Below are 72,089 nucleotides of genomic sequence, written 5' to 3'. Positions count from 1 at the left end.
ATAAAATGTAAATTACACAAAAAACACTAATGAAATTCACCTTACTTTCTCGATAAAAATAACACGAACCACACGTAGGTAAATTCCTTCGTTTTATGGTATAACAACACCATAACAAGACAAAAAACATTTAATTATGTAACGGCTGGCGTGCAGACTGCATCGATCGACTTCATAATTCAAGGCAGGGTTTCCCACTGACTCACGACCATGGTGACCATGAAATGCGAAGACGTCTCGTAACATTGACGTTGAAGGTTTTAGTAAAGTTGTTTTGTGTTATAAAGTAGCCTTGATTTGATATTTCGGTGCATGAACCGTGATAGTTAGAGTGTTGACATTTTCACAGATGATGTATTTCTGTTGCCGCTATAACAATACTGAAAACTAGAATACAATAAATATTTTGGGGAGCTCCCATACAACAAACGTGATTTTTCCTTCTCATTTTCTAAATAATCTTACGAAACCCTTTGTGCGTGATTCCGACTTGCACTTGGCCGGTTTTTTTTATAAATCTGAACAGCAATCTGAGTTCTTTTGTTTGAAGGTTAGAAACTTAACTTTAGTTTAGTATACCTACTGACAAATGGTTTTCAATAGCTGCATGAATTAAATGCAAAACTTCAAAAGACAGGTAAATTATTGTGCTCATTCGTTGGTCCTTAAAATAAAAACTATATTTTATATTATGTACTCAATCCAAGCATGTATATAATGGAATTATACAATATCTATTTCACCTTTAGACAGACAAAAATACCTATCTAACAGTGTTATTTCTTTTTGTATTGTAAATATAAGTGCGTAATGGCTGAATGTACGAATGTCATGTATTCTGTGTTCGTTATTTCATATGAGCATTTGTAGGGTTGACTAACGATGTTTGTTTTTTCTTTCGTCTAGACAGTTGTTTTTTTTTTCCGAAAAAATAATGAACTAACGTTTTTAGTACCTAACAGTTAGGTTTACTAAGCAAAAAATTTAATAATATCGTGGTCGGACCATCATCCTCCGAGCCTTTTTCCCAACTATGTTGGGGTCGGCTTCGACTATATCGTGGTCGGACCATGATTAAAAATATTATTTTTAGTTAACTATCGATTTATGTACCTACTTAATTTAAATAATAAGTAAATACTTAATATAATTATTTTAAAATATATTTTTAATTTTTTAAACATCAAGTGTTTGTAATCCATTGTTGCATAAAATATATTTAAAAAAATACTATAACAATAGTAAAGATAAGAATAACAAATGAGAAACAAGCCAGACAGAAAACGTAATATTTCATGGTCACCCCAAAATACACAGTGTATTGATAACGCCCTCCCAGTAACGAATGGTACAATCACGACAAAACATGTTCTGCTATCTTATTCACAGTACAGGTGAATACAAAAGGGTTTCTCGTTGTTCACTCTTGGATACTTATTTCTACCCCTTCAATTTCCGACCTTATTTCAATGTAGTAAAGTTTAAATTTGAATAGCGTTACAGCTTATCGTAATATTGTGCTGTTGAGAATTACTCGATACTAATTTAATTTAAATAGAACTTAAACAAAGCAAATAAGAGTTAAATTAACGCAGACATTATTAAAGTATCCTTTTGTTTAATAGGTACCTTATATTGAAGGTAGTAATAATAATATTGAGAGCTTGTTATGGATTATGTTCTTAGTAAGATTGGACTGGTATTTGTTTAAATTAACACTTTATTGGTTTATTAATACTTTTAGATACCTACTCTAATTTATTTAATCTTATATAATTTTAAAAATAAATATAATTTCAGGTCAATTTCAGGGGAGCATGGGGAAATGTGAATTCTAACAGATAGGCGATTTTATGCAAAAAGTCACGACGGTCACGTCAAAAACTCGGCATTTAATCTAAACAAATGATGAAAAACATCGCCAAATAAAAAAAAGTAAAACTTCAGTTTCATCAAAAACTGGCGTTTTCCGAGGAAATAAAGAAAAAACTCCCATTTATTTAGTAGCTTCGGCAAAATGAAGGTTGTAATTTGGCACGTCAGATGGTGGTGATGAATGAGTGACGTCATAGCGGGGGATGAAATAAGGGAGGGAAGGGGAATAAATAATTGATAATCCGTAGATCAAACACTTTTGCTTAAGAAGGTGATTTTTGAAATTAAATTGAAAAATGTGTTCAATATTGAACATTTTATTTTCTTATATATAATTACTTTAATATAATTTTATTATACATTACATATGTATTAATTTTATTATACATGTAGTTTTTTTTTGGACAGTAAGTTTAGATTCAGCAATACCTACTTAGCAAAATTATGATTTAAGCAGAATAAAAAATAATGTGTGATTATCTTAATGACGTTTTCAATATTCAAGCGTTAACATAAATAGCACATCAGAATTCCATTATTCTAAACTAATAGAGCAATCTTTTTACGTCATAAATTGGCAATTTTCTCTAAAGCATTTGTAATCTTAAGCCCCTAAGAGTATTTTCAATATTGTTTCACAACTTAAGTATACATTTTGGATCCAATTCCCAAAGTAGGTACCTAAAATCAAAATTGAAAATTGATTTCTTTTTACTTATGATTGAGGGGAAATTACTTTGGGGTCTATTAAAATCCTTTTTATTTAAACACTTGAGGGTTGAAAGGTTTTCCCCCTAGCTTTACTTTGGGGTGTGTTCTACATTACTTAAACTAGCTTTGCCCCTTAGTTTTACTCCTTGGTTGATCCCAAAGGTATCATCTGTTTTCTTGGTGTAAAAATACTGTCTCTCCAGCTTATAAAATGTACGCAAAAATATATACTAGATGTAACCCGCAGTGCTACGTTTCAAAAGAACACTTCCGATATCGGGATACAACGTATTTCGTCTTCAGGTTACTAGAAAACTTTAGGTCAACTTCAGTTTAAATCAGTTCAGCGTTTTTGCGGGACAGCATAACAAACATACATTCCTACTTATATTATTACTAAGAACTATGTTATTTTATAATAAATCAAATTCTAACAATGTGTTATTTATTTCTTTGTACATTTGCAAAAAAAGCAAACGCATCTACCAAACTACATCCAATTAAGCTGCAAACTGTACAAAAAGTCTCAAAATAACGTGCAAACTTCGTTAAGATTAACATAGAAACTTTCAGCAATTTACAAGAAAACCCCATGAAAAGGCGATAGCCACCACGTACCAAATAACGAACATTAGCGACAGTAATTCCAAACCAAGTCCAAGGAAATTGCAGGGGAATTGGTAATGCACCAAAGTACCCCATTTGTACCCTGAACCAACTCCCCTGAACTACCCCTCTGTCTTGTGCCAATTTTCCCCTAGTCTCCCCTCTTAGGGTGTGGACACAGCCACTATTTTATTGTGTAGCGTCATAATTTTGTTTGCGGTGTTTCGGTTATTGTATAAGTTGATTTTATAAAGTTTGGCTTTATAATTTTTGTAATTGGGCTTGGTCAAAACGCTGAGAAGTTGAAAACTTCCTCCTTTTTAGAAAGTTGGCTAAAACTATACTTTCAATTTTTTCAGAGAATCTTGTTGATAACATTATTTACGAAAGTCACAACTATATAAAATCGGCATAACTAAAGATATAAAATCTCAAAAAACCTCTTAAATAAAAACATTTGATAACCAACAATGTTTTTTGAACAAATAAATACTCCAACTGTGTACCCCAGCCCTTGCCTCCTGTTTGTCCGATGACAAAAATATCAATAAAATAAATGAAATCGTCTCCAGGCTGACACTGCAGTTTAGTTCCGAGACACGTCTGGTGTCTACTGTGCAGTTAACCATTGTGACACGTGTCAAAAGGAGCAGACAGTGTCTGTTATTTGTTTGAGAACTACGTGATTTTCGGGGTTTTCTGTAGTGTTGGGAAATCTGTGTAAGATAGTATCGATAAACTAAGCAGTACTTATCTACGCAAAACAAATAAAGAGCGTTAAACATAAGCCACGTGTGTGCTTCAGCTACAAAAGCAAATTATTATCGAGTTTTAAAATGATCTAAAAATACCTAGACTAACTTTCAAAATTACGAACTTTATAAACATTAGACTAAATTACTAGGTAGTCAAAGCAAACCTCCATTTTTTGCCATTTAAAAAGCTTTTTAAACACAAAATTCTACTCCAACTTATTTCTGCAAAATTGAGACAAAAAACCTTTCAACTCACAACTGTACATAAATTACTTTACCTTTGCTTGAAATAGAGCCATAACTCTTGCAAAACATCGACAAAAGAGATGGTAATTTTATAGCAAAACTATCGATATTTTTATCATTACTAGTCTATTATTTCAGAAGGAAAAGCATCAGGTGTTCTTAGTATTTTCTTGTCGCTCTATAGACGCGAGGGATTGCCAAGTTAATGGCTGTTGCATTTTGCCATCAATTTCACCATAGTAGTTTATCCTTCGGCCGTGGTGCAAGTTATGAACGATTGTAATGTTTTTGAATATTTGAATTAATGCAGTTTTTGTGAGCGGTTAACATTAATTACTGGTTAAGTTGTAGAGAGTTCAGTTTTTTGTCTGCTTGCTTGAACATGCTTATCTAAGGAATTAAGGGCCGATTTGAAAACATATTTCTTTTTTTCTTTCTGGGTTCACGGCGTACGTTTTAGTTGACGCGGGTGGAAATGCTGGCGGAAGTTTCCTTTTTTTGAAATCGGTAGAGCAGTTCCTGAGATGAGCACGTTCAAGCCGACACAAAGATTTTTCAGCTTTCCAAAATTAAGTTGAGAGATAATGATCACAGATGTACCTGGAGACTTAGAGACAAGACTGAATGAGTCACAAAATTGACTATCTTTTGACATAGACCAGCCCTGCAGGGAGGCTAGACTCCAGGGCGGGGGGTTGTTTATAAAAGCGTCAATTAATTATAGCACAGGTGAAGCGGCGCGAACAACCGAGCGGGATTTATATGAACGCTGCGGTTTTCATGTGACGAGAGCAGACGTCTTTGTAGTTTGTTTGTGACGGTAATTTGAAAGGTTTTTTTGTTGAAAAAAGAATGACTTATATAAAATTAGACTTAAATAGAAACATTTGAATTTCTGACCTTCTTTTTTGGGAAGTTGAAGACAACTTTGTTTATTTTTTTTTTTTTTTATGTCGCAATGTGGAGTTATGTAACGATACTATTAAATATAAGTGATATTAATTAAAAACAAATTAGGAAAGGCTTCTTATCATAATAACTTCTTGGATTTTGTTTAATACTCTTTAATTACTCAAACAACAAACTAATTATGAACATGTAGCTAAGTGTGATTCAATAATGATCTCTCAATAATACATAAGTTTTTAATTTTCCGAATACAAAATAATATTTGAACTTTATAAAATTATATTATTTTCTTACATTAATAACATTAATATTTTCAATTAAAAGAAACAAAAGGAGCACATTATTTAAAATTTATAGTTTATAGCAAATACACTTAGATATTAATTATTCTACTAACCTCCACTCTATGAAATTAAATACCTAGCTAATTATAATTTTAAAATGAAAAAATCTTTAAAAAAATATCGAGCTCAAGACTGAATTCTAAAATTCAAATTAAACGTTAGAGTACACTTCAGTCCCCAGCACTGTGTGTCTAATTATGATTGTCCCTCCCTAACCTCACTTCAGCTAAATTTAATTTGCTCCTCAAACCATACTTAATCAGTACTTCTAAAAATTAAAAGCTTTTCAAGAAATGGATTTCTTATATATTAGCTTTGAGGTTCAGTTTTGATGATTGGATGAAATTTTCAGGATTTCAAAAGGCTTTGCTGATTTTTAACATCTTCGTTTGGTAAGTAAAAGTGTTTCTTTCATGTTGGGTTGTTCACCCAATTTGTAAAGAATATAGGTCAACAATGCTACGCAGTACACTCTTCATAAAAGTTGGTACTTTTCCTTATTCATGACAAATCATTAAATGTAACGCTGTCCTTATTAATATTATCAATTTAAAAGTGGGTTTGTTCGTTACGATTTCACGCTTAAACGGCTGAACCGGTGGACATGGGTAATGGATGGACAATATGGACATAGAGGTGGTAGCTTGAAACTGAGATTTATTCGGGTAACGGTCTTAGTACTTTTAGAAGCAGATGAAATCTAATTTGTCTGTTTTAGTCGGTTTTCGATTACATTTTCTGGTTTTCATTCCCATGAAGTTTTGTAACCATATCAAGTAGGTAGGCCATTCTTACTAATTTACGCATATTACTTTACATTTTAATGTTAACAGGGCACTTCATAATTTACCATTAACAGTAAGACCGAGGTTTACATATAATTACACCCAGATTTTGCTTATATTTAAGCCTAGTAATTAAGAACGAGCCTATTGCCATAATCCATAAAGTGAGGCTAAGAAAATCCTGAAGGAAATAGGACCTCATCCATTTTGCTAATCCATTTTGGTAAAGCAGATGGTGTAGGCACTCTAAGCTTTAGGTACTATAATAATACATCCTACTAATATTATAAATGTGAAAATTTGTATTTGTATACCCTTATGTTCTTCCTTATATACTTTATAATGAATACCCGTTTATGTGCTTCTTTATATACTTTATAATGTATTCCCGTTATGTGCTCCTTTATGTACTCCCTTATATACTCCCATTATATATACACCCTGTATACTCCCATTATGTACTCCCTTGTGTACTTCCTTATGTATTCCCATAAGTATTGCACTCCTTTATCTTCTCTAATTTATAAACTTCTTTATGTACTCTCCTTATGTACTTCATTATGTAAGTACTCCCTTTATGAACTTCCTTATACGGGGTGTATGGTACCTAATCACATTAAACTAAATACATGACTATATTTGGATTAGCACAAAGAATAAAAAGATACGTAAAAAAGATAATAAAGTAAATAGAATAATTTGAGTTTGACCTACCATAATGTGCTGAAAAAGTTACGAAATGACATCCTACATAAGCAAGTTTAGCTAAACCTCAACCAATTGGTTTATCCCACTACTAATTTCAAACCTGCTTTAAAATTACTTTTAATAACAAAACAACACACTCTCCCAATCTTTCACAATATTTACAGAATCTCAGGTTTTCATTATAACGGGCTTCAGTGCAAGCCCTGGTCTACAGGATTCCACTTTATTTATATACCGCATGAAGTATTACCTACTTTGTTCAGTCGGTGAAGGCTTATTTGCTAGAGATTACACCAGGATTATGCGTTGAAAAATATTCTTTAAAGGTTCACAAAATGTTGCTGGAAAATTATTATTTTGTTCTAAAAGATTGCTCTTAAGAAGTTATTTTGTGTCTTGGTAGCTTGGGTCATTTATTTTGTGATATTATGCATTTTTGCTCGGATTACCTTTAAGAAAGTTGGTGTTTTCTTTATATATTTTTCTTTAAACAATTTTTCTATATAGTGAGATAGAAAAAACGACATTACAAAAACTCATCTTAGAATTCTCTGGTTATGAAATCCAATAAAAATTACTGTAGGTATAAGCAATATGATAATACTTAAGACGTTAAATAACTGGTATTAATTGGAAGAATAATTAATAAAATTGCTTGATGCATTCTTAATGGTTTTTGATAGAAAATTGTGTTATAAAAGGATTGGCTTTGTGGTTGTACGTTATTCTTGTTGTATTGCCAGTTGAAATAACTATTGCACTACATCAAGGTAAGTTTCACATGAAATTCAATAATATATTTTCTTTGTTATTTACTCTTCAACTTTGCCATTTTTTTATTTATTCACTAAACAGTCACATTTGTATTAAATAAATTAATAATATTGTTAAAAAACGTTCACTAAATGACCTTTAACATTTTAATTTTCAGATGAAGATAATAATTCTGACCCTATTCGTCATAGCAGTGGCAAACGCCGAATTAAAGTGGGACCCCAGCGGCAAATATCGGCTTATCGATACCGAAACTCTTGAAGAATATCCACCAGAACTGTTCGAATTTGAACCTAAACTATTTAAAGATTTAAAATTGGAATCTTTTGTTGACAAGGATGCCGTAAAAACTAATCCGATTAAGAAGTATAGGATTATTAGTTACGATGATTTTAAATATGGAAGTTACCCCTATCGATATGTGTATCCCTACCCTATTGATGCTAGGTTCAGTCCGTTCGTTTACCGTGGTTATGTACCTTTCCATTATGATTATAAACAAACAAGCAAGTGAATGTCTTGATTAATAAATGTGTTGTTGATTTTATTTTATTGTTTTTTTTTATTCCTGTTGTACGACTGATGGTTCCGAAGACTAGTTACTCCAAATATATAAACAACTAGCCGTTTTCCCGCGGTTTCACCCGCGTCCCGTGGTAACTACTGCCCGTACCGGGATAAAATATAGCCTATGTTACTCGTGGATAATGTAACTTTCGAATGGTGAAAGAATTTTTAAAAACGGTCCAGTCAGTAGTTTTTGAGCCTATTCATTACAACCAAACAAACAAACAAAAAAAGTTTTCCTCTTTATAATATTAGTATAGATTACAAATAGTTGTTATTGAAGTAATGCCATCGCTTTTATACAGAAGGAGTGGCATAGAAAGAGATGCTTTTATACATACTTTAGTAGCTAGCTAGAGCTACATTAAAATTACCTTCAACAACATACGACAAAAAAGGGTCAGCGGAGCCCTTTAAACTGAAAAAGAAGCTAACTGCTTAAAAGAACCGAAATAGCGAAAAAGATGTGTGAATAGCATGAAATACTGTTATACCAGAGCTATATATTTCTATGGTTAATCGGGCACTGTTGGACAAAGGTCTGTCTCAAGGCATGGAATGGCTTGAATGAATGATCTGCGAACATTATGGCCTCGCTAACTCACAAGGGGATTACGGGCATACGTTACATTCATCAAACTGTTTAATAGAATAACCGTCTCTACAAAAAGTATGGATTTTTGTCTACAATCTTCTGCTCAGTACTGCTTGTAACAAAGCTATACAGTTGGTACTAGCTGTTTCCCGCAGGTTCTCTTGCCTACCATGAAAACTAACTGCTCAAAACCGGAGAAAATATCGCCTATGTCACCCTGGTTTTATGTAGCTTCCCATTGTGAAATATTTTTAGGGTTCAAATTGTAAAACGGGACCCTATTGTTTTAGCCCGTCTGTCAGTCCGTCCGTCTGTCACCAGGCTGTATCTCATCTGTGATAGTTAGAGAGCAGAAATGTTCACAGATGATGTATTTTTGTTGCCGCTATAACATTAAATACTGAAAACTAGAATTAAATAAATATTTTGGGAGGCTCCCATACAACAAACGTGATTTTAGTCCGTTTTATAAATAATGGTACGGAACCCTTCGTGCGCGAGTCCGACTCGCACTTGGCCAGTTTTTTTTTTATTCATAATCATGCTCATTACTTTAGGGTGCATACAAGTAAACAATTGTTTTACACGTTTTTCCTATTTATAATATAAGTATTCATATAAATATAGGCAGATTGCAATCTATACAGTACAATAACACACATTTTATTCAGCATACCTATAAACTAACTCCAGTACAGCAGAAAATCAAAGAAATGGCCTCCATTTACTTGGCATTCCGCTCAGTTAGAAGTGAGTGATAAACTAGCCGCTGAGAAAAATGTATTTCTAAATGGATAGCTATATTTACCTACTGTATTATTTTCCATGGCTATATATAATAGCTATTTGTAATGTAGATAAGTAAGAGACGGTACTATAATAAAGGTTTTAGTATAAAACTAAATCTAGCTGCAGATTGCTTCTGCATAGCTTTTCCAACTAAGTTGGAGTCGGCTTCCAATCTAAATGGATTCAACTGATCACGATGGAGTCTACTAGTAAACTACCTATAAAGACTGCCAAAGATTACTTAGTTCGCAATAAAGATTTTGAATTTGAAAGATGTTGAAATGACAGTGCTCAAAGACGAAGGAACTAATCATGATAGAATGATCACCCACCCACGGACTGATCACGCCAAGCATTGCTTTACTTTATGGTTGATAAATTCCTGTGACTATTATCTGCTTAGAAATAAGCTCCTCCCATGCAGGAATAAATCCGCGAAACGCATTGCACCAACCGATGCTTCTCACTGTACCATATGGCCTATACAACATGTAACTTAATTAACGCACATCCTGAAATTAGTTTGTTCAGAATCGATTTATATCATTTTTAATATAGGTAATTTTTTATCCCAATAATAATTAAAACTACGAAAATTATTGTCATATTAACCTGTACAGTCAAAACAAATGCAAATAGACCGTAACTCAAAGTAATAAGACTTCGTGTATTGTCGGCTTTTTCCGTAGTTTCGTTATGTTGTGTCGAGTCGAGCGGCGCGCGGCGCGATATTTGCGTGCGTAGTAGTATGGCCAAAAAGTTCTCCAAGAATTGGTATAACTAATTTAGTAAATAACAATGCATTTACATGTTATATTAAAAAATCAGTATGTGTATTATGATTATAACATAATATTCTAATTAGGGTGTTTGAGGGTGTGCGTTAATTACGTTACATGTTGTATATAGCGGAGGTTCAACAAGAGAAATTGCTCCATGTTAAGCATTGGTACAGGTCTATGAAAATAGAATGGCGTTCCCCAACTAAATTCCAAGTATTAAACAACTTCTTACAGCTCCGCCACCCTGATATGTTAAAATGGTTTCTGTCTTTCGTGATGGCAAAAAGTTTGGCGACAACTGACCTCGTAGAGTTATTAGAGAAATTGTAGGTATAATGCAAGCACACTATAAAAATCTGAACACATGATGATCTGGAAAAATCTAACCATCTCACAGTATTAAATAAATTATTCAATAGGAATTTGAATCAACTAATTGCACTTGATGTATTCGATTAAATTAGATAAATAATTAAGATAATTAATTGATCCATTTTTAATAGTTTTTTGATAGGCTGATCTTCAATAAAAGGAAGTTTTTTAATAACTCTTTGCATTCGTATTTTATCACGAATAGAAGGAATTGTTTATCTTTCTCAGTTAAGGTAAGATTCTGTTTTTATTTTAAATGAACTGCATTTCATATTTTATTTATCATCGGCCTAACCTTTTCTCAACTTGTTGAGCGGCTTCTAGTCAGCCTAAGTGCAGCTGAATACCAGTGTTTTACATGAAGCGACTACCTATCTATCCTCCTCAACTCAGTTACCATAGCAACGGTCGAAATATTTTTATGTGTTTTCATATGTTTTTAGATGAAGATCCCAATTCTTCTAACACTGACAATTATCGTCGCGTTTACTGAGGCTAAGTCAATAGAATGGAAGGCAGACTATGGTAAATACCCGGTCGTCAGCGAGCGTATGGCGATCGAGTATCCCTGGTACCGGTACAACTATCCTTTGTACCGGTTCAGCTATCCCTTGTACCGGTATGATTACCCGGTACCGGTGTACAAGACTTTAGTGAAGTCTTATGATCCGGAGTATTATTATAAACACTATGGATACTATCCTACACATTGATTGTAAGATGAATGGATTATGGTAATAAAGATTTTGTCGCAAAAATTGTTTGTTTATTTTTGTACGAATAGTTATGAAAATCGTACAACAAATCAAACTAAGTCTTATTTGGCTATCAATTGTTTTTACTGTAGTCGAATTCATCGTGGAAAAAAATACCCAATGCGACGTAGTTTTAATGTTTATATTGTGTAACCCATTTTTTAAATTAAACTAAGATAGGACACAGTAATCTTTCTTCTACCCGAGCGATGTAAAACAACATGCATCTCAGGCGTGCATACTTGTACAAAAGTTTCCACCAACACATATAAATTCTAGCACAACTGAAATTGCTAGTCTGAAAACTTTCAGCACCATGCGACTGTTCGTTTAGAATACATTAGAATTCGTGAAATATGTAATTTTATTCTTTAAAAGTTTTTCCCTGCTGTTTTGGGGTGTCGCGCAAATTCATTTCGATTTCGAAAACATTTTTATTTTTGCAGTTTTATCCGCTTATAGAATAAACTAAAATATGCATGGCATTTATTTAGTAATCCATTTGGTTTTCGACTGCACTGGTGATTTTCCCTATTCGTTAAATGATGGTCGTTAAAAAATGGATCCAATTGAATTGTTCAATAATTCTTATAAACGAATGCTCCTTTTTGGATTAAAATCTAAACACGTGCTACATAATATTAACAAAACAAGATGTGGCATTAAATACACTAATTATGAAATATTACAAAGTATTTATTAAAGTAAATAATATTGTCGTCGTTTGTGATAAATACTCAGTCTCTCTATATGCACTGTTGATGTTAATATGTACGGAATAGAAATTCGCGTTTTAAATACCAACTACAAGCATCTAGTTAAGGGCGAACTTATAACAAAGAACACAGAGCCCACTAATTAACTTCTCCTTATAACATGTTCGAAAACAAAAGGGAAGGGACCAACTTGGGAGCGCACCCTAAACTCTAAACTAAAATGCTGACAAAGGACGACTAGACATCATTTTCAATACATTATTATGGTAGTGTGGTGTTATTTCTTATCTTAATTTTACACTTTCATTTGCATACTATAGGAATTTTATTTGGACCATTAAAAATGGTGTTTAATGTTTAAATCCACCACCGGGCCCTGCGAGAATTTTTGCCCGCATCCAAACATATAGGTAGCCTTCCTCGATAAATAAGCGTACTGACACTGAAATATTTTTTCTAATAAGTCCAGTAATTCGTGAGATGAGTATGTTCGTCAAACATATTTTCCTCTTTATAGTATTAGAGGACTACTATATACTTGTTATATATAAGACTTTTTCTAAATCTTTCTTCTTACGTCGTGCCTGTCTTCTTTATGTTCCATCGCCAATCTTGTCAACATGCAAAAAACCTTCTAAGAAACGTTAAACTTAAACCAAATGCATTGAACATCCCTAACTTTAAATACGCTACCAGATGTTAGTTGAACACAAACCATTATAGATTTTCGATTTAGCACTCTGAAATTAAAGAAACAGGTGTGGGAATTGAATCGTCGGGAACTCAAGAAAACGGAAAGTTTTCAGACTTCTTGCAATTTCAGTTTGTGATTCCGACTTTTGTAACGAGACTTCTATGCGGAGATTTTGTTGCACACCGTATGAAAAGGTAACTGGTGGCTTGGATTGTGCAGTTAGGTATCTTGTTTTGAAAAAGATTTTCTTATGCATCATCTGCCTAGCCTTTTCGCTAGTTGGGGTCGGCTTCCAGTCTAATTTACCTGACGTAGCTAATTAATCCATATTACATGGAGTGACTGCATATCTCATCTGCTCAATCCAATTGGGTTAATATCCGGGTAATTACCCGGGCAAGACGATTTGATTGGGCCAGTTTTGAAAGAAGGCGGTTGTCATTTGACAATGTTTTATCTTCCTGAAATATAAGTAATATAATTTTTTATATAGGTAAGCCTGCCACATTCAGATCTAAAAATAACTATTTATTGCTGAATTCCAATGAATATTTGATTTACAAAACATTACGACTAAACCAAATTACATAAATAGCGAATATCGAATCTAATTCCCCAACATCAACTGCAAATACTCAGGCAGCAGCAAATATTTATATTAATACAATTTGATATCCCCACTAAATAACCTAGTATAGGCATTAGAAACATCTGCCCCCGGATAGCTGGAAATTAATTCATTTTGATCTAATACCGGCAGGAAATTACTAGAACTGTTTCAACTAAGATGAATTTTCGTGGATATTAAAGGATATTTGGAGTATCCACCATTTTGCCGGATATCTAAATGTTGGGATTACGAATTATTGTTTTGGAAGTAATTTATAGGTTTCCTGGTAGTCTATAAATTGTTTGAGCTGCTAAATATCTGATAAGTATTGTTTGTAATTGAGTAGGTAGAGTAGAAATTGTTTGAGCAACTATCGAGTCTCAAGCTTGAATGAGATTTGTAATGGTTCATAGAAATAGTAAATAATGAGATATTTTCAGATGATGGTGATATGGTTTCTTATATCTATTATTTCCTACTTAACTTCATTCTTCTTAACTCATCTTTTTCTATCAAGGAAGACACAAATCCCCTAAGTATTCTTGTACCCAACAGTGGTTGAGCAAATAAACACATTTGTCGAATCCGTACGTAAGCAAAGTCAAACGGGGGTAGTACAAACAGAATTAGGGGTTGTAGTGAAGTGGTCGCCATTCAAGAGACTGATAAACAGACGGACTTACTGGTTGTTAGTCAATCTATTGGGAGGCTGTGGAGATTTGTAGTTACGTGTTAATTGAATAGTCGATGTAATTTTGGAGTGCTTACGGAAAAGTTACTGAAACTTCTATTATTGGCTTTAAAATAAAGGCTATCTTAATACTAAGTATAAGTGAGTCTAATAGGTACGGAATGTAACTATCTTTATACTGAATTCTTCTAACTATAAATCTATTTTTTGGATGAGGTAGAATGTATCCGGGACTAAACCTACAATAATTTATGTACGTACCTAGATTCAATGCAAGTAAAACTACTCTATCTATGCTATTGTTTTGCATAGTGTAACCAGCCAATTTTCACAATAAAACTGGAACATGATATAACATTTATTTCAAAGATACCTTATAAGTTTAAACTACTTATCTTTATACAAAACTAAAAATAAAATACTATATACAAAATATATATAAACATAAAACATAAAATATAAAAGAGCATCGATCAGGCGTCGAAGTATTCCTCCGCATCACTGTCCTCCGGAATGCCCAGAAGACTGGCAGCATTGCCACGTTGAATGGCAATGCTAATTCTTTGTCCGAAGAATAAGCCAGCCCTCTGGTCACGCGAAGCGTCGACAAGCCTTTTCGAGATGTCCTTATAGTAACCGCGAACTCGGGCCCCATGGTCCGAGCGTTTCGACCCAAACGGCTCAAAAGTATAGTTCCCAATAAGGTTACTATACTTGCGCCGCTTGGTCTCTGCAAGCAGCAGCCGCACCAGCATGACCTGCCGTGCAGGGAAGATGCGATGGCGCCAGGGTGTCGACGCACGTTGCATCCCACACCAAGGGCCTACCCAACTTCCATGGCAACCACGTCATACCATCTGGCCTCTTTCCATCGTCACGTACCAGTCCATTAGGCTCTAACACGGCTGGCACGCCGGCGGTGGAAAGAGCACGACGGATAATGTCGTTAATGCTGGCATGCCGTGCAATACGACCAGCACTTCTGCAGCACGACAGACCATGGTGCCCGAGGCTGTCGACGGCTTCACCGCAATGGCAGCGATGCGGAGCAACACAGGGAGCGCCTAACCGTAAGCATGTAGCGATGCGGAACGTTGTGTCATCCAGCATAGTGCCTATGCTAGATGACGGGATCGCCTGTAACCAGAGGCCCGACTCTCCCACAGCCAACAAAAACACGCTCAGCAGCACTATTACACGTATTTAATAGATTATTCCGTATAGTGCTACAGAGCGGCCCGTCCCATTGTCTCTGAGAGCAGCGGTTGCCGGGCAAATCCGTATTGGGAGTAGCCATTTTCCAGGCATCCAGTGCATCGGTCAAACACGGTACTTCAACATCAACCAGTGCAGAAGACGACAATATCTTTCTGGTTAATGTATCAGTACTGTGAACCGAGGAGAGGAATGCCGGTAAACTAACACTTGAAATTTTGCGGACGCCGAGACCTCCCATGCGTATTTGGAGTGCAGCTTGCTGCCAGGCTCGATCGTCCAAGGCCACATTGAGGATGGAGGTGAGGGTGCTTCTGATAATTTGGCCAACTTTGTCCAAAACTTGTGGGTGCTTCCATATATGTGAGGAGCGAAGAATATAAGTAAATTTTGGTCTAAAACAACAGTACCGAATCAAAGTGAAGGCCGAATGTATACTGATTTTGTATAATCTCTCTGAAACATCATTAAAATTTTGAATTTTCTCGTTCCTTACAAGTTGTATGTTCCAAATAATTCTAATTTTAGTTCCAACATCTTCTATTTCTCCAAACACAAAGTAAAAGAACTTTCATCACTTCGAAAATAACGAAAGTATTTTTATCTCAAGGACGAGCAATAGTTGATAGGACAAATATCAAACACAGAGGGTTTCAGATAAAATCACTTTCATTCTGTCAGACTGGAATACGACATATGTCAGACATATCCGGGTGTCGAACACATATCGATATCTTTTCCCTTCACTAAACTAAAATAAGTACACATTCTTGTGGTGTTTCTGTCATTCTGATGTATTTCATTGTTTGTTATGAACTGAAAGAATGTTATTTGAGAATAGATTTGTGAATGAGGTTTTGGATGGATGAGTTTCAGTGCAAGATTTGTTCGTAGTTTGGGAATCTATTACAATAAAGAAGTCGCGGTTGCCTAGTTGATATAGTACTAGCTGCCTGTCAGTTATGAATGTGAGAGTTCGATATTCCATGTCAGACCAGTTCCAATATTATTTTTCTAAGTTATACTTTCTATGTATGAAAGTTCTCGAACACCTATGACCGAGTAATGCTGAAGTAAAATATTTTGAGGACACACAATTTTTAATAAGTCCAGTAGTTCCTGAGATTATCGCGTTTGCTTGACAGCTCCCTAAATAATTAAACCCTACGCACTATCACAATAATCTCGTAGATTTCACATCCTACCGAAAACTCAAAACTACCAATACCAACCTTCCTCAAATATCCGAAATAACATTACACTCTTATCTCACAAACACACGAAGTTTACGTTAACATTCCTATACTATTAGTGGGAACCCAAGGATTAGGGGCGACCACGAAAACTGTATCCTAATTCCTTCAGCAAACGGCCATTCATATGTTTATGTAAATAAGCAAGACTTGAGGTTCCTTAAGCGCTCTTCAGAGCTCTGCAGGGTAAGCCTTGGCGTCCCTTGTTGCTCTCCTTATGTCTAGTCTTAGAAACTGAGAGAAATGTCGACTTGTGTTTATAGTTATAGTTTTGCAAAGGATATGTTGGTTTTCGATGTGTCGTTATGGTAGGTTTTATGGCGTTTTTATTTAAATATTAGTGTTATGTTGGTCAAATGCGAGCCTATTGTCTATATAAAAAACCTTGTTTTGTAAAAGAACTCTTTTCGACAGAAAAATAGTTTGGTTCTTACTACAACGCAAGTGTGAGGGTTTTTATCATCATCATCATCATCATCAGCCTATCGCAGTCCACTGCTGGACATAGGCCAGAGGGTTTTTATACTCATTCATTAAATGCATATGATGTGTTCTTTAGTTATTATAATTATGAATGGTTATGATGTCCATTTTGATAAAAAGAGCAGTTTATTTAATCTAGTCCCTTTACCACTTAAAACCTTACCTTTACGTATATTTATCTAACAGAATTATTAATTTGAAAATGGGTTCCCAAAATAGGTCATAAAATGTTGTAGTTCAAGGGCTGCCCCTAGGTCTCAATGTTAAGATAATAGAGCTAATGTGTTTGCTTAGGCTGGGTAAGCACGTTATAATTTTTGCGGCTCAACGATGTAGGAAGGGTGTTTGAGAGCAATTTACCCAAATTACTACGGTTATGTATTACTTTCTACATACGTTGGATTTATGTTTGGATAAATTATTATTATAGATACACTGTAGTTGAGGCAAATATCAACTTTTTGAAAGTTTTTATATGTCAAAGCCATTTCAATATCATAAACGTGGCTATACCAGCATCGTTATTTATTTATATGATTTGAAAAACACTAAAATTCTACTACACCAGTTAAATCCATCATACCCATATACAACCGCACCAATCACAACCACAGTCTAAAAATCCTCTCACACCCCTCCATATAACCAGTTAACCAACGGCGCCCAGACACACTGCACGCCAGACAGTTTAAACTACGTAGCGGTTATTGATGCGGCCGTGATGCGCTGAGTAATGGCTGAACTTCTGCCTGCCCCCGAGATGTGCCGCTGATTTGTGGACGCTATATTTCATAGACTGTGGCTGAATGGTGTAAGAGAGTAGAATTGGCGAGTGTTAGTGAAGGCAAAACAATTATTAATGAAGAAGGATCGATGTAAATAGGCATGAACATAATAGATTACATTGATAGATACAAAATGCAAGAATAATAAAGTCCGTGGCAAAAAGTTTTATTCTGTGCCTTCGTAAACTTGAATGAACTAACAATACAGTTTTGTTTCTTAAAATCGACATTGAGCTATCGCGCAAAATGGCCGTCACAGTTAAAGAGCTATGTAGGTCTAATGAAAAACATGTTGCTTACCTAGTTAATGTAATCGCAAGATAAAATCTCAACTACAGCATCGAAACTGGACACTAACCCTTCTCTACATAATAGGACCCCCAAACATGACAAGACACAGAGCATTTTATATTACTTGGCAACATTCCAAGTTCCTGAACTGAACAAATCGCTGTCAGTTTATCACTCAGCTTCGCCTAGATTGACCTACAGTTATTAGCAAAGTTTATCATAGTTCAGTTGAATCATTTGTTTTGCTGAAGGAGAATCCTGATATGCTAGTTTGGTATTCTCGGGGTTTTCAAGATTGCTTAGTTTGTGAGCCACTTAATCTAATGGTTCTTGGAGTAAAACAGGCAAAGATTTTAGCCGTATTTAGAAAGCACTCTTGTTTTCGAGTTTCAAAAACAGATTGTATTTTGAAGATTGCCGTTTTGGGCAAGCTCAGCAAACTTGACGAGGCTCTGATTATTGAAAACGTGACCAAACTTAAAGCGCCTAATATAATATAGCTGATCTCAAAAACTACAGCACTTAGATATTATCAAAAATTACACAAAGTAAATTCTATGGAACGTTTAGTAAACCAAACCGCAGACGGGAATAACTCCATATATACCATTCAATTAGTCGATATCAAAATACTGTAGGATATAATGGCAACAGTACTTTGGAATTCATAAAGCCTAAGCAAAGTTAATAACGAGTAAGCGGGTCATTGGTTGAATATCGACAGACATTGAGCCGGGATAAACTGATGTTCATTAGCTAGATCACGTGAAAGACAGACATATGATTTGTATATTAGGTATATCAGTTTCCATGAAATTTGGTACAGAATATTTGGATTCATTTGTTGAAATTATACGCGGAAACGTTAGCATTCAAGCTTAGTAGTGACGAGAAATGACAGGCGTGCAGTTTCAAGTGAAATTCATGCTACACTTATGTTTTAAGTAACTCAATTACCATCCCATATGTCATTTTGTCAACTCAATTAGTAAGTGCGAGTAGGATAGTTTAACTGGACAAAATAACAAAAGTTCACCAACACCATAGACGTCCGTTTTTCTTATTAAAACTATTGTTTACTTTGAAACTTGAACGTGAAAATTTATATTAACTAATGTTTTAAGGAAACCAAACTTTGTGGTGTGGGTGCAGTTGGGCCTAAAATAATATCGGAACCCGAGGTAAGTTTTACTTCGATCAGTACACTAGAAGTGTATTCAAGTGTCGGTATTCCTGGGGCCTATAAAATTAATGCACCCCACTGCCCTTACTTTTTTCAGAGTATCTTCTTTATATTACGTGGACGATATTACGACCAGCCGCATATAATTCCTCACTTCAGACTGTCTAAGATTCATAATCGGGAATCAATAACATGAGTCAAGTCACCATCAATATAGTACCTACTTCGTTGTTTGGGGTATATGAAAATTTTCAAAATATTATTTTGATATTTGACGCCCTCTCGCATAAATACATAAGATCTTACCAATAGGGAAATCTTCAGGATAAAGGGAGAAGAATAATTGAATATAACGATAGGCGCTTCTTCCCCACAGTTTTTTTTTTATTCGAGTATTTGTTACGAGTTCACGTAGAGTTTAACAATCGGGGTGCATTCGTAAGAAGATCCTTGGTCTAAGGGAAGATGTATGTTGATATTTTATTGAATTTATTGACAGCATTTTGGATGCAAAAATTGTTTGTTATTCTTGGATATTGCTTTAGTCATGGGTTTTGCCTCTTTGTCAAAAATATTGAACTGAATTATTTACTAGTATTGATTTAGTAGATACTTTAAACTCCAAGTAAAATGTTTTAATTTCACATAGGCCATCCCAGGCTCTTATGAAAAGTCATACTAGTTGCATTCGATTATTTAGGGAAGAGGCGATATAGAATACTTTTTATTCGAACGCGTGAAGTAGCTCCTATACAGCGGAAGCTGGTCTTAACATACACCATTCTGTTCGTCATCCCATTCAACTTAACCCCTTAAACAAAAGAGCATGCCTACCACGACAGGACCCATCAACCCTTCAGTTGCCATCATCCGTTGTCATGACAACGACGTACAATCACATGATCCTATGACCGTCTTCAAACGGACGGATCCTGATGTTCTGCTGAACGAAAACAATTTGTCCAATGCCATAAGATTTACATAGATGGAATGCTAGAGGAATTTGAGGGTTTCGGTCTTGTGGTATGAAAGCTGGTTAATTTATGGAGATTAAATGTTCAGGGTATTTTTTTAATATTTGGTTGGATTATTGTTTAAGAATAAGCAAATTGTCAGGAGAGGTTGGTTTATTTTTAAGTTGGGCGAACTTAGCAAGATATAGCTTCGGAACTATTTCGGCTAGCATAGTTTTATGTAGACCCAAAATTTTGAAACTTTGAAATACCTTACAAAATACAACAATATAGCGTTCCTTAAATAAGAACACTATACTGCTTTATAAGTACCAGTTAAAATTTCTAATGACTCATTTGCAAGAACGTGCATTGTTGGAAAATTTATACTTTTGAGTAAAATGGGCCATTTTGTGCTTTCAAAATGTAATATTTTATTACAGCGACGAATGCAAAATGCTTCGCTATTTAACTTTATTGCTGCGTTAAAATATCTGCACGGACTTTCAAAGTAATGTGAATGTAATAAACTCTGACTAGGTTATGAGTATTACTTACGACTAGATTGCTCCGTCACTTTTTCCTAAACACATATTATATACTTCTAGCTTTAAGCATATTACGTATAATTTTGAGCGCTATTCTGGTGAATGTACGCCATGTTTTTTTTAAATATTATACTGACATTTGAGGACACGAACTTCTAAATTTTGAGCCACGATTCATAAATACAACTTTGTCGTTTCTATTCAAAGAAAACTAAATAGGTAATAAGTTCAGCTCTTCTGTCAGCTGATTTCTTTGTGATTCCCACTTGCTCAAATACTGAAGCTAGACTATCCTTTTCTATCGACATTATATACCATCTCATATTAAACAACGGTGGGTTTTAATAATCTGAGTAAACTCTAAGACCCACTAATTCCCTGTCATTACATTTCCCAATCAAATATAGCAAAACTTCACCAGCTCGCATGATAGCCACATGTTTCGCCATTACCCCGGTCGAACGAGCAATGATAATCCGGGCACGTCTCACGGGATACGAGTGAGATCATTTGTAAAGCCCAACAAACGTTTGTGTTGCAATGACGATGTGTTATGTCCAGGGATGGATTAGGGAACCTAGAGGCCCCTGACTGTGTAGGCTTGTAGTGGCCTAGTCAGAAAAAATAAGGTAATATTTTTTAGACTAAAGTATGAAACATAACCCTTCTTGGAAGGTGGACAAAAAACCCTACTGACTTCGATATATTCGACATTTTATCATCATCATTATCCATCAATCATTATATTATTCATCGCTTTAGAAGACAGTGTCTTGAGGGAAAACAGCGATTTGTATGTTTAGTTGAAAGTTTTAATTTTAGCTCTAAGTATCTCGGTTGAATCTTTTCCATTATTGGAGCCACAAAAATATGCGAATTTTTTTATCTGCGAGGCCCTAGTTCCGGGTTTTCTCCTAGCTTGTTGGGCGAGTGGGGCCTGTAGTAATCGTTTATCCATCTGCGCGGTTAATCCGCCACTGTGTTATGTTACCTTCCGACTATGCTTTGTTTGAAACATGTCTGTTCAGGGGTTGTAATGTAATGGTGATCTATCATCTTGATTAGGTCTGTTTTGGAATACAGATGTATTTCCTGATACGAGTACTATGACTATCTTGTGAAAGTAACTTTTCATTTTGGAAACGACTTACCTAATATTTTTTTCCGTATTCTATAACAATTTTAATCCTCAGTTTTAATTGCTTCGTCTTTGTTTTCATTCATGTCGTTTTACAGCCAAACAAAAAGGTTTGTATTAAAAAAGTTTCTGCCAAATCACACACAGTTTTTGTAGCCCAAACTCCAAAAAGCCTTACTTAAAAAAATTACAATATCGTCGTTCTAATTTGTACAGTTTGGCCAATTTGTGCTCGGAGATTAGGCTTGTTATAAAAAGTATTTATTAATGACGCCACCGGGCTTTCTTCAAATACTTTTTTTTCTGTAAAATCTCTGAGAAATTGAGTTAAGAGACGCACGCGTGCTCTTGAATATTTTAACGGAACTTTGTCGGGGAGATTTGTTTGTTTCCCTTTATTTTTATTGTTTAGCATCGTCTGGAAGAGACAGGATTTTTTGTTCTTGTTATAATAAATGTTTTGGTTAATTATATTTGCTGTTTTTACAATTAATTTGAGTTTCACTTTGAGGAATGGGTTATGTTCCTACTGTACCTATCTAAGCAAGTTGTAAGAGCATACCCGTACCAAAATTGATTAAAAAGTAAAACACATCTAAGCCAAAACTCACTTCAAAAGTTCTGATACCACTAGCATACATTTATAACACCAGTGCCCAAAGAAAATCTATTACATCTCTGTTTAACCCCCCAAAACCCACGCCATGACCTTTTTCAACGAAAACCCAACAAAATCCCCAATTTGAAGCCAGTAGGAACCTTTATTAAAACTATTATTAACAGCGAAATTTACTTGCTTAATTTAAATTGCTCGTTTGCGTTCACGAAATTCCGCGTGTATTAAATGTAAGACGGTTTCTGCGAGACGTTTATTTTCCGGAAAATTCCGGTTAGAACCGGTGAGAGGCGCTTCGTACCGGAACGTAAATGTGAAACGTGACAAGTGTGTACGTGACCTTAGTATGGTTGTAATAATATGTTGTAATAACTAGTTATGGGTTGCCGTAAACTTTGATGGGATGATGTATTACCTGTTACTGTGATGAAGGATAATCAGGCTTCCAGAATGGCTTGCTAGCTATTTCACACGGTTTTATTTGTATTCTTTGAGAACTTATAAATGCGGATAAAAAAAGAAATGTATGACAGTTTATTATTTGTGTTTGAATATTTTTATACTTCATGAAACATTCTCATTTCCTCATGTCTCGTGTTTACTGTGTATCAATGTAATATGGCAGAAAACAATCATAATTTCACAATTACAACCCCGAAATATAGTTTAAAAGCAGCTGTTGTCTTCCAATTCAGGAACTTAATGTTCAGTCTATAGTCGTTATTTATTTGTTACAACAAAGTGTTATAAAAGACAATCCCAACAGCGAAGTCTGGCTGAAGTCTTTCACGAACTTGAAAATTTATTTCTTCTGACAACGCCCATGGGAAATGATGAGTTATCTTTGTCGTACCAAAGTTTATTTTCAGCAACAAAAATCTGCACTAATATTTTAAAAGAGTTTTTAGCTATAGGTATTCCTTGATTTATTTAAAGTAACATAGACGTGTGAATGTATAAGCAAAAATGGTCTAGAATTCAAATGTGAAAGAACATACCGTATAGAAATCGCGTTGATTATGCAAATGCTATATGAAATGGCACCATGCAGAATCATACTCTACGGTACAACGAGCCGGAATTACTCTGATTGTGTTCCACCACGCGTAACATGTACAAAGGCAGAAAAATCATGAAGCCTCATCTTTGGTAACTTTTCCCTTTTGTGAATTAATGGGGAATCAATGGGAATTCCTTTGTCAGGCAACAGGATGTCTGAGTTCGATAATCAAAGTGATGGGCTGCTTTGACAGAGCGAGGTTGTATCGAAATGTATGTCGAATGTCGATGAAATGGTTTGGGGTCCTCAGGGGACTATAATCGGACCACTGTTATGTTTATTATAAAATGAAGACAGAATTTTTGGGTTTTATACTTTATTCAAGCGTCTGGTACATAGTTTACTAGGTTTGTAAGAAAAATTACACAGATCTATAGCAAACACGAGAACAAAACCTTCCTAACACAGTTTATTCAAACTTGACTGAATAAATTTCAGAGTTCTCGCATAAAGAACACAATATCAACGGAACCATTGTTTAAAAGCAATTCGTTTTTATTATTTCTCTAGAAGAGCATTGAAGGCTGGGGAGTTACGCGAATTTTTCAAATAAAGTTACGCTTACATCTGAGTGGCAAGTTGGAATGGAAACTGAATATTTTTCAGTGTTTTTTAAAACCGCAGCTGGACTTTGTTTTAGTTTGCGATAGTTTTTAACTTGTCGCGTTGTGTGACATCGTTTGTGTTCGACGCTTTATCATTGGGGTTTCAGAAACGAGGGCAGAGCGTTTTGTGTTTGATTGGAATCTATTGTTTTGACGTCGTCATTATTTCCTTTTGAACAAGACCTAGAATATAGTGGTTTATAGAAGTCCGTGGCTAAGTAATAGATGCGCCGATCGACGGATTAAAAGGTTAAGCAACGGTTGGCGCGGTCGGTCCATGGATGGTCGAATTTCTTGGTATGGCTATTTTCGGAAAAAGTGATAAATTGATGGGTTGTGGCTGTCATATGAGCATCTTTGGCAGTTGTTATGACATCGGATGTTAAATAAGAATGTAAAACACTGGTATTCAGCTACATCCAGTGAGCCTGAATGGCCCAACTTGTTAAAAGGATAGACAGACCATCGTTTATAAAATTTGTGTTTTTGCTTGTTTCAGGCGGAGCAACGCGTGCGAGGGCGGTTTGATGGCGCGGTGACGCAGCATGCGCCGCGTGCCGCTAGCCGCGCTCTTGCGCGTCATCATCATAGCAGGTATGGACACAATATTGTTGGTAACACCACAACCACCTTATTTTTGGAGGGATGTGACCCCGCTGTGGGGGTATCGCACTCTTACTGACTAAAACCTATCATTTTCCTTCTGGAGCCCACACTATGCCGAGGCCATGGTAACTATTTCGTACAATCTCGCAGCCCAAACGACCCACCTTGGGGGGAGTCCGGCCCTGGCAAATGCTTCCTGTATCATACTCTACTCTATGTAGGCTGTAACTGCAAGAAACACTCGCGTACTTTGTTAGCAGCTCTAGCGTCATTTTTGTCAGGTCTAGGTAGACCACTAGATTTTGCTGGTGGCCCTTTATATAAGCCAGCTGGCCAGTCGTAAAAATAGCTGAACGGTTTAGGTTTCTTCCCCATCTTGAAGAAGCTAATATGATAATATGCCATACGCATATAGCTTATTGCAATAAAAAGACTATGTATTACTAAAAGATTTTATTAAGTCGAGCCTCCATTCTAGCGATTAACACGTTCAACCAAACAAACAAGTTCTTAAGCTTTCTAAAGAGTATGAATATACATATTTACATAGACTTAAGTACCATCTAGTACCAGCTCGCAGCTAAATTAATGTGTCTGTCCCGCCCAGAGTAGTTAGTGTCAATACAATATGTTATGAAGACGTTAAGGCTACAGACGGCTGTCTTGTTGACCTCGAGGTTATAGTAAGGTTACTGCGATTAATTTTACGTATTAGGGCACTTAATTATATCGAGGTCTTTCGATATTGGAGAAAATCGATGCTTATACGAATAATTGGAAACGATTGATTTAAAATTTAAATTCTTTCCATTTGGATAACCTCCGAAACTTCTTTCTAAACCTTTTGCTGTCAAGACCGCATTATGAAGAAATAGTCTTCTAAAAAGTAAACTGTTCTTCGAAAAATTATATGTATAGGTAATAATGATTTAATGAATTGTTGAATTTCAAGTATATTGCAGGAACACACCAAGTTTACCAAAACCAGTCCATAAATACAGAGACCTAACTAATCAACAGAGGGACCCAGATTTTATAGTTTCCCAAACATCAATGTCTCTCAATATTTACAGCCTGTGTTGTTACCATTGTTACAACGAGATTAATCAGCACCGCTACGTATTGGGGACATCTCTAGGGAAATTTGTTCTGAATAACGTTACCTAACGTAAGAATGGAAGGTGATTTTATGAGCTTCAAGCCTCCTCACTGATTTATGACTATGATAAGCTGGAGATTTTTAGGGTTCCGTACCTGAGAAGGAAGAAACGGAAGCCTTGTAAGGTCATTATCTTGTCCCTCTGTCACGACACTAGGTATATTTCGTGAAATGCGCGTGAGGTATCGAGTTTGAGTTTTGTCGATTGGGTAAAGGGTACAGTCCTTTTCTAAGGTTTATTCTACCTATGATTTCATCTTGTCTGGTCAGCTATTTTATAACGTTGCTGTCAGTTTACTCCGAGACGAACCTTCGCTTCCCTCTCTAGACATTTAATTTTATAATCACCAATTACCCCGTTCTAACTTGACCATTGTGAAATTCTTAACAATACACAATTAAGTTTAATTCAGCGCAGTTTTCTCCATTTAAAAAGATTTACAACATCTCGGCATTGTCAGTTCATTTCGTGCCCAAATTAAATTTACAGTCGTAAAAGAAATTGTTATTTCCTTGGTTGAAAGTCTTACCATGAAGAGTCAAAGACTTCATACGCAGTTCATTTTTGAGAAAAAAAAAGTTCTTATTATTATTTTGCAAAATAAACTTATTTATTACCAAAAGCCGTGTTGTTCGATAGCTGGGTCATTCAGGTCACTTAAGCGGTATGAATAACTCCATTTAATAAGTAGAAGAAGACAGATAGGCAGTAGTATCATCTAAAATAATAGCACAAGTGTAGAAAAAAAAATGCTCATTTGTAAAAAAACATAGGGTTAGACTGAGAGGTGATTTCAACATAGTAGCAGCTAGTAGTAGTAGGTATTAAATCCTTTGTATCTTTTAGTGTTCAACCTCAAGTGTAAGACCCATAGTTACGCATCCCATTGAAGTTCATTATAAACGTTATTCATTTACCTCTAAAGGGGAATAATTAGAGTGGTTACAAATATAACGCCGGCTAAAGCTGGGAGTAGGTAGAAACACCGCATTAACCCGCATTTGCATTTAATGGCAAAATGTATGTAAATTCTGATGTACGGTGTATCACGCCTCATGAATGTTGAATATTTTTCAACGTTTTTTGGAGGTTAACGTTTGTTTGTGTTACTAGAAGTGCTTTTATTACAGATTTATTTTAAGGTTTAGAGTCTAGTCTGTTTAAAATTTCAAAAATACTTATGTAGTGTCAGTATATTTTATTATATTTTTACGTGAAAATTGCTGAACCATGTTGTATGAGTTGCCGAAACATTTGGAATTGGCACCCAGGAAAGTCTAGAAATAAGAAGATACTGCTATAAATAATTATATAAATAACGAATGCAGTGTTCTGTTCTACAATGACTAAATTATTCCCCATGCTTTATATCAGAATTACAAATTAAAGTTACATGATAAACCCATTAGTGTTTGATTACTTATTAAACTACGAATTAACTTCCTCCTGAAATAATGATTTATTGTTAAATAATTAAGAGCATTGCTGATACAATATTCATTAAGCTTAATATGCTGTAATGCACTGAGAGACTACTACTTATAAATTAACAAGATTCCGCCAGCGGAATCACCCGCATCCCTTGAGAACACTCCGTTGACAAAAAACTACTTCTGGATAAGGCTTTAAAACAGGAAAAAATATTTCAAATCGGTCCAGTAGTTCCAGTTGAGATTAGAGCTTTCAAACAAACTGACAAACTATTCGAAATTCATTTATCAAAAGAAAGACGGATCGGTTGAATTTTACAAAAATATGTCGTTTTTATCAGCACCATCATTTTCCACTTTGTAGAAAATACTTGAAAATATCTAGACGAATATAACCACAAGCCACAAGTTACTTTTAACTTTTCTTAGCTTAGCTGCATCTCTGTCGTTGTCGCTCTAATGTCAAATTACAACGGTTAGACAAGGACGAAAATATCCTAGCCAATACAAAGTATGGTTTTATCGTCATTGAAAACTACATGAAAAACAAAGTTTGGTCGTATTGTCCACGGAGAACAAAATGAGTGACGGAGGTTCCAGAACGGAAAATCTCCTAAGAAATTAGCGCGCCAAAATGCGGGTGTGCGGGTGATGAGGAACGTTGCTGTTTTTGTCCTTGTACGCCTTCTTTGGAACTTTCTCATTTCCTGCAATACCAAAAATCGTTGCCAGATGTCTCAAAGAACGCGTCAAAGTCCTCGTTAGTTGACCTAGAAGAAGGCTCCTTACCTACCTTCCTCATGGCATCTCCGCTCATTCCATACTCCGTGCTTTGTTCGTATTTTCCTAGCGTCCTTTGTTTTTGTAATTAGTGTACGTGAAATTGGCTGTTAGGTTTCACTGTCACGATTCAACTGTACGTGTGTCCGGTTATACGAGTCCAAATACGGTTTTAGATTATTTTTATTGAGCTAGCTTTTGTCTGGTTTGTAGCTTACAATGTTAAGCTGGAATGAGCCTGTTTTAAGTAGATTATATGCGTGTTTTTATTGTGGAATGTAAAAATAATGCTATGGATAAATGTGACGTCATTGTAACGAAATAACATTTTATTCACGGAGAAAGGCTTTTACTACAATACATTATTTTAAAGAACGCTATAAGGTCATCGATGAGTTAATTAAGGTTTAATACATACCCCTATTTTACTTTAACCTTTTTGTCCGCAGGCGGCGCTAATTTCGTCAATCCCTACGTAAGCGAAGACAGAGTAGACCTCAACCAAGTATGGGTGGAGATACCTTCAACCCTCGTGGCTTTGGGGGGAGATGTCCACATCAGGGTTCACGGCACATCAGGCGGAGGGCTCAAGGTCCGCATCGCTCGAGAAGACGATGACGGACGAGCTCTCCTCGCCACCATGCCTCTAGCACTCGACGCAGAGAACCGCATGACCTTACCTTGCGGCTACTTCTCAAGAGGAGGCACTTACTACCTAGAACTTATATCAGATAAGGATCCATACTTACCAGACTATGACAACACGACAGAAGTCAAAAGGAATATTGACAACAAAGTTAAGAGAGATGTCAGTGATGGGAGTTTAATGGAGACAGGAGACAGCGTTGTGAAATCCTGGAAATTTGACGTCATGTGGCCGACGGCGAACTTGGATGTGACTCCAGAACAGATTCAGACGTACCCTGAGAGACAGGTGATGGCTTTACTGGAGTTTCCAAGGGTTGTGTGCACTCCAATTGAGTCGAGTGCAGACTTTTGGCTTGAGTTGCTGTATTGTGGACATTCGAGCGGTGGCGCGGTGCTATGCGATGGAAAGAATACCAGCTCGCATGCACATGTTTTGTATTCTGAACAGGTGAGAAGAATATTTTATTATGCACTTTTTACTAGCCCTAAGTTTGACTGTACATAATGAGACATAAAGACGTGCTTGGGAACTAAGCAGGTATATTGATGAATTTTTGTATGAAATCTCTATTATATTTTACATTCAGCTGAAAATGTTCACACTAACATTTCTAGAATTTTGCTCTTACCTATAATAGAACACGTTCGTAGTGTCAGGTAGCGACGGCCGATAGCACTCATGTGAACGTAGAATTTTGGAAAATTTTAAACGAAAAGCCTTTGTTTCGTTGTAGCTTGTAATACGATTTTTATGATCCTGTGTCGGGAATTTTAAGCTTAGCTTAGTTTTGCCTTTTGAAGCTCGCATTTTAATTTCACACTCATCACTGTTTAGACCAGTAAGAGACTTTTATATAGGTATATAACCTATATAAAAATATATATTTAGGTTTATTTGATTAAGGTGGTCATAAAACTATAGTCCTATAGACCACACCCCAAATAGCTTGATACCTAGGAGGTAAAAGAACATAGACCCAAAAGCATGCAATATCATATTTATAATTATGTTCTCTCCCAAATAGTCGCCAGCAGGTTCAACTTTTGAACCCTGACCGGGCTTATACTATCAAGATCTAGAATAGCCACTATCTGAGCTCACCTTACAGAACAATTTTTTCATTTACATTATATTTAACATCATTACTAAGGCCGTTCCTCGTTTCAGATGCACGGGTTCCCAGGTCGTCGCACGATGACCCTGCGTTGTGAACTCTTCGGCCAGGCGGGGGACTACGCGCTGACCCTCAGGCCGGCAGCCGCAGCCGGGCCGCAGGATCTGGCCACTGCTTTTATTAAAGTAAGTTGGTTTTGCTTCTTCTTCTTTTTGGCGAGTCGATGGCAGACGAATGGAACTGTTGAAATTGGTGATATTTTTGCAAGAATACTTTTCTAAGGACTGAGAGAGGGTATCCCAACTAGTTTATATACCTGATGTATCAGGCCCACAGTATTTGCGCATTTTAAGACCTTCTGAACTAACGATTTGTATACCATAAATCGTAGTAAAATTAACCTCTTTATCTAACCTTATTTATATAACCTACAGTCTGACAGGCATAAAACAATCCTGCTTCTAAACTCAATTTTCTTTATTCTTCCAACGTCAACGGTTTTTAATTATTTGTGAAAAATGTTTGTAGGAGGTAATCAAAATGGAACCTCGTCCGACTTCCACTCTCATAAAAAGGCTTTTCAAATGAACACCTCCATAAATATTTACAGAGGCACAGGCTACCAGGGTAGCCATGCCCCCGGAGTTTAGACGGAGTGTCTCAATATTGATCTGTGTTTAAATTAACTTTGAGCTTTGTTTTTAAAATTGTCGTTGTTACCTTTCCTTTTTTTTATGAGATCTAATTAGATTTGTTAAATCCTTTGTCGTTGAAGTCTTTTTTGTACCTATTTCTCAGAGGTTAAAGAAATTAAATCAAAGCATAAAATAATGTAAGAGGGAAAATTTACTGAAACAGACAATTGTCTGTTTCAGTAAATTCTGCTAGCTTAGCTTGTCCGAAGTTGGCTACTATTGACTTCATGATAGTCCAAGGTTGGGGATGCTAAGTTATTTTAAGGCAAAATTGTTACATTTTATACAATGTCCCAGTTTTCCACTCGTATTATGGTGACACGAACCTGTACATATTTTATTGAACACCTGGCGAGTGATGTATGGAGATGGTCCGTAATACCCACACAACTGAACGAAGGATATCTGATAGATATTGATAGCTTAGCCGAAGCTTTGTGCTTAGATTGTGATGCACTATCATGACGTGAATAGGGGATCAAAGTTTTATTAGTTGTCTTTTTATGATGGGTCTTTACTAGTGATAAAGATGAATTTTACTGTGGAATACTTAGAAGCTGAAGATTAGATGCCATTTATGAGAAAATCTATTAGACCGCTATAAGTAATCGTGGTAGGTAATCGACGTTTAGTCTTGTCTGATCTGTGTCCTGCAACACAGGTTTCTTTTTGTCAGACACGTGGGACTGCTAGGGATGATGTTAATTGAATATGTTCGTGTAGTCACACTGTCATGAATAAGTAAATTATTTCAAAGGCTGGAGTAATATAAAGCTCCTTAAATTCATAAAATTATTAGAAATGGATGTACAGAATAACTGACTAACCACACAAAACGAGTTCTTTGAAATCTGTAGCTGCAACAATGGCTGTGAAAATAACATCGGAGTTTCTGGGAATAAAATCTGAAAACTTCAAACCCAGTACAGCTTTATTATATAAATCTCCAGCGAAACCATTGTTAAAACAATTCCACGAAGTTGTTTTTGCTTTTCTATTGATAAAAGATCATGGTGCCTAATTAAATGAACATCAAATCGAAGACTACGCTTGATCAAGCAAACATGGACAACAGAAATCTTTAAACAAAATATTATAATTATCTTATTTCAGTCTTTGTTTGAAACAAATCAAGCGTGAATTAACACGAAAGTATTTTATTTGATGCTGCCCAATCTGAGCTCGGTTCTTCGAAATGTTGTACAAAAGTTGTTCCTAAAATATTATCTACTCCTTCATTTAGCTCGTTTGCTTTATACTTTATTATGAAGAAGTCTGTTTTGATGTAAAAGACGGGTTTTATATTATCAAATAAATCCATAAGGTTTTAGTTACGCTGATCATGCTTCTAATTGTTAGAGCTGACAGCCGAAACAAAATATACGCAGCCGAGTTGAGAACTTTATTAGGAAGTATGTTAAAATATCTATGAAATTCGTATTTAAATGATTTTAATAATTTTGTTAAAAAGAGCCATGTTACATAGATCATGATGATATAGGTATTGCTTGATGTAGTAGGTGGTGAAGCAGTCCAGAAGTTTCTCTAAATAATTTCTTTAACCGGGAAGAAGTAGGCGAACAAGTACATATTGTACGTTATTTCTTTTTTTGTTATCATCAAGATGAGTGGAAGGAAAATGATTATATTTTACAACTGCCATTACACAAAGTTCGGTGTTACAATCTACATAAAAGTTTATGTATTGTGTAATAAATGGCTCTGGTTTTAAGTGTTGTATTCCATTATTGTGAGTCGACAACATTTTTTATGGCGCAAATTTTATCTGTGGCCTGTGGGGCAAATTTTTGGAAACTTCTCTTTTAACAAAAGTGTTGCTTTAATGAATGGGTGTTTACGAATTTACTGTTTATTTGATATTCAGTTTTATGAGTACTTTTTGTGGTATTATGGCTAAATGGTACGATGATTTTATTCAAGACCTATCACGCAACAACGCAATGTATACAAAGGGCCATCAACATTTACATATTTCCATTCTTAAGACAAGGAGAAAAATCAACAGTAGTTTCCCAATTATACATTAAGTACCTGAAGGAAGCGCTCTAAAACAGTCTCAAGCAGTTCTTAAAATAACCGATTTCAAATGCAAGTGTAAATGTAGGTAGAAAGACGTGAAGTGGGAGAATTTCTTTCAGACCATTACCCATTAAAGTGGTGTCCATTAGCCGAGCACCACTCTCCTCAAAGTAGTGCACGAAGGTAATCGCTTTTTATTTCAACTAGCCATGAACGTTGCGATTTCTGTATAAAAAAAGAAAATTGTATTTTTTTTTAGACTAGACTTTACATCAAAGTATCAAGACAAACTTCATTTGAGAAAGGCTAAGCGAATTAAGTGTTTGTGGTGGGTAAATCAACAAATCTCCTTTACATAGCGTGGTTCAAGAAAATGGGGGTACTTATATGCTTATCTGACTGTTTAAATGTGGGAAGTATAAAAGATAATACATTACGTATTAAGAAATAATATGAACAAAATTGCAGTAAGCTGATGCGAAGAAGATTTCTTGGTATCATACTTATGTCTAGAAACTAAAAAAAATGTGATATTATATGCATAGTTATCGTAATGTATGGTTACCATGTGTGTTTCGAAATGCTGGGTATCCAGTCGTCTGCTATCGACTCGTCAAGAAGAAGATTATCATACTTAACCCTTTCCCACTTCTCCAGGCGGACTGGTCAGAACAATTCGTGCTGAACGTGCACGGTGGGTCGGTGTTCCCCTGCGGAGACGGAGTCAGGGTGCTGTTCCAGTACCCGGAGTGCGTGCTGGAGGGAGCTGATAGAGTCAGGGTGTTCGGCAGAGACGCTGATCGGCTGCGGTATGTCGCTGAGAGGAGGGTTCGCAGGTGAGATGCGTTTGAGGTTATTTTTTGGAGGCTCTTACTCAAGGGTGTACTTAGCACGACAACAGTTTTCGCAAAACTTATGGTGGTAATTAAGTACGTCCAGTAAAATATTTTCTACTCAGTTGCTTGGGAATGTTCAATGTTATGTGACGGCAAAAAGTTGGAGTGAAAACGAGGTGTACCTACCTTGATACTCGACAACGCTAGACCATTGCTAGGCTAAATACAACAAATGGAACAAGAACATGCTAGGCAATTTTGGAACTGTCATCCTAGCATCCGAATATTATTTTAATTCTTTATTATTTTATACCCTTGCTGAATAATGACTTCAATTTTAATGGAAAATCACAATAAATTAAATGCTTGTACCGATAGCTTGTGAGTGAGTCGTAAGGTTTAATAAGGCAGTATTTATAACTGTGTCATTGATTACTACTGAAATCATAATTTATAAATCCACAGGAACAAAAGGCCCGATATCGATGCCACAAAATCCGAAGCGAATTATTAAATTATTCAACGCAATCACACAAAGCTACTAATTACTTCATAAATTAATATTGCAATTTATTGTGTGAGCTCAATCATCATCAGAATTCTGAATCCTCATCGATATTCCGCGGTAAATACTATTGGTTACAGATAATCTCACTAATATTTACAAACTAGGTTTTGCCAGTGGTTTCACCCGCTTGACGAGGGATCTACTTCGTATAGAAAATAACTTATGCTATTCTGATGTAGATAAGCTACATTGCTGCTAAGTTTCATCAAAATCTATCCAGTAGTTTTGCGTGAAAGAGGAACAAGCACACCTACATAAAAACTTTCGCAAGCATTTGTTCCTCGATCATACTTTGACAGCTGTAGGTATTAATTGAGATTTTTGGCATACGTGTCTATAGGCTAGGGTCTAACTTTTTCCGTGTGCAGGAAGTCGTTCCCTCGGGGCGCGGATGGAACTGCGGGCATAAGCGAATGTGATACATACATAACTATACAAAGATAATAATATGTATGTATTGTACATATGTATCTATGAAGTTATGTACCAGGCACTAATTTGCGGCGACAATAATCGGCTTACGCCACACAAATTCTGTGGGAATACATAATACCAACAGATTTGATTAATAATGCAGCTAGATACTTAGCGTTTGGAGATAACAATTTATATGGCAAACCACGCTGAATAATTCTGATAACCATTACCACTGTACATCATAGTCATTAGTTTGCACAAGATAAAAGATCTAAGAACAATTTCTGAGAGAAAACGAATACTTTTATTAGCCTTTCATGCCTTCCTAACATGTTCTAATCAGGGTAGATACAGAAACTGAATTGTTCGCAGTTAGTAGTATTTTTAAAATAATGACTCAAGAACGAACATAATTATGAAGGTGTTTTTTTAGTCTGGAAGGACCTGACAGTAACTTGCATCCAAATAAAATTATTTAAACCATGATTTCCCACCTAGAAATAAAAAGAACAGATAAACAATTATTCTTACCTACACTGATTAAGGAAGAGGTTATTAAAAAAAAGGTACCCATATTATAATCCAGTCAAATTCTTCACAATAAAGGTAGATAGATAATTACGGCATCACCAATACCGATTCAATTAATGAGATGTAAATACGTTATCAGAATTATTAATGGTTTTCGTTTATATGGTGGGCCATTACGCGTGTCGGCGTACCATGTCGGCGTCGGCATTAATTTTCGGCTAATGTCGGCGAAGTTCGGTGTTCGAGCCCAGTTATAAATTATTGCTCCTCTGATTTATTTACTTGGCATTTTATGTTTGTTAATATGTGGGTAATAATAAAAAGTATGTTCTTCACTATGCACTTGTATATCCTTTACAAGTCATGCTAATGTAGATAGTCCTAATAAACCAGCCTCTTACCAGGTTGTTCGGAATCTAAAACACTCGTGTAAAATTCTATATTAAAACTAAAACAACTGTCATATTCTTTTGTAGTTAAAATACATTGTTTCGTTTACTTACTATTTACAATAACTTCAATATAACTTTACTAATCAAAATCGATTTTCTACATCTGAATATGAAGGGGCATTCAAACTTACCACTTAACTAATCCTAAGCCTGTCTACTTATTACATTTGAAAACTTAGTCGACCTACGTAAACAAAATAGGTATTCGTCCAGGTTATCCTTATTTCAAAAGCCACCATTTCTTCCAGGGGTCAGCACACAGCCTCCTTCGACTGCCGACTGTTCAGCGAGCGTTACCCGGAGTACTGCTTCGTGTACGTGTCACAGGCAGTCACCGGGGCAGTCGCTGATGTTAGGATGGACTGCCTCCCAACGATGCCGCTGTCAGGTAATAAGAACAACATATCTTAGTATAGTTATCGGTACGAATTTTGAGCTCTGACCTACATCTGCGCAGAAGTGATTTATTAGCATAGAACCAATCCCGAGTGACGGCTATGACGCGATGCACTGCGGGCCTATCACCACTTTAGCTCGCCCCCGCGCCTCACTTCATACCACAAAAGGGACCCAATAAATTACTTCTGCGCAGGTGAAGGTCAGAACTCAAGATTCGTGCCGATAACTATACTTATAAGAAGCGCTAAAACTTGACTGATCATGCCGATGGATCAGAGTGTCTACAAGGATGTAAGAATGGAATAAAAACGTTTAGGTATTTGTGTAGGTGAAATGATAGGTGTACATGTGGAGAAGTAACCTTTGACTTGTGGGTTAATTAAATTACACAAATATTAATTTCTGGCAAAGAAACGGAACCTTCTGACGCTCCGTAAATATTTGACGTTTCATTATGTACCTACATGTGTAAGATTTTTACATCCAAATTAAACATTTAAGTATTTATGTCGAATCCTGAAATACTTGGTTCAAAACCCTAGATAGTTAATTCTATTTACACAGTACTAATGATAGTACTTATCTTCCCTCAGCAGACGGCGGCGCGGGCGGCTGGGGGGCGTGGTCAGCATGGTCGGCGTGTCCGGCGCCCGCGCACTGTTCTACGCGCACGCGCAGCAGGCACCGCTTCTGCGATTCCCCGCCCCCTGCTTATGGAGCGAAGCTTTGTGAGGTAAGTCTTCGTGGATAGTTTTGACTAGGAACCACCCTGATTTATAAATATAGTGATAGATAATATTTGTAGACAGTGCCTCGAGAAATTCTCATATCTCTATAACGATTGACCATGTAAGTACGTCCAAAAGTCAACTGAGTAATAGAATATATCAATAAGACTAATCATTTATCATTTCAACAGCCATCAAACATCAATCTAAATATACAGGGTTACTGGTAAGTAGACCGCATCCTTTCAGGAGGTGATAGTATAGGTCAATACGGACAAATTTGACCCTGGGATACACTGGGCAAAAGTTGACCCGTTTCAAGATAATCGAATTTCAAGATCTTTTCTTTACAAGTCGTCTAGGTACACGAATACATTTTTATTATTAGTTAAAAGTCTCGTTTTTGCGGATTTTTGTGTGTTTTGTGCCTTTTTGGATAGCTATATAGATGTAGATGTTTTTTAAGTATTCTGCACAAAAAAATGAAGAGTAATATTTTTGAGAAAATAACTACTAAAAAAGTAATTACTGTTCGCTATAATTTCCTCTGTGATTTGTACAGTTTCATGGTTTGTTATTATGAAGTGATTCATCTTCTATCCAAAAACACACAAAAATCCACAAAAACGAGACTTTTGACTAATAATGAAAATTTATACGTGTACCTAGACGACTGATCTTGAAATTCGATTATCTTGAAACGGGTCAACTTTTGCCCAGTGTATCCCATGGTCAAATTTGTCCGTATTGACCTATACTATCACCTCCTGAAAGGATGCGGTCTACTTACCAGTAACCCTGTATAAAACTCAAAGGTGACTGACTGACTGACATAGTGATCTATCAACGCACAGCTGAAACCACTGGACGGATTGATTAATTCAACCCCCACGGGTGATAAAATAAGGGATGATGAAGGATGTAAAATGTATTAGTTTGAACCTATCAGTACGTAATAGAACGAACAAAATAATGTTTAGTTCTAAATGTTGAGAAGTTCTGCCTACCGCTATTAGATGGCGCTGTGCATTTTCGTCTCATTTCTGAACCGCGGTGTTAAGATAATAATACTTCTTAACGCGAGCGAAGCCGCGGGCAAAAGCTAGTTTTTAAATAAAACTAAATAATTTTCTTATTAAATAATCTCAAAAGCCTTGTATTCGGTACTGTGTTATTTTCTGTAAAGCTAGTTTGGTTGCCAAGTTTCTGTTATTGGTTGCTTGGCTACGGATTTCATAGCAACCATGTTATTCATTTTTCACAATTCACGCCATTTCGTTTTTTTATAATTATTTCATTTGCTACGTAATATTTTTAAAATATGGCACCCAAAAAAGATAAAGGAAACAAAAATGACGAGAAAGGTGGAGTATTTACTGAAGTGGAGAGAACATTTATGGAACTCCAGCTAGCTGATAGCAACCGCAAGGTAGCTAGGCTTAGATCCGCTGTGGAAGAGTATGAGGCACGCATCGAGGAACTACAAAAAGCCTATGCGAAGTTGGACGAAGACAGGGCTGATATCATCGCTTACCTGAAACGGACTCTTACAGTGAAGAGTGAGGAAAATATCGAGCTGAAAGAAAAAGTCAAAGGGTTGGAGGAGATCAGACAAATTGAAAATGAACGGTTCAACGAAACCACACAACAATTAGAAAAAGACTTTATTTTTATGAAAGAACAGCTGACGTCGGAGAACAAGTTATTGGCAGGTAAACTGAATACTTTAGAAGAGTTTAGAGCTATAAGAGACGATTTAATGAGGAAGTTTGAAAACCAAGAACAAGAATTTCAAGACCAAGAACTGAAATACAAACGCCTTATATACGAATCTGAAAAGAAATTTATTATTGGTAAAGATAACTTAAAGAAAGAAATGGAAGCCAGACTATTACAACTTGCTCAAGATTTCCAAGATGCAACAGAATTAAGGGTCGCTGCATCTACACATAGAGTGATTAGGGAAAACATAGCTATTAACAATGAATTGGAAAATATTTTAAACTCTCAAGTTAGACTGTCAGCACAAAATGAATCTTTTAAAGAGGTAATGCGAAAGGCACAAGTGTCTAAAGAGTTGGCTGAAGAGGAGCGAGATAAAGCTATTAACAAGAGTGTTGTACAACTCAAAGTAATTGATCAGCTAACTAAAGCATTTGAATCAATGAAGAAAGAAAAAGCCTTATTTGAAAGAAAAACTTATAACTTCGAAGCACTGCAGGGAAAAATTGAACGATTGACTAAAGAAAATGTCAATCTTGGCTTTCAAGTGCGTGTACTGGAACAAAACTTACATGCTCGCGTAAGTGAGCAAAATAAAGCTGTGGTTGAAGCGGCAAAAATGTCCAAAGAACGTGATAAATTGAAAAAAATCCTTAAAGAAGCAGCAATCGCTATCCAAGCGGCCTTAAAATTGGACAAATGGGCATCAACTGAAGAGTCAACAGAAGTTATGGATAGACACGTTTTGCTTTCACATTTGTTGGAAATTGTATCACAGTTCCGTGAACTTGAACAATCAGACTCCGTGGGCACAATAGGTTCATTTAGTAAAATATATGAAGAAGGTGATCTGGGTTTTGTTCCTAAGCCAACGAAGAAAAAGGCCCTTGTAGTGTCATCTGTTCCCAGTGCAATTATTTCTATGAAAAACGGCACCATTCCGGCTGAAGATGCTAGACCACCATTGGAGTCAGAGTCCCGCTCTACTCTGGGAGGCAGCATCGATACCATGCCTAGTATTAAAGTTTTACCTCCAAATTCGCAAAAGGAAGTGGTTATAAATGAAAGTATAGAATCTTTTGTGGCATCCTCTTATCAATCGGAAGAAATAGCTGTAGAGGAAGAACAGGAAGAAGTGCCAGAGGATGACATTGAAAAGAAATTGGCAGCAAGTAAAGTTGAGATGCAGAAATCTTTGATGAAAGATTTAGCGCTTTCCCAAGTAATCCCAGAGCGTTCGGAGGCAATGAAGGACAAAGAAACGAAGTCCATGGCACAAATGAGACATAGTCTGGTTATGGAAGAAAAACCAGATGTACAGGAAATTGAAATGGAAGTACTAATGGAAGAAGACTTAGATGTTGATGATGGGGATGTTGAAATTGATGTTGTTGATGATGATGATTTTGATAACGATGATGACGCTGGCGATGACGGAAAAGAAGAAGATCTCAGTGGAGTATCAGCCGACAAGGTCTCAGAGTCCCATTAGTAAGCAAAAGGAACCTCATCATTATTTGGGTGTTATATTTTTTATTTTTTGATATGTTTATTTTATTTTACTTTTTTTATGATGCCATTTTGCATTAAATTTTATTTTTCTTTTATTTTATATTCTTTTTATCTTGAGTGACGCGCGTACATATCGATTTCACGCATAAAAGAGAAAATCTTGAAGGGCGATCTACGTTCCTTTTGGGTTAACCACAAATAATCTTATTTAGTTTGAAAGTATGTATAATGTGTGTCACCCATGTTGCTGGCTGGGTAAATAATGAAATTAATGGCATACATAAAGTATGTATGCCATTAATTTCATTATTTACTGTTCACTTATGACTTGCATCCCTAGCTGTGTTGGTTATCTTATCTTTGATGAAGCCCCAGCCTATTATATCACTATCAAGGCTTTGCTATGTTATTGATCTAACATACGGTTGGTAGGTTTAACCTTCTCGACTTTCGATTATGTAAGTATCACAGTTTTTCTATTAGTTTAAATATGATTGATTCTATAGATATACTTATTGTGTATGTTATGGTTTATGTAGTTTTAGTTATTCTAATTATTCTTTTTCATCTTCTGAGTTCTATTGTTCGATAATTGCTCTGTGCTTATTGGTTCTTCTCTAGTTTGAGACTCCTGAATGACTATTTCCGCATGCGTGCTTGGTAATGGCTGCGGGTATTTTAGTTTCTTGTGTGTCTAGTGTTTGTGTGTGTCAGTGTTATCCTTCTAGTATTCGTACGAATACTGTGTCTCTAGTAGTAACTTTCTGAGTAGGTTTGATGAATGTATAGGTTAAAATACATGAAATTTTAATAATTACGATTTACAACAATTTTAAGAAAATAATTTAATTTAGTGAAATATCTTGATTTTCCTTATTGTACGCACAGTATGTGTGTAGATAGCATGTTTATCAATAAAGTATTTAGGTATTAAAATGTGTTGTTTCATTTCATTCATGAACCTTTGCATACAATATTTGGGAATTTATAGACTGGGACTTCTAGTTCCTGCCTCTATCTATGTTATTTAGGTTCAACTAGGAAATAATCGTATTATTCCAAAATTATTTCAAATAATTCAATAAAATATACTTACTATACGAAACTTCTCTATCGAAATCCAAATAACTTAGGTCGAGTGTATTTGACAAATGAGGTAGACATACTGTAACCAACTAAACCTTATTCCTAAAAGCAACGAAAATATTCGTAATTTATTGTGACAGCTCTAATGTCAAGGATGACAAACACTTTTGTTTGTAGAATTATCTCGCTACAGAATGTTTATTAATATTTTTTTTGTTAATTGCTATTAATATATACCGCACAATATGGCACCTAAGAAAGATAAGAAGAAAGGAAAAGATGAAGAAGCTCCTAAAGGCGTATTTTCCGAAGTTGAACGAGCATTCTATGATCTACAGTTAGCGGATTGTAATCGAAAATTAGCTCGTCTTAGGCAAGCCGTCGATGAATATGAAATTCGTAATGAGGAATTGCAAAAGGCATACGATAAGCTTGACGAAGATAGAGCCGATATCATCGCATATTTGAAGAAAACTCTCAATGTCAAAAATGAAGAAAACACTGAGCTCAAAGAAAAAGTCAGAGGTTTGGAGGAATTAAGGGAAATAGAAACAACACAATTCAAACAGACTGTCACTGAATTGGAAAAGAATTTTACTACCATGAAAGATCAACTAACTTCAGAAAATAAACTGTTGGCTGGGAAGCTCAATACGCTCGAGGAGTTTAGGGCTATCAGGGATGATTTGATGAAAAAGTTTGAAAAACAAGAGCAATCCTTTGAAGATCAAGAAATGAAATACAAACGAATGTTATATGACGCTGAAAAGAAGTTTGTAATAGGAAAAGATAAATTAAAGAGAGAAATGGAAGAGAGGCTCCTGCAACTAGCACAAGAATTCCAAGATGCTAGTGAAATGCGCATTGCTGCCTCTACGCATAGAGTAATCCGAGAAAACATTGCTTTAAATAATCAATTAGATAGTTTACTAATGACACAGGCAAAAGTAGCCGAGCAAAATGAGAAATTCAGAGAAGATGAAAGGGCATCCCGGTGCGCTAAAGAAGTAGCTGAAGAACAAAGAGATAAAGCAATCAACAAGAGTATTATCCAACTCAAAGTCATTGATCAGTTGACATCAGCGTTCCAAGATGTGAAGAAACAAAAAGCTATATACGACAAGAAGCAGTTTGATAATGAAAAACTACAAATGCGAGTGCAACGATTGACTAAAGACAATGAAAGTCTCTTACTACAAGTCCGAATACTTGAGCAGAATCTGCATGCTAGCTTGGGCGAACAAAATAAATCCGTGGTAGAAACAGCTAAATTATTAAGGGAGCGTGAAAAGTATAAGAAGATATTAAAAGAATCAGCATTTGCCGTCCAAGCATCGCTTAAATTGGACAACTGGTCGAGTTTAGATCCCACGCGGGAAATAATAGATAGGCAAGTAGTACTAAAGAGGATACTTGCCGTCATAAATCAATATCGTGATGCTGCACGAGCCGAATCCATGGAGTCACTAGTCTCCCTTAGTAAAATTTATGATAAGGGAGATCTTGGATTTGAAGTTAAGCCCTCTCAGAAAGCTCCTGGTCCCAGAAGATCATTTGTCAGCGCTGGTGCCATTGGTGCGCAATCATCTTTAGAATCGTTTGAAGACAAACGTAGCTCCATAGCGGGTTCAATATCTTCATCATCCTCTTTCGGAAGCTTGAAGACAATTCCCAGTGTTGAACTTGTGCCCCCAGACGATGACCAAGTGCCAACACCTAAAGAAAGCTTGCCATCATTCACTGTGACGTCATTACATGAAAGTGGCAGCGAAAGCGAAGTAGAGGCCGAAGAAACTTTAGAAGATATGAATGACTTGGAAAAGATGCTGGCTATCAGTAAGGTTGAGATGCAGAAATCTTTGATGGCTGATTTGGCATCTCACATGTCTATGATGAAAATGGATCATAAAATGGGGGATACTTCTCAGCCAGCCTTAGCTGAGGAAGACGAGGAAGGAGCTGCTGATGATAGTAAGGCTAAGGAAGGAGCAGAACCAGGAGATGAGGAAACAGAACCTGTGAAAGATACTGCTGGAGGTGAGCAGGATACAGGTGCAGATAAGGGTGGTGAAGATGACGAGGAAAAGAAAACAAAAGAAGAGAGTGCGGAATGAGGAATTTATTTCGGAGTTTCAATAAGTTTTTTTTAAGTATCGTGTTCAATGGTATGTGAACGATGCGCATTAGTAAAATCCGTTTTCCGAAGTACTGGTAATTTGTACTGTGAGTTTATGTTTAGTGTAGTTTCGAGCAGTATCTAATGAATACATATTATAGTATACTGCGTGAGTCAATTACTATTTTTATTTACTCACGGACAGGTTAATTTACATCTTAGTGGTTAATACTTTCAAGGATCGACGAATATTACGGATGCGCATATTGTATTATTTATTTTACTGTAGTGAGTGTAATGTGCTTAGTTTATTTTGATGTATTCTGTGGTTTGAATGTTATTAAATATTTATTAAATACAGTTATACTTCTACACGAATCCGTATATTTTATTTAAAATCACAATCTCCCTGTATTATCATTAGCTATTGATTTAGATGCTGCTAGTCTTTGTTTTTCAAATATCGCCTACTCGTTCACATCTGCTGATTGCAATTAATATCTGTCTCCTATTTTAGTCTAGAATCTCGTACACAGAAATCTGTTTAATCTCCCTAAAATTCTAACATCCGACTTTGACGACTATAGCCCTCTTCTTTCACCAGGCAAACTTGACGGCACACATAACCAAGTTCCTCCTTCCAGGGTCAAGCAGTAGAGCTGGCCGCCTGCGAGTGTGCAGCACGACCCTGGGCAGGAGACTCCACCATGGTGGTGGCTGAGGTCGGAGCTAGGTGCCGCTGTGGCTGCGTGTTGCACCTGGCACCTGCTGCGAGGTTGCTGGCAGGGTCTGCCAGGGCCTGCCCTGCGAGATCGTTCTGGTTGCTACAGGTTAGTTTGTAGATGGTGTTTTAGAATTATCTGGTTCGTCAATTAGTTTACTGTCAGTGTTTACTAAGGTAGATAATATTAGGAGCGTTTTGGTTGATATATCGTCTTAGTAAAATAAGCTCGTCGTAATATTACTTTTTGCGGAATTGTCTCTCTTCTCTATATCTCTTTCTCTATATAGTCTACATAATAATATATCGTAACGATAGTGAATATTAATCCTATTCTAAATGGAAATTCTTGGATACAAAGCTGCCCAAAAAAAAATCTGGCTATGTGATACATAGAAAATGTCAGCTAATACTACTGCTAATACCGAAATTATCTTTTATCTAACAGTTATGTAGCACTTGTTACCTGCAGGTATTATCTAAATTCCTAGATAACACTAATTTTACATGTTACTTCAATGTTTTGGTAAATAGGGTATTACAACATAGGTACATTCTACCATATTGTTGGTGAGATTTATTTTGATCATCATGAAATAACAAGGTCAACTTCCTCGCTCTTACGCTCCTTTATATCTCGTAAAACTTTTTCAAAATTTTCTTAACCGACTCCACATTACGCATTATCAAGTCCTTCTACCACTGCAAATAAAAATCAAATAATTTTTCAACACTTACGTTAACTGCGTCAGAGCTTGCACCCTAACAGAAACAAAACGTAAAGGTCATTTGGGACTTAAAAAGTCCCAAAACACTTTCCTGAAATAGTCCCAGGAAGCGGTCACCACCTACGGTTACAACATGGGATATACCTATACCTAAACTTGTTGGAAGCTGTCACCTCGCTTTAGATCAGTCTATTCCAAATTGAACCTTATTGACATTAGAGTTAAGTCCTTTCAAAATAATAATTGTTAAAGTTTACGTAGATTAAATAAACAGAATGTCGTAAGCGCCAAAGACTATAAGGTTCACTTTCTCATGGATATATGACATTATATTATGATGTCCGTAAGTATGTGGACGTAAGGGAGTGTTTGGTTTGGCTGCTGGACTTGACACGTTTGTTTAAGATATATTACTTGCTTGGGTACACATAGTTGTATATTTTGTGTTGGATATGCAGACATTTTATTTTAAAATATTGTGGTGTGTAATATTGTGGTGTGTGTGATGTTACTTCAAAATTACTTATTTTTTGTTGGTATAAAATTATGCTATGCTGAGGATGAAGTATCCAGACCGTTTGAGATTAGCTATCAAAACCAGACAAAAATCTAATGAATCATAATTTTGCTGCCTTTTAATTTATGTCGTTTTATTACTAGAATTAATAACAGCATTTTAATCATAACTTCTCCAACAGCAGCTCGCCCAATCGACTATCCTAAATGTAAACGTTAGTATCGCCGTCAAGTCATTAAAACTTCCATTGTGAAGTAGGGCCGATATCCGACGGTTTAACAAACTAATATTGTTCCGGATACAGTTTACGGGACACCAAGTTACTGGCAACTGGCAATTAACTCGCAATGTGCCCGTTTAACTGAATTTGCTGTCAACCTCTCTAAAAGTTAACCGTTGTTATTGGGGGTGTAATTAATTGGGGGGGGATGGAACTTCATTATAGATTTTGATAGTATTTAGTTATGTATGGAAAGTAGGAAAAGTCTAGACAAACAAATGCATAGGTACAAAAGAAAGACACTAGGTAGAAAAATAGGTACCTCTATTTTTAAAAGTAGAATGTATTGAAACTTGGTAAATCGTGCAATATATTTAAAAATTAAGTCAGTAAAAGAACGTGAAGATGTCTCTATTTAGACGTCATGAAGTATTTACATATACATATTACAAAATGCATTATATTACTTAAATACGTAAAGACCCCGTATAACATCTTGAGACGCATTAATTCTGCTCAAAAGAACCTTAAGAATTTCACAAGCAACTTTCACTATTTATATAGCACTCCAAAATATTCTCTAAAATCCAAATTCTTAGCGAAGATTTTAGACAAGTTTAATAGTGAAAGAAAATATTCAATGTTAAACAAAGCCTGTAGAAGTGTCGAGAACATAATTCCTTTGAAAAATCAGTCTGTGAAGTGAGCGATTGGTTTCTGAATAACTTGTGAAAATAAGAAAGCTTAGCTGTTTTGTTATTGGAACGCTGACTTCAATTTGCTGCATATTTGTATTGAACTCTTGAAATATGATGTAAAAACATGATATACAGAACGAACTAGTTATGGTTAAGGTATGTTTACAGCGTGTGTTTTTTGTGTTAAAAAACGCTATTGAAGAGTAGGTGGTTTTCAAACTAAAAAGTATAATCATTATTCAAATAAAATAAAAAGTATAATCATTATATCAAATAATGATTATACTTTTTAGTGCTGATGCATCATCTTACAGCCTGTTACGTAAAATAATGGTGGGTAAAAGAATGCCAATAGAGTTATTTTTCATTTTATTTCTTGCGTTAAGAAGATAAAACGAATACACTATGGCTATGAAAACAGTTGATAGGAAAGATATCACTAGTATACCCCCTTAATAGATTCATTTGAAAAATATTCAGTACTAAAATAATTTATTTCATTTTGTTAAAGTTCTTATCAAAGAAAGACAACAAAATAACCACAAAGAGAACATCGTTACACTATTTTCAGGTTAAATGAAGTCTTTCAGTAAATTAATTAATTGTTTTCTTAACTTCATGTCAGTAGATGTTCTGAAACAAGAGTTTTAGAAAATTGAATTGTTCAGTTCGAAGAGAAGTCAGAAAGTTAGACCAAGTTCAGATCGCCAATCCTTTCAATCAAAAGTTTTGATTTTCTACGGCTTGGCTTTGTTTTTGAATGTAACGTTTTCACGGAAAATTTCTGGATAAAAATAGGTATTGAGGCTTTTTGTGGTAACTTGTTAACCTTTTTATTATTATTTCTGTATGTAAACCTATAAAGCTTTGTAAATGGGTAATATGAGAAATGCCTTAGGCAGTCTGACTTTATTACAATTCATATTTTTTCTGTGGATAGACAGAAATAACTTACAAAGATGTTTAAGACTGATTTTATGAATTATGTTCCGCCCTCGACTTCACTCGCGTATCCGGGCTACTATTTCCCACGACATTTAACAAAAAACAGCCATTTAAACTACTTTTTTTAAAATAGATAATTTAAAACGGAATCTAAAATAATTGGATAAATCGGACCAGTAGTTTTTGAGCTAAGGGTTCAAACCAACTGTCAAAACTAAATTGAATATTTCATTTCAATATAACCGTTTACACGTAATAAATTTACTAAAACGATTCCGTTCCAACTGATCTGTTCTAGTTTGATTTCAATTAAAAGTTATTGTTTATTCATAGAAATTGATGTTCAATCGTATTGTATTGTAACTTTACTACAATCAGTATTGGTCGGAATAATACCTAGCCATTGGTTATGAACTTAGGTAATTAACTAATCATGAAGACTTTACAAACCTAAAAGTTTAGATGTGTAGATAAATGTATGTGTTTTTACTCTTCCACACTTATATTATCAGAATACCTAACATTATATTGTCATGAACATGTAAATGAACAATTTTTTACCGATAGCGAGAAGTGATTCATTTGGGCCGCGGGTTAAACCACGAAAGGCCTTCCGTGGTCTATCTTCACTTATTATGGCTATAGTTCAATCAAAAAGATAAAAAGAGTACACATTTTATATTTTTAATTTACGTAATGTCTTCACCGTAGGCTGAAGAAGGTCTAGTAGTGAGACTGCGTATGGAGGCAGTGCGACTTCCGTGTGCTGGTCAGTCACTCCGGGCCAGAGATGGAGACTCCTTGGGTTCACCTCTCCTCGCCTCCTGGGATGGACCTGATAGTACTGCTGTGGTAAGTTGGCGTTTTATAGCTATGTTTTTAGCTGGCGCGTAGGCATTGTTCCTTGCAATCTTGTCTAACCTATAAAGTACATAGCCATACGTGATTTTTTTGACTTACCACGACTGAATATTGAAAATATCAAAGTATGTATGTACATATGTATAGGGCATTTTAAATTGAGCCGGAAAGAGCCGATGATTTATTTTTATGAATCAACACAGAAGGGCGTGTGCCACCCTGCAATCTGGCGGCCCACACGGCTGATTTAAACGCACCATAGCACGTGATTGTAATAGGACGGTGATTGCATTTAAAGTGGAGCATTATGAAAAGAGTACTTAAGGGTCTTCAAAATATCTGAACTTTAATGTTCTTTCTCTCTTGTAGACTGCCGGAGACGTGGAGTCCACAACAGATGGCAGTGGCGTCATAGAGATAGCTGGTGGGCGCCACATCCTCGTGGAACTGCGGTCTGATGACACCAGCGACCGCTGCGCCGGCGGATTCCTGGCTCATGCCACGCAGATGGGTGAGATATTACAGGCATTATAGACAGAGACGTTAGAGAGAATATGAGAAGAGTCCAAATGTACAAACTGTGAAAAATGGAACAGAACTCATTATGTAATGCAGGTGAAATTAAATAGTGAGAAGATACTAAGTAATATATAAATCAGAATGTTCAAATTAAATATCTACTAAAAGTAGCATCTTCAATGCCGTTGCTTTTATGCAACGGCTTATTTTGCAAGGAGCCATAAATCAATCAAACCTGCAGCTGCAGCATCAACTAGCGTTATAACGATAATGATAACATTCAGTTATCCCTCATCAGGGACAAAAAGCCCGCAGATTCCTACACAATCGATTTCCTTTCAATCTTGGATAACAAGTCTGATGTCCTATCACCAATCAACAAAAATAGTTAAATTAAACAATTTGAAAGTTTTTCACCTGTGACTTTTTAGGAACTGTTAGATAATAATACGTTGTTACACAGAGCCAATCCGCAACGCATCAGCAGCTTGGGCATCAATGAGTGGCGGCCTCTGGTGGCGCTCGGGCGGAGGCGCGCGTGGCCGTCGTCGCACTAGCAGCCGCTGCAGCGCTGGCTGCGTTGTGTCTAGCGCTGCATTCAGCGCACCGGACGAGGGCGTACCAGAGAGCTGCGGATAAGGACTCGCTTACTGATAGTGATGGTGAGTAGAAGAATCTAGATATTTTTATGGAATAATACACGCATAACACTGATACTACCTACTTTTCAATAAAATATGGGCTTTGAGTATAAGATATTATGCTTTACATTGGCAACATAATTAAGCAGTATCAATGTCATTCAACACACACAGCACAGCGAGAGGAGTCATTTGATGATTTTTGACGTGTCAGCAAACTAACTGCCTTCAGCTGACAAGGAATACATACAGTCGATATGGCAATCCAATAGAAAGACCCTTGGTAAAACTGTTTTCTTCTGGAATCTGCCCACCCACAGACCTGCCAAAGATGTTCAAAAGACAGCCGGGACCCACCAATTTAACGTGCTTTCCAGGACTATCATAAATAATAAATTCTCATCATCTTCCACAGCATGTTCAGCCTCCTTAGAACTGGGAGGGGCAGCATCAGGTTCACGCAGCACGCTACTCTCCGAAGTAGTAGGCGGTGGTGTGTCACTGCGCAGGCTGCTACCTTCGGGGAAGACCAGGCACACCAGGCTGAGGGACTCCGATAGGAACTCTGAACATGTGGAGCAGAGGTTAGTGTGATAAGGTTTTTTATTGGATCTTGTAACTGCGGATTTTTATAAATTATATCCTGTATATGGTGAAAATTTCAAAATTCAATCTCTAATCGTAAAACAACGCAAGTTATGGAAATCCTCATTAAATTGTTGAAAGGACAACTTTATCGATAGCAGCTCTATTAATTTAATCTTACATTAACACATAACAAAACTACACAGCATCTTTTTTTAGGCAGAAATGTGACTGTTCCTTATATGGTCGAATGAGAACCATCCGACTATGTATGTGAGAGAACTAGTACTAATCAACGGTAAAAAAAGGACAATTTAAATATTCATAATAATTTATTAAATTAATTTACTGAAACACATTTACTAAACACAGCTAATAATTAGGCACAAACTAAATAAGCGGTAGAACAGCAATTCGACAGTACAAATAAACATGAGTAATATTACCTGACAGTTCAGAGCACTATTGTGCCGTGTCCGCAGTCGAACAACTTCTGATCCGTCGACACGTGTGCGCCCACTTTTATACTACGATTCGGTAGTAAGTGGGGGTAACAAGAAATCAAATACGATACTTTCATAAACCGGAAGTTGATTAAAAAAATACAATAAACAATTTTAAAATAATAAAAACGTGTTTACTCTCACATGTATTTTTAGTTTTTGTTTCCTATACGTGTTTTACATAAAGCTACCGTCCTTCTGAACTTAGTTACAGGTTAACTCAGTACCCAGCTTATAACTTTCAATAAATGGCCCTTAAATATTTATATTTCTTCAGCGTACGAAGTTTACAAAAAAGAAGCAAAAGAAAGGAAAGTTATAAATATCGGTCGACACAAAATTACTTTAGAATATCCTTAACCTTTAATTAGAGGCCACTTGAAATTCTCAAAGAGACCCTTCAGTGAAGTGGGACGAAAGAAATAATTAATTAACAAACACTTGACTTCGCGAGAGTACACCGTTAACTATGACTCTATTGTTTGAGCACGTATTGGTACCTACGGGTATAACTAAATGATGGTACAGTCGAGTACAATGGAGGATAAGAATAGTTGATTATTTTGTGAATTTGATGATTTGGTGAACAATGACGAGAAGCAATAATGATGATGGGGTGACGACGATGACGATTGTACCTAATGACGACGACAATCACGAATACGTTGATGTCTTTGAATTTTATAAACTTTGTTCTTTCCTTGTTTGCTATTCCTCTTTCGTTCAATCGTAACATAACGCGGACAAACTCGCTGACAGAAGCTGTTCAAAACTAAAAACATATGCATAAGCAGACAACCTATGTATTGGTTCCCTCGTTGTAGACTGTAATGTATGCAAACCAAGTTCATCCCATACATACTAATCTTATATTTAGGGACGAAGAAGACCCAACAACGGACATTGAAGCGGACGCGAACGACAACACAAGCGTAGCCAGCGCAGACAGCGTCGCAAGTCAAGCCACTGTCACTCCAGAAACAGTGTCTTCTAGCAGTGCTCCTGTGACCGGGAATGTTATTCACACGCCGTCACCTCTGAGGAGATCACATACCGTGTCTGTGACTAATGTGACTGCTGTGCCACAGGTATGTTATTGTTTCTGACAGTTTTCTTGTTTGGTTGGTGGTACCTACATTTAAAGTGGCATGCCATTTTCATAACAGATATCGTGGCGTCCAGCAATGCTATCAATACTGGGAATATTATACACGCCGTTAGCCTCTGAAGACGTCTTTCAACTTTTTTCAATGCTGTTGTTTGTCTGTAGTTTTTTTAGAAATCTTTATTATAAACTCTGTCTGCCGCGCTTGAAATTTCGATACACAGCTAGCCTAGAGCAGAAGGACAAACCATTTTTATGTGCTTTTTAGTAGTTCCCCTATAACGTGAATAAACCGCGTTGAACAGCAAGTTAGAAGATTGATCAACATAGTTCATGACAGTCTTCTGATGAACATATTATTTACCCGTTACTTATACCTCTCCATCGATTCAGATAACATCCCCACCCCAATCAACGACGGACTCGCTGGCAGTGGAAATGAGCACCAGCGTGAGTAGCGTGAGTGAAAGGGACAGCTGCAGCGAGAAGGACAGGGACAGCATGTGGGACAAGGATCGCAGTGTGAGCAGAGCCTCTTCTTCAACGTCTGCAGCTACACTGACTAACGTGAGTGGTAGTGTGGAGTAAATAATCTGTTCTTTGGTGAAAATTATGGACTGTGGAATTTAGTTGAATTTCAAAATGGTTCCAATAGTTCCAAGTTTTAAGATAAATCTTGGAAGAGTATCGCCAATTTGATGATATCCTTGTAACCAGAAATGTTATCAATTATTTGATTCATTACAACCAAAAACTTTTCAAACCAACTCCTAATTTGAGGAGGTTCTCAATTCAACTGTTCTCTCTCAGGACACCTAGATGACTATAAAAGTTTCGTAATAACAACGGCTGATATCATAATTGCGATTTTCCAGAAACTGTTCCGTTCTTCATCTTCTTCCAGCTATAGTTTTATTTTAAATTTATAGTTTTCCTTTAATATTATATATCTTTTGTTCTTCCTCTTAGGGTTGGTACTCACCAGCGCTAAGCGGCGTGTCAGCAGCTCGCATCAGGGACAATCCGAAGCACACGAAGGAGTCTTGCAACCGTCGCCTGCTGCGGTCTGACCTCAGCCTTACTTCGCACCCGGAGATGGAGATAGACTATTATGATTACGAAGTCAATAATGCTGGTAAGGTTTTCAGTAACCGTGATTATGTAGCCAACAATTTTAAAATAATTCGATTTTTTAAAGTATTTATTTCGTGAAAAGTGAGTGAGTTTTAAATGTATACTATTCTTACATGGGGGCACGGTAGTGCACGCCAAGTTGATAAAAGCGACATGGCCGTATCATTTAGTTATATAACTTGATCCTATCTGCAACTGACAGAGGTCCCTGAATCTACCTTTTACCTAGAAAATTAATTAAAAAGAAACTGAATTGTCATTTGTCACAGGTTCAGTTCCTGGCTCGTACTTGGGAATGGATCCAGCGTTCCTGGTTTGGATACCACCGCTTGAAGAAGGCGACATTCTTAAGGAAATTGATGAAAATAAGGTGCCAATTTATGAGGTTAGTCGACTTTCAACTATGTCGCTTTCACATTTTCTTCATTTACTTCAGTTCACCCTTTAGTTATAATTGATTTCTTATGAAACTGTTCGTTCACAGGAGATTCTTCCAAAAGAACTTCACCCAGACCCCGGCAGCAACACTGAGTCACCCGAAGACAGACCATCTTCCAGCACTCTGAAGAGGAACCCGGACAACCGCATCAACAGATCCAACGAGTCCATCAAATCTTTCCGCAAAGTCATCGAGAAAGGCAACATAATACACCCCCTCAACTTCAGCATCAGTGATTTGCAAAACTCACCCAAAATGTCTAAGAGAAACAAGAAGAAGAAAGCCGAAAGTCCCGTGACGATACAAATGAAGGATCTGACGCTAACACGATCGCCAGTCAGAGTCCACAGAAAAGAGAATCGGAGTGACTTCGACACTTCGACTTTGAAAAGAGTTAACGAAGCCAAAGAAAAGATGCCGATACTTTAAAAGAAACGATTTTGCTGACATAAAGTTTGCCGATGAAAATTCGGATTCGTCAAACGAAATAAAATTTGCTGACGATTCACCGGATAGCAATAGGATTGTTGATAAATACAATGTTAGGACTTAGGATTTTATGATACAGTTTCGGAGACTACGTTCTTGATGTTGAACCTGGTAGATAGAAATACTTTTTGTGTACTCCTTAATTATAAAAAAATGTGATTAATCAACCTTCCTGTCCCAGTGTATCAGTCATTGAGGGTTTTCATATATTCTTTCTGAATATAAAAGCAAATATAAAAGTTACCAAACAATAAGCTGATGTAAGTCGTGTATTTTTCTATAATCAAGGGTAATAAATCCTTTAATTTTATTACAAAATATTCCCATTTCCCATTAGTTGAATGTAAGGACCAATCTGTGAATAAATCCGACATATTAGCTCTCATATCATCAAAACATATTTTTCAATGTCATATACCATTTATCACCAATGTAAGGTAGTCACACATTTAGTCATAGAATTTTATAATTAAAACTAATCGTTAGTAGAGTTGTAGAATTCACTTGACCGTCACTAATATAAAGTAATATTAAATGACACTTTGAATGTAGAAAAAGAAATAGTAAAACAACAGAAAAGTTCCGAAAAATTGGCTCTTAAATGGTCATTCTGAAAGTAAAATATTTATTATACTGAACTCGTATTTCAAAAATCGAATACAAATATAACATTTTTGATTAAATTATAAAGACGGAGCTATTTCTTTTTCTACATTAAAAGTAAATAAATGTTACACGCATTGTATAATACCATTGCATTTTCTGATTGTTCGCGAATATAAATATTATTTAGTTTTTATTAATAACTTATTAGTACATCGCTGTGCCCCCGCTGCCAAAGTGTAGTTAATATCTTGAATTTCAGTCAGAATATAATTTTAATATTTATTAGAAGACTGACTTCGGGCAGTGCAATAAATATTATTTGAAAAAATGTCGACTGTATTTTTCGATCTCTTGAAATTCTAGTCATTTCATGCCAAAGATTAATTTTGAGGTACTTGGCTCTTTTTTTTACAAAACTTTTTTTTAGTTTCGTAGAAAAATAATAAGCAGTCGTAATTAAGGCTTATATTTGCATTTCGTAAGTTATTAATTGCATTTATTTATTAAAGGAAACTAGCATTAAGTACATTATCGTATTGTTTTTAATATTATTGTATATTTAGGTAAGTGAGTCCTCATGTTTGTTTTCATGTTTTATTTGTGGACGCTCCATTAAAGACATTTTTATTTTGTAATTTGATATTGCTGTTTTATTTATTCACCCCGACACATTTTTTAAAATTATTAATTTCCACAAAACACATTAATCTAGGCAATTGTCTTACAAACCTTAGTATAAAAACCAAATAAAAATCTTATTTAGCCACATCTGTTGAAGTCAAGGTGAACCTAGTTAAATAAAGGTAAAGGGAGCCCTTATATCAAGAAGTTCCGCCGTGTAAGTTGTACGAGTCAACTGAGGAAACTAACTTTAGAACAAAGTACTGAACAAGGTATAAAGTCGTACCTAAGCTACAACCAAGAAAAACTTTATAAAAGTTAGAACACAAGCAGTCTGAGGAAATAACTGTACTTGTATCAATAAATTGAACCAAAAAAAAAACATTCTCAGGTACTCGATTAAAAAAAAACTTCCTTGTCCTACCATATTAAACTACTAGGAACCATGTATAAACTGCAGTGTAAAAAAAATGTGTAGTTTCTACGCGTTGTATCCTCGCACAGTTAATATAAAACCCACTGCAAATTTTATAAAGTAATGACGATGATGGCACCATGTTATTCATCATCAGAGATATAAGGCTCGCAGAAGGCTTTTTTGCTTCCTTCGATCTTGAACAGCAACTTCAATGACCTTCCAGCTGTGACCATTTGAGACAGCCTCCAAAATTAATATGATAATTTATCAGAATGTCACAGAGGCAATGGTAAGACTGTCTAGAAAAACCTATACTTTCCACAAATCACATTGCTCAACTTCAGTTTACTAGACTTTACTTTATCACACACCCATAGACTACCGTAACTAAGTATAACTATTAGTTAGGCATAGCCAACAAGTAATTGCTTGCAGTCGCTCCGTATTACTTGTAAAGGGTATCGGGGCTAACTGCCTGCCTATATCTTAGGCGATACGGGATGTATGGGGAAAGTTTGCTTGTAATAAAGTTGCAGTCGCCTTGGTAACTGCAGTAACAGTTGGCTTTTTTTAAAAGTTGTAAATGAATAGTTTAGTTTGATGTACCTAGTATATTGAAGTTTGCATAGCTAAGAACGACAAATAGGGACACATACCTAGTGTTTCCAAAATTAAAGAGCATAAAATCGCTATTCATCCAAAACACTTCAATCTTCACATAAACTTCAATCGACTTCAGCCGTGCTTCAGACTTTATCATATCCCCATAGAGTGTCGTAACTAAGTAAAACTATTAGTTAGGCATAGCCAGCGAGTAATTGCTTGCAGTCGCTCCGTATTACTTGTAAAGGGTACCGGGGTTAACTGCCTGCCTATATCTTTAGGAAAGTTAGTATGTTTGTCGAGCTAAGAACGACAAACACCTACTTAATCATTCCAAAACTCATGAGAACAAGTTTGGTGTGTAATCTCCAAAGGAAGCTTCAATGTGGTTATAGGTCGTTTTTCAAAGTAGCCAAATTAAACAATTTGAAACGTTTTGATTAAAAGTGATTGGTTTGGCCTATCTCTTTTCTCGTGTTTCTCATAAATATATTTTTCAGATAAATAAATCGATTAATCAATATGACAGTTTGACACACAAATAGTCATTTGGTCCTAAAACAACAACACAATCCAGGTGCAATATTAAACAAATTATCTCCAAGCAATACGCAGAAACATTGTCAACTGACAACACACTTAAATCCACGAACTTCATCACCAATATTAGTCTCATACGGATTGCCAGTTATTTTCATCTAGGCTAAAAGGCAGGAATTTAATATCCCCGCGATAGACGGAGCAATTAGGTGGCTGCTATGTGTGCCAAGCATGATGGTTTTACTAAATTATGTAATTAGGACAAGCTTTCACGGTTAGCAGATTATCTATTAGCAAGATTGAAGCTTCTTTTTGCCACTTTCAGTTGAGGTAATCTATATCTAAACTAATATAATGTAAAGAGAAAACATTTTTGTTGTTTGTTAGTTTGTACCCTAAACGCTCCGAAAGTATGGGACCAATTTGAAAAATTCTTGCACTGTTGGGAAGCTTTACTTTTCTTGAGTATCAAAGGCTATATTTTATCCGAGTACGGGTAGTAGTTCTCGGGCAGATGCAGGTGAAACCGCGGGAAAACGCCTTGTTTTAATATACGTAAGTGTGCGATAGATCGCTCGCGGCTTAGTAACAGGTGCATTCAATTTAGGTTAAGCTGCGCTCGCTGAGATCCGTAGATGGGTAAACAATCTGTTTTATACCGAGACGGGGCTTATCTGATGACTCTTTCATACCTTGGAAATAATGCAATGATCTTTTATAGATATGTATTAGGTAATTTTGAATTATGGCGTTAGGTTGTACAACGCTAATGAAAGAGAAGAAAATCACTTTATTGCAGCCAATTTTAAAGTTAAGAGTGTGCGAAAAAATAAATAGTAAGATTTTTTTTACTAGGTATATTTCCCCTCGGTTTTACGCTGGGAACTACGGATAAAATATAGCTAAGAGTGCTTTCCAAGAGTCTAAGATTATTTCAAACCGGTTCAGTATTTTTGGTCCCTTTAGGGTACAAACAAACAAAAAAGGTTTCCCCTTTATTATGTTTTAGCATAAAGAAAATATAAATTATCTCCTTTGCCTATACCTAATTAAACGAAAGCAGCAAATTCTTTCACACAAAACAAAGTACAATGAGCTTTCTAACTTAGTGAAGTGCATTAGCGAATAGAAACAATAAAGATTAGTCCACTAACGCCTCGTTACTAGTTAGTAAGTAGTAGTTGGCTGTTTACACGAGATGTTAATTTAGTTCGAGTCTCTAGGGATCGGGAGGAACGTTGCGAATTAGACTGGTTTGTACTGGTTCGGTAGATTGCTTTTAAAGAGTAGGTACGATGGAATTAAAAAGGATAGTCTTGAAAAAGCGAATTTTTGATCGGCAATGTGTAAAATAGTCCTAACAAACGGCTTGCCTTTACGATGAATAATTAGCAGGTTCTTTGCTCAGCGGACCAAACGAAATGGCACATATACATTAAAAAAAGTTTTCATACAATAAAAATAGCCTTCCCCAGCAATTTCATCCGGATTGCTTGAGAAGTACTCCACCCACACTCCATTTGAAAGATTTATAAAGGAATGGCCTTACAAATTGTCTTGTGTATTATGACAAGACAATATTGCCTGAGGCGCCTTTAAAGTAACTTCAGCTACAAATACTAGTATAGACATTCGACCTAATCTTCTCCATTTTGTACAGCACATCATTGATAATTCTCACAAAATTGAAATATTACAGCAGCCACAGTCTACCAAAACCCCTTATAAAACCTACTCCACTCCACCAGTAGCCTAAAAAAGCAACACAGCTGTGCTATAAAGCTATAACCAACCCATGACGGGCCAATGAACATTTAACACGCGGCTAACTTATTCAGCGTCCGGCTTGGAGGCAATTTCACCAGCTAATTGAGCGCCGATCCCTTGGTAACGCAGACTGTATGGGACAGGCCAGTAGTGGTCGTGAAGCGTGGCTGATTGGGAAGTAGCCTATCTGCTTATTTAGAGGAGTAGGGTCTTAATATAAATAAATAAATACTTAAACGATCAACAGCTTTCTTATACATGTTGATACTACAAACAAAGAGACACATACAAGTAACTTTACGTTACGTTTAACCATTAAGCTCTTACCCTAATCCCTAACCTAATCCCTTACCATAACCACATTAAAACCTACAAACTTGCTTCTATCATCAAGAAAGCAACAAACTTCATCAATCCAAGTTGTACATCTAAATGAAATCATTTAAACCGAGCTGCATACACTTCGTAATATAATAACACTGAAACTGCAAACTGCAATAACTTGAGAAGGGAGGAAAGGGGGGATTTCCCAGCTTTATTTTATAGAAAAGAGATCAGCTTAGCTTTATAACTTATTAAAATATTTTCGAGGAAATATGTGTGCGTCTGCTGAAGATTTTGTATCTAGGATAGTTTACTCTGTTGCTTCATAAAATGTTGCGCAAAGTATGTTGTTTGGATAAGTGGTTAGATAGATAGTGCTTAGTTTTGGTCGTTAAATATTAATGACAATGCTTATACACTTACAATGCTTAGACATAAAATCAACTTTCTTAATGGTTTCCAAAACTAATGAAATTCATTATGAAATGACGAATATGTAGATATGCACAATTGCTATGTATGTCATTAACATATTAAGGAGTTCAGATAGGCAGTCACTACACTAGAACTCAGCTGGATCTAGTTAGACTGAAAGGCTACCGAATATAGTTAGGAAAAATGATAGAACAAGCTTCCAGGTTGCTTCAAATACTGACTCAAAAATGTCTTCTAGCCCTTAAACGGAGAGGTACAAATTGACATGAAAACTATCCACGTGTCGTACTCTAAATGGTCGGTAAAATAATCTCTTATAATAAGGTAAGTATAAAGTTGGTCGGTAAGCTGCAGTTAGTTTAATTTCACATGTGACCAGCGGTCGGAGGAACTAATTCTCTCCAGCTTCCGAAATGAACTGCTCGCGAGTAACGAATGGCGTCGGCTTCCATGATGTAGGACTACTGGAAGAGGTTACATGTGTGATGTTAGTATAATTATGAGAAGTAGCTACATATTATAAACATAATTTGATTTGAGGGTTCCGTAAATAAAGGTTAAAAACTAGACCCTATTTCTTTGATTCCACTGTCCGTCCTTCAGTCCGTTGGTCCATCCGTCCGTCCGTCTATTACCAGGCTTCATCTCATGAACTGTGGCAATTTTGATACTTGAAATTTTCACACATGATGTATTTACTTTAATTTATTTTAAATAGTAAACAGAGACGTAAACCTTAAAACCAAGCCATAATGAACAATTCATTATCTCACTTTGACACAATGATCTTCTTTTGCACCCAAATTGGAATTCACCCAAATTGGAATTCCTAGCTTTAAAAGTTAATAAATTCAACTCGACTATAAATAAATACTACCAAAATACATTTCACTTAACCCTTTTTTTAAGTAAATATTATACCAACATTAATTGTGGTCCTTTAGGTAATTTACTTAAGCCACTTCTAGCGACGAGTGGACATAATAATGCTCTTTGTAACCGCCGCTGGTTGAAGGGCCCACATTAATTATTCTCAATGTAGTTTTGCTACTACATTAATCAACGTAAATTTTAAGCTAATAAATCTGATTTAACGTGAATTTGGCGGTACGCGGAAATAGAGATAGTTATATTTTATGAAACACTAGGTATGAAATCACAAACTTCCAGCGTCGGGGAAAAAAGTATTCTATTATGTCATTCTGACTAACAAGCTATATTACTGCCAAGTTTCATCAAAATCCGATCAGTCTTTTAAGCGTGAAAAGGTTCACGAACCTTTTAACCATTTTGTAGTGATATTCAAAAGATAATAATTAAAAAGGCTAGTCTTGTTATTTATTTTGAGAACTACTGAAAATCACAGCAGGTATTTATGAAAATACTTAAAAAAATATAACATTTAACTCTCCTTTAAATAAATATCCACTCGAGCGCAACATAAACGGAGTATTACAAACGATTTAAACCTCTTACAGCGTGTAATCTGGCATGCATACCTGTGTACAAAGGTACACAACACATACACACATACACAACACAAGTACACAAATACACAGGTGAACTAATGGGTGCAGTTTGCAGTAATGCATACATGATCGGCTACTGATTGTGATCTTAGGTTTCTCTCGTTTGGTTCTGTGCATGTATTCGGTTGTATTTCATTTGTATTGTCAAACGTTACGTGATTTAATTTTGCAGTAAGCGACTAAAATACATACCTATGTGTATAAGAGACCTATACAAATATTATTTAAAGCTTATCTAACGATGTATGATTAGATTACGAAAACCATGGAAGTATACCTCAATACACTTTTTCATAAAAATAGTGAGCCTTTTAAATACGTTTAATTATGGAACTTAAGATATATAATTATACTGGCGGTGTTTCTCGTAATTGTTTTTTTAGGCAGCAGTAGGTAAGAGCAATGTAAATGAAATGGGTTGTAGGACAAAATTGCCAAAACTTATGATCACTTCTAAGCTATAATAAAGCCAGTATGAATAATACTGTACGTAGCAATGTATGCTATAAATAATGTCCGGGTATATGAATTAATATAAACTCTATGGTGCAACTTCTTGTTTTGTACATCAGAAACAAGTAATTGATTAGAAACTCTCAACTTATATTCGTGATTAAAATCATGAAGTTTAGATTAGAATATTGTTGGAGAACGATTTCAATTAATTTGGAAGAGATGCAACTAGAGATTTCGGTTAGCAAAAAATCAAATACTTATTCAATATAGACATTGTAATATAAGCACAATTTTACTTGAAAATTTGAAAATAGAGGAAAACCATTGAAGAAAATACTGATGTAAATGTTTTCTGTTAAAAACAATAAAAACATAACTTCAAAATCAAGACAATTATTTATTATGCATCCAGCCTTTGAATACTAACAAAATTCTTTGTAGGTACGTTTAACCTACCTCACAACTTTTCCTTACGATTTTACGAGACTCAAACACTCCCACATACTTCCCTCCCATCGTCATCACGCACCTCTTTAACCCTTCAACTGTACATTGTACAGTCACAAATCGTTTCCTAAAGGATGCAGGCTGGATGCAAGGAAGACGCAAGTCTACGGAACCGCTTACCCCCTTGAGTCCTACCTGCAATTACCAGGACCCCTGATTATAGCGCAAAGGATGCTAGACTAGGATAATGGCGACGGATTTATGCATGAGGATCCCTATCTTGGAGAGATAGATTACCGGGGATTTTCGTGTGTGAAACCTGTGGAGACGATTTTAGGGTTAGGTGGTACAAAGTCGGTATGGTTGGTGCTATTTCGGGGGTTTAAAATTGTATGCAATTTGTTTTTTTGTCTGAGTATCATATTAATGTATTTTATGGTTGGGTGTTTGTTACTCTATTGCTTAAGCACTTCATAATGGATTTTGATGATACTTAGCAGAAATATAGCTTGTATCATACAAAAAAAAAAAACATGATGCTTAAACGACGTATCGAGTTCTCACGGGAAACAGTGGGCAGAAGCTCGTATAGTAATAAAACCTTCAAACATTAGTAAATTAAGTAAGACCTATTTATTAAATACTCCAGTCAACTGCCAATGAACACTCGCGAAAAAATCAAAGTAGTCAAGTTTTACTGCAGCTAATCAATACATTGAAAGGTTTAAACTTAATTAAAACCACTTCACAACTCGCAACGTATACTATAAATTTTCATTTCACACAGATTATGAAAGCAATTTCCTTCAGTTGCTAATTTCCTATAATAAACCGGTATTACGTGCAACGGCCAGCAATTTCTCCGGATAATACCGGTTCAATCCGGATTGAACTGCATTCATTAATTTTCTCTTCCTCAGTATAAGTTTTTTAGATTATTTTTAAATTAGATTAGGTTGAAAGACTGTAATTTATTATTGGCTAGCTTTGATATTTCGCTTAATTAGCTAAACGTAAAAGAAATAAAAAACAAATCAAAATATTACACATTTGCTTGTTTAAAAATGTATCTCCTAAAAATGCAATATTCATAAATGTTCGATAACCATATGCAGGTCAACCCGCGGACCGCAACTAGTTTTACGAACATTTAGCCAGCATAAGCCTTATCTAGTCATTACTCATTACCAACCATACCTACATGAGACCCTAATTAATCCTACTTAAAAATCAAACTATCAGCCGTAAGCTAAAATTTTCGCATAAGTAATTAATATGTTATCAGCATCAATCGATACGCTTGAAAGTTACTATCTAATACAGGGATGGCAAAGCAAATAGCACGCCATTTTATTGCAATTATGTTAGCATATAGTTGTTTCTCGCAGTTTCAACACAACACGAGGTAGCTACTTCCCAAACACGGTTAAAACAAAAACCTCTCGACTCGAACATAAAAACTAAGTATAAAATGAGCAAAACAATGACGTTAGTTGAGCCAAAATTCTTATATTATTCTACTTTGTATTTGTTGTTATAAATGGTCCCGTTTTACCTACCCTTCTCGTAATCTATGTAATCACATAGGTTTTATTAGGATTCTCGAACATTCTAGTAACAAAATATTTTATTAAGTATGACAACTTGTTTGAAGGCAAGCCGTATACATAATTAACTCTGCATTTTTTACAAATTAGGCACGTAAAGTCAATAAAGGTTTCGCCATCCCTAATCTCCTAACTAAAGTGCTGACTAAGGAAGTGTTTAGCCCGATTGAATTTCAACTCGCAAACTTCACGAATTGATTAAAACGTTGTGGAATTAGGTGTAAGCGTCAAAGTCGCTTTTAATGAATTCCTTTTTGGGTGCAAGTGGAGTTTCTGGTTTACTTTGAGTTTTATAGCTCAGAAGTTGGTCTTTGGTGAGTGGGAAGCAATGTAAATTTTAACAAAACATCATCAGGGCATGGTTATATGACAAAAGTATGATGATGATGAGACAGAAATGTTCTGTGTAAGAAAACTTTGGTATAATTTCTTTTTAATTCCTTTCGAACATTTTCTTTTTTGTAATTACCTACTCTGAGCATGTTTTATTCGTACATTTTGACTACATATTTCGTGAACGATTAGGACTGCCACTAAATACACTACTATAATACACTAGCGTCATTTGGCTACTTTTTTGTTTTTGTTTTTTAATTTTCCCACTAGACCTTTAACTACCTACTTAAAAATAGGTACAAATACCTACAGAAATACATACTACATAGCACCACGTTTAGTATCTTTCCTAGTGCGACGGCCATGTTAGCTACAAAGCATAAAGCGCTGTTTGCGCTGCAACTGTCAGCTGCAACTTGTAAAGTGTTTCCGAACGAAATTCGGCTGCAGAACGCCTTTTGCTAAAGTTCCATTTTTCGATGTTACAAGTGGCTACTGTATCGTTGTTTCAGGAAAAAGTAATGCATACTCGCAATTTGTAATGTAAGGTTTAATTCATCTAATGCATAGGCTTTATTTTACATAGTTTACAACGTCTATATCCAACTAACTAATATTATAAATGCAAAAGTAGGTAATTCTTTTCCAATTTTTGCAACCTTGCAACTATGTATCTTGACGTTTCGAATGAACTTTCATAGGCGTGCGTTTGCGCAATACTCGGAATACTTCGGCCTTATTTACCTGTCGGACTTTCATGTCAAAACTTCAGATACAAATTATGAAAATGTTTGGAATAGATAATCTGAAACCTGAGAAAGGACATAGGCTACTTCTTATCCAGGCACGAGAAATATTTCTTTCAAGACACGGAGGAACTGCAGAGACCGCTAGTTTCTTAATAATGTAATTTTACTTATTACACATTACTCACGTTAATCGTTAAACTTATTCACTCAGTGCATGCAGTAGAAACTATTGAAGCATGTAAATAGACGCGCCATCGACGCACCGCAACAAACTCGGTGCAAGTTTAATCTGTAACTTTCTTACTAATTAAACCACTAAAGTGGTGTTACTTGTATAGTACTTTCTTTGTTGCAATGTAAGGCAGTTGCAGTTAGGTTTATTGTTATAAATTAGTATAAAAGTTGCATATTTGTCACGCAAATGAAGAAATCTTAAAGAAGAAATTCTTGCACATAAATAAAATATAGACAAAATCATTAACTTAAGTATCCCAAGCAATGCTTAAAAGTTCATGTACATTTGGTTTAAATCTAAATTCATAAAGCAATCATGAAAACATAATAAACAAAAATGTTCTAACGCAGTCTGTGAAAAATATGAACTGATTTTCATTTCCATCTTAAAATGAGAAAGACAAACGTCAATATTTCCAACAAAACAAATAAGGAATTTTACCAAAAAGGGACACAAAACCAAATTATCTCTTCAACTTGAACTACGCAAGTCATTTCGCAAAATTACTGAAATTAGTTCACACTCAATTTCACTCTCCGTCCGTGAGCGAACGTTTTAAAATAAATTGTACTTTTGACTCCACATTTGTAATCAAAGAAGTATTATATTTTAACAGCAAAATGGCCTCCGCTATTGAAAATCAATTTTATTTTCAATATTCAACAGTTGAAGGCTTTTGAAAAATAAATGCATGTTTATTGGAGTGTGATCAATAATTCGTTTAGTACGTAATAAATAAAATGTGAAAAATCGTTATATCGCGATTAAAATTTTAGCTAGCTTTTGCTCGTGGCGATTTCTGTTGTTTATCATAATATGACATGGAAATAAAAACAGGACGTTTCACAGCTTTGCTTTGCATCTGGTTATTATTGCTTAGATTTTCCCTTAAAAAAATGTGTCTGTGTTTGAGTGTGTGTGAGTCTGTGGTTAGATAGGTGAGGTACCTAAATATGGTTTAGCTTTAAGTATGTATGTATAAGTTATCTCACATCTATGATCACTCAGATACGTTAAATAACTGAAATACTAGATACATAATTATGTAGTTCTTCATTTAAAGCTATTGTCACCTTAAGCTTTGGTTTCCTAGGAAAGCGGTGCCGTCATATAGCGACCGTAATACTGCGGTGAAAGACATCACCAGAACGTTGTCTATGTAAACAAAATGGGGCGGTTTCCTAGAGAGCGGTAACTGACGCCGTAACTTCAAAAAGCGGTGCCGCCATTTGCATGACGGCCGTCTTGACGGTGTCAGATAGTTTGGTGAACGTTTTTATTGAAAGCGGTGAAGCTTTTTTAATACGTATTTGTGGTTTTTTTTTCGGAACAACGTCAAAAATTTGTTACAACGCTTGGAGCAGCGAGGACGACGAAATTTTAATAGATTTCCTTCGAAACCACGAAGGCAATATCTAACATAAAAAGTAAAGATTATAGAAAAGTTAACTAAAACAGAATTGGTGTTGTGAAATTTGAGAAATATTAAATAAAACAGGTTAGTAAGTATGATACAACTAACAAAAAGTTCATGACGGTGTGTTAAAACGGCCGTGGAACTTTCCACATGTAATCACCGTAAAGACGACCGTCTATTTGCGTCCGTAATAAGATGGCCGCTATATGACGGCACCGCTTTCCTAGGAAACCCAAGCTTAACACCCCCTAAAAACAACGGTCCCCTATTTACGCTTATCCTAAACCGTCCGTATTCCGGCTGTCCTCGCTTGAGTACAAACGTCCCAATGGACCTCAGTTAGGGACAAGAGGGTCAACGGTACGTCTTAACTGATAAAGTACTGAATTATTTACACGGTTGAGTTACTGCTTACTGCTAAATAGACATTGAGATGTACAAATGTTGATTGTAAAGAGGAATAAAAGTGGTGAATGTTTGTTTTCGTTCGTTTCCGATGCAGTTGAATTTAGGCTTGAATTGGGTGTTTTTAAACAATTTCGAATAAAAGGACCAAAATACTACTGCTATTTTCCCGGTACGTTTTCTATACCTACCAATATTATAAAGAGGAAAACTTTGTTTGTTTGTTTTGGTTGTAATGGATAAATTCAAAAACTACTCGACCGATTTTAAATATTCTTTCACCATTACCTTTAGCTATATTATCTGCGAGTAACATAAGTATTTTATCCCGGTGCAGGCCGTAGCTCCCACGGGACGCGGGTGAAACCACGGGAAAACGGCTAGTATTGTATTTAAGGTTTTTTTTGTTATTACATTAGAAGCATGGAGCCTCGATCTAGGCTAACTTTTAACCGCTTAGTCAAGGAAGTAACTCAAGTAAAAAGTTGCATTCTAGTAAATAAGAGCTGCGAACTTTGTTACACAAGTTCACCTAGCTACAGACCAACATATTATACCTAGTTGTTGAAGTTGAGACCCGCGGTTAGTTAACTTTTTCCTACTTTAAACTTATTCAAACCTGAATCATTCTTGAAGCAATCAAGATTTGAATCGTAATAGAAATTCTTTTTTCTGGCTAATGTTCTTCTAAGATAGTTTTGATAACGTAACGGCAGATAGAAGAGTAGAAGAAAGGAGATAACATGCTGCACGGACAACAAACAAAATTTATATAAAGATAGGAGGATGAGTAGAAAACTTAAAAGTAAATTAAACTACAATATTTTTTCCCAACAATTGCATACGCCCATGATCTATCTCAGTCGTTACGATAAGAGCTCTTGCACGGATCCATTATTCTTACTTTAAGTTTATATTAAAATTATGAAAATTCTCTCCTAGCTTTACTTGAAAGCTTTGCTAATTATAGTGCTGTGACTCTCAGTATTATTAACTGTTTCTCTGCTGAGTTAGCTACGGTAAAAAGAAAGGATTTCTTAGAAGATTTTTCTGTTCCGGTCTTGAGATAACGTTTGAATGTTTTGTGTCTGTTTTCAAATGTGAATACCTACCTTTCAAAATTAAACACCATTCTTGCGTATTGATATTAAAAAATATAACCTAAAGTAACCTTTGTCACTACATGTTACGAAATAAAATTCTCCCTTGCATTTTCTTAAACACCTGCACTAATTTTCAAGCGGTTTTATCAGAATGACTCTGACCGACCGGCTAAAAATAAATAAAAGTTTACGCGTTATCATGTGGAACCAGACCGAAAATTAAGGAACCCTGGTTAAAATCTAAAGTACCTAGGCATTAAACTTAGCTGAGTGACAAAAGACCAACAGACAACTTTGTTACATAAAGAAATCTGGTCCTGTTAAACTTTTCACGACACAAGCCACAATTTCAGCAAGTTACTAAGCTACTTATAAATTATTCAATTTAAACTAAGCTGTCTATGTGTAGGTATATAATGTATAGATAATGTGCTTCCTATCTAATTTGATAGTCATAGTGAGATGTTGGTGTTCCGTCAGGAAATGGTTCTGTATAATTAATGTTGTGTTTTAGTGCATGTGCATTATGGTAATGATTACCAGAGAAATGAAGTTATTGTGTATTATAATAATAAGGGTTAAGACCTCCCAGGCACTATTCTTGTTGAAAGGATCTTGAATGTGTAGTAATAATCGAAGTTTACGTTTTGTTGACTATTAAGTTGGATCACATTTTTTTCTGTAATAATTTTTAAGCACTACATCTTGCTAAACCTAGTTAAAAACAGTCTGAAGCCTTCCACTGTAAATAGGTCATTTAACGCTATTTAATTTATATTTAAGTTGCAGAAAAAATATCAAGCATTAAACTGCAATTTATTTATTTATTCTTAGGAAAGCTTACAGACTTACAGACTTAATGACAATTTTAATAACTTACTATATTTCTTTTTAATACTTCTTCGTGTCAATATGTGCTGCTATGATTAAGAGCCCATACCGGCTGAACTGGATAAAATATCAGACAATATGCCTGAAGTCAGGTGACAAATACATGTATGTATTGAGTGTGAACAGACGGTAGGATTGCACCATCAGCTAAACTAGGTTCAATTTACAGTTTAACGTATTGGTTGAAAGACAATGGCTTACATCTTTAGATTTGCTTTTAATAAAATACTTAGATTAAGATTTAAAGAAGAAGTAGGTAGTTGACGAACTTATCAACTTCATAAGTATCATTAAAATTTTATTAACATCAATAAAACATGCCATTTAAGTCATCATCGACCTTTTGACTGTCTCACTGCTGGGCATAGGCCTCTTCTCAGAGAGAGGAAGGTCTTTATCACCACGCTTCTTCAGGGCAGATTCGCGATTTCATACTTTCTCATCCAGCTTTCCTCATTACAGGCAATTTAGGTTTTTTATGTTATATTAAACACTTTTTATAGAAAATAAAAACGAAAAAACAACCCATAATTTTTCTTTTCTTAAACTACGATCAAAAACTTGTATCATCCGCCTTATCCATAAGAAAATAGAACAATATGTTCGGCCGTATGGGAAACGTGCCCAGACATAACCTTGCATAGTATGATTTTCTATACACTATTTCCATTTGAAATCTGCGTGCTTTTTCTCCAGTCTGCCTATTTTCTTTTTTGTTCAGAAGCCGTCAGACTACGGTTTTTAAATCATCCGTTTATCCGATTTTTGGGTACGAAAATCCAATATACAAAAATTAATTTGGGCGCTGGCGAATTTGTTGCAGATTTGAAAATGTTAACCGAATTTTAGCTTTAAGGTTAAATATGGTAAAAAGTCCGATAACTGAAGAAGGAATTACAAAAATAAGGTTTCTTTATTCGGAAAACCATTTACTTGACCCAAAATGATAGTTAACGGCATACAACTAGAAAATATTTCAAAATAAAATATTCTGAAATATTTTCTATTTGTAAACCTTTTGGAAACACAAATATCGGCCACTATTTTAACAACAACTCAAATAATTTATGACTAAAATGGGCACAAAAAATACACAAGTGTTGTACCCAAAAAAGGGGAAAACCCTCGCACTTGAAAAGCATTCGTAAGGTTATTCACGTATCCGAGTTCAGGCCCATCCTAACTTAATAGTGGTGACAAAGAAAAGATCCTATCACCCATATATCTTTGCGAGTCGTAAAAGTCAATTGAAAGGCGACAACATGGGGTCTACTGTGAGTCAACAAAAACAAACTTTTGAGCAAAGTTACCACACATACATTCAGTTAACAATGTTTCATGAGATCGACATTTTATCACGTTACCAGTAGTTTTATTCTAAAAAACCGCATCCAAATTAGTTCATCCATTTAACGGATACAGTGCTACAGACAGACACACTTACAACTTCGTCAAGGGTTAAAGAAGACATAAAATACTTGAAATACCTAACTTTTCCAGTGTCACAAGGAAATTTGGCGCATCTGGATACAAAGTTACCTTTATGACTTTGGTCTATGAGCTTTATTTCTATCAAATTTAATTAAAATCGAGTAAGTAGTTTTTGCGATAAAAAATAACTAACATTCACAATATTATCCATCATTAAATTATATAAATACTAGTTTCAACTATGTAGTACGATGGTCCTTTTTTGAAATTTCGATAGTTTTAACTTTGTTTTGAGTAATACATAGAGTAGACCCAAACTGGACTCACCCTTAGCCAAAGGGTGTTGGCATCGCTGATATATGGGGTGTTTTTCTTCTAATCCCATATGAGTAGTAATGGTAATTTATAGTGAAAGCTGTTTTGTATTGTATGTTGGTTTTTTAAACTGTTTGTGTTTAAATGCAAATTTTGGAAGACGGTTTTTGTGTGTAAGAAAAGTTATACTGGTACTCACCTGCCTTGCAATCAAACCCATTACTATGTACTTGTGTCAGGCCATCACTTTTCGTTCACTACTTGTAATTTTAGTAAAATTACATAATTGTTAGTGTCGATAAAAATAAGTGTTCACGGTTCACTAAAATTGAAATTTTTCTCAATTTTAACTGCTGCACAAACATCTTTATATCACTGTCACTTACGCAAATGACTGCTACAGAAAGACTTTTAAGTAAAACTTAGAGTACCTACCTAACCTAATACAACAATTTTTTTGTCGGTAGCTCGTTTGGGCTCATAAATCAGTATAAAGATGAATAGTAATACCTACGCTCGTAACAAAGATGAGGTATTTAACTGAAACTTTATTTTCTGTCTTCTGTCTTTTATTTTCAATATTTACGAGACCCAGTATGTACCTATTATTTCCCAACAAACGTATGCACAGCAATTGAACACGGCCGCTACATTTGGGAAGTGCACTTGACAGCGACGAAAGCCTACAAACCGCTGCACAAACTTTGGGAACAATGTGCAAGTTGCGCTGCTAAATCTTTTCCTAGAGCGCTGAAATTGCTGACTTGTATGAACGTGAGGTGTTATGTTTTCGTGGATGTATCAATATCTATCCTAATCTATACTCGGATCCTCAAGATAGATACCGGATGTAGGCTAGTTTGATAGTCACATCCAAAAATAATAATTTTTAATCTTATCTAAAAATATTATGAAGCTGAAGATTTTTCGACCTATCAGGTATTACAGAGACGATTAACGAAAATAATATTTTAATGTTAGATAGCCCATACTGGGTATATCGGGGTAGGTATACTGCTGAGGGCGTTCTCTCGTTGTCAAGGACATAAATAGAAGTCACAAATTGTAAGAAAGTTTTGACAAAACTTTTTTTTTAACTTTATATAAATATACCTAAAAACTAAAAATGTCTTGGAAACTCAAATAAAACTATAACATTCAAGACGGAACTAATATAAGTTCTTAACGAAGTATTTTTAATTATTCTTACTAATCCCTCCTGAGGAAACTTGCTCCAGATGGCACCGGTTTGATCCGGATTAATGCGGTTACCGTGTAACTAGCAGATATTAGTAGGTTAATCCTTTTTTAAGAGTGAGATACATGCTTTATTTTTACTATGGACTATATTTTGACTTACACTTTTTTATTATCATTATAACATTATCTAAACAAGTAGTTAAGAGTAAATTATACATTCGATGCTATAATGAATGAAATAGAGTCATCAATAGCATCTTTCTTAAATAATTATTTTCTTATTCCCACAGCTTATTCAGAGCCTTTTCTGTCCCACTTCCAGAACCTTCTCTAACGCCGACCTTTCCATCCGGTGCCAAATCCTCAACTGAATCCGAATCAATCCTCGACTTACGCTCTCATTATGGTGCCTGCCAAATTAAGTGCAGCACTTTTTCGCTAATTTTCGTAAGTATTTAAACTCTATGGTTTGAGGTTTATGCTAAGGGTGGCTTTTGATTTTATCTTTGTTTTTGAGTGAGTTTCAAGCGGTTTGTTATCTTGTCGCTGTAATTTGTCTTTGTGTTGCTATTTTCGGGTTCTTTTGTTTATCTTGTTTTTGGAAAGTCATCATTTCTGTCTCCTAACGTTATTGACTCAACAGCGAAGATTTGTGGCGCTGCTTCATAATTTTACACTACCTACGAGGTACGTTCTAACTATCCGCAATACGTAAGTCTTGTAATACAAGGATTCCATTCCTTTGCTACCTCTACAATTTATCCATATTCAAAGTACAACTTAGAAATTAAAAAATCTAAAATCACCTAAGTTTATATGTTCTAAATAACAAATACTTACAGCAATACAGGTTTATGTAAGTAAATTGGAATCGCTGTACGTATATTGTTCACTTTGTACAGCACGCTACCCATAGTAGAACATCGAGTGGCTGAGTACACTGGATTGCATTTTATTGAACAACCCCGGGAGAGTTCAACGGCGTGGTTTCACTATTTCTAGAACAAGAGCAAATAGTTGTTCGATAATCTGGGATTTTGTTATCAGCTTTTGTTAGTATTTGGGAGATTTTGGAAAATAATTCATCAACATTTTACTTTGAAAAATACTTGCTGTCAACGCTGAATTAATGAGCAAAAGCAACTAAAAATAGCTCATATTTTCTACCCCTTAAATTTGAGTTTACCGTAACGAGCATTTAATTTTTTCCATCCAATTAACAAAGAATAAAACTAAAGAAAATATAACATTAAATACGAACCTTAGCACCACTAAAGCTAGTTTTTTATTAACA

General features: G+C 35.6%; 3 protein-coding genes across 3 annotated transcripts; all 3 read left to right on the top strand.

Moving 5' to 3' along the window:
* The first annotated feature begins 24,902 nt into the window (after positions 1-24,902).
* On the top strand, positions 24,903-54,606 carry LOC126056081 (uncharacterized). Its single transcript, XM_064037595.1, is given in 18 exon segments — positions 24,903-25,008; positions 28,840-29,486; positions 30,207-30,338; positions 33,546-33,724; positions 35,941-36,080; positions 36,685-36,824; positions 43,900-44,085; positions 47,796-47,936; positions 48,315-48,456; positions 48,928-49,006; positions 49,008-49,126; positions 49,521-49,689; positions 51,071-51,281; positions 51,692-51,865; positions 52,268-52,433; positions 52,702-52,817; positions 52,917-53,297; positions 53,299-54,606. Coding segments are annotated over 18 exon segments (3,297 nt in total). The 5' UTR covers positions 24,903-24,959; the 3' UTR covers positions 53,425-54,606.
* On the top strand, positions 38,004-40,148 carry LOC135116560 (cilia- and flagella-associated protein 157-like). The gene has a single exon (XM_064037596.1). The coding sequence runs from the start codon at positions 38,141-38,143 to the stop codon at positions 40,031-40,033; it is 1,893 nt and encodes a 630-aa protein (XP_063893666.1). The 5' UTR covers positions 38,004-38,140; the 3' UTR covers positions 40,034-40,148.
* On the top strand, positions 41,271-43,643 carry LOC135117719 (cilia- and flagella-associated protein 157-like). The gene has a single exon (XM_064037597.1). The coding sequence runs from the start codon at positions 41,385-41,387 to the stop codon at positions 43,251-43,253; it is 1,869 nt and encodes a 622-aa protein (XP_063893667.1). The 5' UTR covers positions 41,271-41,384; the 3' UTR covers positions 43,254-43,643.
* Positions 54,607-72,089: the final 17,483 nt, after the last annotated feature.

Source organism: Helicoverpa armigera, chromosome 13 (assembly GCF_030705265.1).
Source record: "Helicoverpa armigera isolate CAAS_96S chromosome 13, ASM3070526v1, whole genome shotgun sequence".
In the NCBI taxonomy this organism is placed as follows: Eukaryota; Metazoa; Arthropoda; class Insecta; order Lepidoptera; family Noctuidae; genus Helicoverpa; species Helicoverpa armigera.
Note: the sequence above shows the minus strand (reverse complement) of the source record. Positions and strands in the feature narration are given on the sequence as shown.

Bases quoted from the DNA above. Each gene is read 5' to 3' on its own strand.
- LOC135116560 (XM_064037596.1), top strand. From the start codon at position 38,141: ATGGCACCCAAAAAAGATAAAGGAAACAAAAATGACGAGAAAGGTGGA.
- LOC135117719 (XM_064037597.1), top strand. From the start codon at position 41,385: ATGGCACCTAAGAAAGATAAGAAGAAAGGAAAAGATGAAGAAGCTCCT.